Source organism: Dendrobates tinctorius, unplaced genomic scaffold (genome assembly GCF_039654945.1).
Source record: "Dendrobates tinctorius isolate UK_male_01 unplaced genomic scaffold, ASM3965494v1 ptg000250l, whole genome shotgun sequence".
Classification (NCBI taxonomy): domain Eukaryota; kingdom Metazoa; phylum Chordata; class Amphibia; order Anura; family Dendrobatidae; genus Dendrobates; species Dendrobates tinctorius.
The window spans coordinates 3,015,329-3,087,417 of record NW_027361917.1 but is presented as its reverse complement, the minus strand read 5'-3'; positions in this window follow the sequence as shown (position 1 = coordinate 3,087,417).

Here is a 72,089-nt window from a genome sequence, read left to right as displayed (position 1 = left end):
AATATATATTGACAAAAAGGTCAAGAAATTCACTAGAACCTAAGGCAGTTTCTGGTATCTCACCAGTGTGGTATAGAAAGAGGAAAAATATATATAAAAAAAATGTATATACCTGTGTAACCGTGAGGATAATGATAAGATTCTAGAAAAAGGAAAGTAAAAACAAAGTTTTTGCCAAATGAAACCAAGTCCATAAAAACCATATTATATACACCACCATTATTGTGAAGCAATCAATTCCAGATGACAAACCTCTAAGCAGGATAAGCGGTAGAACAGGACAGCGCTGCAGTCAAGGGAAAAGTGAATACAACACCAGTGAATAAAACTATTTAAAGCATTTTAATCAGGAAAATGTGGAGCAGCTGAAAAGATAAGCTAGCGGTAAAGGCGCGTGAGCAGACCATCAGTCAGGACGGAAGTGTGGCATGTCAGAAAAAGCAAAGAGAAATAAACGATGTATGAGACATCTGTGTATGTGCACATGCGTCGTCCTGCACTAAGGACGGAAGTGGGGCATGTTCAGACCAGAAGAAAGGCTTGATAGCCAGCGAAATATTGAAAGCAATTATCTGTAAAGAATGTCTGTAAAGAATATCTATGGAATGTTCGTATTAGACGCAGTAATATGCGTGTCCACTATGTGAATAAACATACTATATAGAAAAAATATTATAAACGCGCCTGGGAGGCAGATAATAAAATCTGATGATAGTAAGTATCATAATGAGCACCATCCACTATAAATACATAGCGGCGCAGCAATGTGGGCATATATAAAAGTGATGTGTATACATGCAAAAGGAAAAAGAGAAATAAGAAAGGAAAATAATCTTTGAAGAAAAGGAAAAAAATAAAAGATATAAAGGAAAAAAAATTTAAAAAAAATTTTTTGGGAAAAAATTGGAAATTTTTTATTATTTATTCACATGTAACAAGTCATATTTATTATCCAATCATTGATAATGAAAATTAGAAACAAAAGGTGAGTACCATACTCCCGCGATTAGGTCTGTGGAAACAAAAACAAAAAATATTAATAAAAACATACTCAGAATAATACATTCAAAATACATCACCGATCAACATTATAACCATAAGATAATAAATCTCAAAATAATAAAGAAGGGATACATCAATTCCACCAAGCTAAGAAAAATTAGTGAAAGACTTCATATTCACGATTGAGACCGAAAGGTTCCAATGTTTGAAGCATATATATCCAATATGACTCTCTTTCAATTTCTGTACCCTGTTGCCCCCCCGTCTAGCCAACGATACACTTTCTATAATTTGGTAGCGTAGTTGGGAGATACGGTGATTATAAGCAATAAAATGAGCTGGAATCGGTAATAAAGTTCTCTTGCACCTAATGGTTGACTTATGTTGTGAAATGCGGTCTCGGATATGCTGGGTAGTCTCCCCAACATATCCGAGACCGCACGGACATTTAATCATATATACTAGGTAAGTAGAATCACCACTATGGTAATTTTTGATAGGAAAAAAAAAAAAAATCTTCCCAGATCTAGGATGAGTGAATGTGTCCCCCTTCGTAATGTTAGAACATTGTAAACAATGTAAGCAAGGGAAAGTCCCATTGCGCTGTGGTCTAAGTAACCTTTGTCTATTGAAGTCACGTAAACTGCCAATATCTGCCCTAACCAACAAATCTCGTAAATTAGGAGATTTCTTGTAACAAATCAAAGGAGGAACTTGGAATTCCAAAATGTGAGGGTAGGAGTCAGAGAGAAGGGGCCAATGTTGGCAAATGATCTTATGGAACAAATACATAAACGGATGAAATGTATTGACAAAGGCCACCTTGTTAACTTTGGTAATCGATTTAACTGTAGACGAAGATGGAAGGTACAATACCGAATCTGGATAACCCCGAGATTCGAATTTAGATTTCATTTCGGCATAACGAATAGTGCGAATGTGATTATCTGTCACAATACATTCAATCCGTAGAAATTGTGATCGGGGGAGAGATTTTTTAATGTGTTTGGGATGGCAACTCGTAAAATGTAAAAGACTATTTTTGTCCGTTGGTTTGACAAATAGATCAGTGGAAAGAGAGCCATCAATATTTTTGATGACCCTGGTGTCAAGAAAAGAAATAGACTCCCCATTGTATTGCATAGTAAAAGATAAACCCCCAACCTTAGAGTTAATATCTTGAACAAATATCTCCAAAGAGTTCAAATCACCAGACCAAATGAGAAATATGTCATCTATATATCTCTTCCAAAGAACGGAATATTGTTGGAAGAGGATGTGGGTATAGACAAATTCAGATTCAAATTCTGCCATAAAGATGTTGGCATAGGGAGGCGCCACATTAGAGCCCATTGCTGTACCTGATAATTGAATGAAGAACTTATCCTCAAACAAAAAGAAATTCTTTGTCAGAACAAGAGTTAACATAGATATACAAAATTCTTTCTTCTCTGTGCTAAATTCAGTATTCTTATCAAGAAAATTCTTAACAGAAAAAAATCCCCTTTTCGTGGCTGATACTAGTATATAAACTCGTTACATCCAAGGTAGCTAGATAACAATTAGGCTACTTTCACACATCAGGTTTTCGGCGTCAGGCGCGATCCGGCGTCGTGCCGGAATGCCGGATCCGGCAAATGTTTTGTAAAACCTGATGTGCCGGATCCGGTTTTCTGCCGGATCCGTCTTGTTCTTGACAGACAAAACCGGATCCGTCTCATCCGGTTCATCCGTTTTTCTATCCGTTTTTCGACGGATTACGCCGGATCTGGTTTTTAAAATTGACCCTTGTGGCCTTCCGAACGGGATTGGCTACTGGAAAACTATATATAGCATGTTCCTACAGCCCTTCTTTGACAGGTTGTAGAGGAGAAAGTGCAGGTTGGAGAGAAGAGCAAGTTACTGGCGAAGATGGATGTTGTCATTGGAAATATTACCACTAGAAGTTCTGTGACGGTTTCAGTAATGAGGGACAATTTTGCACTATACTTTATGTCACCTCAAGGCAGAGCACACTGGCAGGATGACAGAGTGTGAAAGATTTGTGCCCTAACCAAACTTGTGTACCTTCTGGACCAACAGTATATACCTTTGCCAACCAAAGTTGGCTATCTTGTCATGGTCTTACTATTTTTAGCTTTAGGCCACAGGTGTGTACCTGGTTGTGTTTTATGCAAAGTATTTCACCTTTTAACAAAAGTTGTGTACATTGTTAGGAAATCACCAACAATAAAACACAACTTTTCAGGTGAAATACTTTGCTTCAAACACAACCAGGAACACAACTGTGGCAAAAAGCTAAAATTTACCCACAGTTACAGTGGGGCAAAAAAGTATTTAGTCAGTCAGCAATAGTGCAAGTTCCACCACTTAAAAAGATTAGAGGCGTCTGTAATTTACATCATAGGTAGACCTCAACTATGGGAGACAAACTGAGAAAAAAAAATCCAGAAAATCACATTGTCTGTTTTTTTTTTTTCATTTTATTTGAATATTATGGTGGAAAATAAGTATTTGGTCAGAAACAAGCAATCAAGATTTCTGGCTCTCACAGACCTGTAACTTCTTCTTTAAGAGTCTCCTCTTTCCTCCACTCATTACCTGTAGTAATGGCACCTGTTTAAACTTGTTATCAGTATAAAAAGACACCTGTGCACACCCTCAAACAGTCTGACTCCAAACTCCACTATGGTGAAGACCAAAGAGCTGTCAAAGGACACCAGAAACAAAATTGTAGCCCTGCACCAGGCTGGGAAGACTGAATCTGCAATAGCCAACCAGCTTGGAGTGAAGAAATCAACTGTGGGAGCAATAATTAGAAAATGGAAGACATACAAGACCACTGATAATCTCCCTCGATCTGGTGCTCCACGCAAAATCCCACCCCGTGGGGTCAGAATGATCACAAGAACGGTGAGCAAAAATCCCAGAACCACGCGGGGGGACCTAGTGAATGAACTGCAGAGAGCTGGGACCAATGTAACAAGGCCTACCATAAGTAACACACTACGCCACCATGGACTCAGATCCTGCAGTGCCAGACGTGTCCCACTGCTTAAGCCTGTACATGTCCGGGCCCGTCTGAAGTTTGCTAGAGAGCATTTGGATGATCCAGAGGAGTTTTGGGAGAATGTCCTATGGTCTGATGAAACCAAACTGGAACTGTTTGGTAGAAACACAACTTGTCGTGTTTGGAGGAAAAAGAATACTGAGTTGCATCCATCAAACACCATACCTACTGTAAAGCATGGTGGTGGAAACATCATGCTTTGGGGCTGTTTCTCTGCAAAGGGGCCAGGACGACTGATCCGGGTACATGAAAGAATGAATGGGGCCATGTATCGTGAGATTTTAAGTGCAAACCTCCTTCCATCAGCAAGGGCATTGATGATGAAACGTGGCTGGGTCTTTCAACATGACAATGATCCAAAGCACACCGCCAGGGCAACGAAGGAGTGGCTTCATAAGAAGCATTTCAAGGTCCTGGAGTGGCCTAGCCAGTCTCCAGATCTCAACCCTATAGAAATCCTTTGGAGGGAGTTGAAAGTCCGTGTTGCCAAGCGAAAAGCCAAAAACATCACTGCTCTAGAGGTGATCTGCATGGAGGAATGGGCCAACATACCAACAACAGTGTGTGGCAACCTTGTGAAGACTTACATAAAACGTTTGACCTCTGTCATTGCCAACAAAGGATATATCACAAAGTATTGAGATGAAATTTTGTTTCTGACCAAATACTTATTTTCCACCATAATATGCAAATAAAATGAAAAAAAAAACAGACAATGTGATTTTCTGGATTTTTTTTTCTCAGTTTGTCTCCCATAGTTGAGGTCTACCTATGATGTAAATTACAGACGCCTCTCATCTTTTTAAGTGGTGGAACTTGCACTATTGCTGACTGACTAAATACTTTTTTGCCCCACTGTATATGCGTCATGGCTAACAAAAAGTCAATCAAAGACATAGGGCTCGCAATAGGGTAGAGGGAAAAACATGGTTTTGCAGCAATCTACAATGACCAATGGTTACAAAAGCAACTGGCCGGAGTTATGGACCTTATCAAGCTGGGGACACGATCCAGCCCTGTTGGAAATTTTCTCAGTAGTTGCATCTGTCGAGATATGGGCCAAGCAGTTGAGAAACTCAAACATTTGGTTTCAAACAAAAAATATAACAACCGCTAAGAGCTTGAACCATATATCATCTGCGTCTTTACCCATACTTGCTCTTTTACGCCGGTTAGCACTGCTATGCTTGGAAAACAATATCTGGTGTCGAGCAACAGTAGTGGCGGAGGTAGATGATAATCTCATTAACCCACTTTTATCTTCCGATTGGCAGGCCTTCAGAATCCAGCTTCCCAGCGTGCAACCTTGGGGCATTCAGTGTCTGCAATCCCTATGGGACACAGTGGCCAATCACTGATGCCCTTAATCTGCGCCTCAGTTTCACCAGCTACCTGGCAGGTTTATGGTAAGGCTTGGGAGGAGTGGTTCTCATTAATTCAGGGTAGGCCAGTAGACAAATGTGACCGAGCAAGAGGTGTAGTGACGCCAGAATTTTTGGTTCGGCTAAGGGAAGGAGGGGCATCGGGTACGGCGGCGCAACGGAAATTATTGGGATTAGCTTTCTTCTTTCAACTAATGGGGTGGGCCGATGTAACAAAACTCTTTTTTATCAAGCAGGCCATCAAAGGGAGGAAAAGGCTTCAACCAAGCCAAGAATGTCGCCGTCCAGTTTCACTGAGTTTATTGCATGACATTATTTCAATAGTCCCATCGGTCTGGAAATCGCAATACGAGGCTACCCTCATATCAGCAGCCTTCGCTATTGCCTTTTTCAGTGCACTGCGCATTAGCGAATTGTTACCTTGATCAAAAAGAGCGTCGGAAGGCGGGTTAATTAATGAGGACATAGTCATATGCAGCGACGCTCTGCGCATACGAGTGCAAAAATCCAAGTGTGATCCAACTGGGAGAGGCGTGTGGGTGCTGGTTAAATCAGCAAGTGGCCCTGTATGCCCACTTAAAATAGTCAAAGGTTATGTGGTAATAAGACAAGACAGCAGATTTTTTCTTTCTCATACAGATGGGTCTCCTCTTACCAAGTATCAATTTCAGGCAATTTTCATGTTATGCTTAGAAAAATCCGGCGCTAATCCAAAGGAATATGGGACACATTCTTTCCGAATCGGGGCAACCACAAAAGCAGCTAGGGCAGGAGGCTGAGGTGCAGAGAATGGGTCGATGGAAATCCGCATGCTTTGCTAGATACATAAGACCTGATTTGCTGAAATAACACATTTTATCTCTTACAGGAGTGGAAGTTTGGGTTTTAGGACATTCATATGTCTATTGCGCGGCAAAGAGGGCCGAGCTACGGCCAGATGGAAAGAGTCTAGGCTTCCCGGGTCTAGAAGTCAACTGGAGAGGGATAAGAGGCCTCCTATGGCAACAGGTGTTCCAAGAGATGGTTGACATCTCCAGGAGGGCAAAACGCCCGGTGATAATTGTGTTACACATTGGGGGCAATGATCTTGGCAAGCGTAAAATCACTGATATTTACAAATGGATGTCAACAGACATCGACCGTTTTACCTGTTTATTCGCGAATATGGTATTAGTGTGGTCACAAATGATACCACGAGCCATCTGGCGGGGTGCAAGGAATGAAAAAGCCATAGAACGAGTAAGAAAAAAGTTCAACACTCAGATGGCTAAATTCGTGAGGGGAAAATGTGGTATCGTTGTTAGTCATCACCAGTTGGAAGGAAACAACTGGACAGCGTTCACCTTACAGACATTGGCCTTGATATATTTTTGTCCAGCTTGCAGGATGGAGTTGAACAGGCCCTGATGTTGATGAGTGGGGGTTGGAGTCCTGTGTAGGTCATACACAGGATCCTTCTTGGCGCAAGAAGTAGAGGAGGGCAAAGGTTCGTGACCACTCGTTGGCCAAATCGCCTGTCGATCGTGAACAGGATCTCAGCCATGAGCTTCCCATTACGAAATGTAATTGCCCTTCTCTGCTTAGGTAACTAATAAACTGTGATCTACCTGTTCAACCTATCTAGGTCTGACTGTGTTTTCTTTGCGGGATTGGTGGGAAGGGGGGGTGAAAGCACTGCTTAGGACAAACAGGCACAGGCACAGTACTGCTTAAGGAACGTGCCTCTGACTGCGGAGCCCTATAGACAAAAGCTAATAAAGTACGGACAGTGCGCTTGCAGTTCTTGTTGGGGAAAGGCTGGAATATCTCTCGCCGGCATCGCAGATCGTGGACAATGTCTCTGGCTCTGTTACGGAGGAACGAAAACACTGTCTCCCAACGGTGCCAATGTATCCGGTCCCACTTGGCCTGGGTGTGCTGGAATGTAGAAACAGTCCTTTATGTAGATTCTTCTGGAAAGGCGCCAAACACGAACCGTGAGCATACTCGCAGAACGTGGCAGCGTGCGATCCTCTGGAGTAGTCTCTATGAATGGAGCAAGTCAGCTTATCTGCAACTGCAGGCGGGAAGGAGCTGTCCAGAAAGGAAGGGTCGGAAGACAGCTCAGTAGGTACGCAGTCAATTTGAAAGTCAGAACGCTGGGGGATGGATGAAGTGGAGTTAGCAGTCAGAGCAGTGGGGAGGGAGTCAACCTTCTCCTTGTTCTCCTTTCACTTTCTTGCCAAGTCTCCTTCGTTCCCGCGCTCAGTCCCTTTTATCTCCCACACGCCCACTGCTGTCCAGTGCAAAGGTCCTCCCCTCCCAGAAGAACCTTCCCCCGGCAACAGTGGTGACAGTCTCGATAGTTCCGGCCCCAAAATGCACCAGAAACCGCTGACTGTCACAGCTCATCTTCTTACATACACTTCCACTGAATTTACTGCATATAGTTCACACATAAATGAATGATGCAGCAATGTACATGTGCAACCACTGCTCCATTTAAAAGGGGGACACAAGTCTCCCATTCTGGTGGTTGATGGAGGTCTCAGTAGTCAAATGTAGTAATCTCCAGTCCTGCATATAAATAAGACCTTGTTCTAACCAGAATAGCTCTTTAACTCTGGTCTAGTGTGTGGATGAAGAGAAATTAATGCACAAGTCACAAGATGAGATACAAGTATATTTAGAGATGTAAGAAATCAGACTAAAAGGCATCATAACAGTGATGAGTAATGACTGGAGTCTCCTCAGTATCAATGTATATGATCCCTGTACACAGGACAATAAGGTCTTTTTCAGCAACATGTGTACACTGTAGTTATACTGTATGACAAAAAAGATTTTCATTAATGGGTGCTCAGACACCATGCAGATCGGTATGATACATACATTTACAAAGAGTCAACTATTCCATGTTGTTCTTCATTAATATTCTTAGTCTGGAAGAAATCTCTTCCCATACATCAGAGCAACTTGTGATCTCTTATGTGATGTTTTAAAGAGCGAAGATATATAAAAAAAAAGCAGTTATTTTTCTTGGAGCTGTTTGTACTGTATGCCTTAAGACCCTGTAACAATGTTGTGAATTTCAAAATACCCTTGGTGAACAGATTTGGATGCTAAAACACAGAAGAGTGTGTATTCTCAGCAGGAGGCGAGCCTTGTATAGGAGACCTCCTGGGATCAGTCCGCCAAACCATCACAGCTCACTGCAAAAGACACAGCTCCTATTTAGAAATTAACTCCATTTTTTCCCCTCTATCCCTCCTCTAATTAAGGCAGCCAATCTAATTATATGGAGTTATATCAAATATTTCACAAAAATGCATCCCATTGCAGCCTGTTGGACTGATCAAAGATTTGGAAGCTTATGATTAGATATGATGTCCCTGTTAGGGTCGGACACAGATTTCTTATCACTTGGGTGCATCTGCCTCTGAGTGCCGAGCAAAATTCACCCTCACTCATTTCCTCTGTTGCCTGTATAAAGCAGAGAAACATAATTACCAAACTTAAGAAAACATCCCTGTAATTAGCAAGGCAACTCTAAGCACAAGAAATGGAAATTAGTCACAGTATAATAAATTAGCTTGTGCATATATTACATGCAATCAACACCCTCGGGGCCTTATAGTTGTTGTGTTTGGCTTGCAACCTCATGTATCTCAATAAACCAGTCATCTCTTTATGATTATCTGGCTGCTAAGAGTGGATTTCTTGTTGTTAAAACTAAAATGCAATCTTTTGGGGGGCTGTAATCCTTATTCAGTCATGTCATATGTTGTTTTTTTTGTTACTTTTTTTTATTATTTCCCAATTATATGTTGGCATTTTGATGACATAAATGTAGCCGTGTGTTAAGGCTGTGTTTTATTGGCTGTTAGTGCATGCGTTTTTATGTCTTTGCTTTTACGTCTTTGTGTGTTTTGTACAATTGTGCAGCTTGCGTTTGTATTACTGTAAGGGTTAGGATATGAAGGGGAGCGAAGAGGTGGGAAAGAACAAGACTGACATGCTATAAAAGACATCAAGAGTGCAATGATGTTCTGTGATTGACAGGCATTAATCCAGTACTCGTGATTCTTGAGGATTTGTGTTACTTTGGCAAAGCTCTTGTTGACTCTAATTAGGAGTGGCAACAAAGAACGGGCTTGATAGCCTATTTCGTAACTAGTTGTTTTTTTTCTTCAATGAAATAAAGGAAAAAGACATAAATGGCTAAATGTAGACACACACACATATATATACAAGTGTATATACACATAGGAAATTGGGCCCAGAATATGCACTATGTGGAATTAGCATCAAAATAATACAGAGGGGCTTCAGGAAAAATCACAATCACATCACTCGGGAGGAAGGCACAGAATACAAATTAAAGAGATAATGTAAATTTTTTTGCCATTAAGCTTCAATGACCATTTGAAATGGTGCAAGGCACAAAGGTTTGCGACGAGCATCATCCAGTTTGATTATTCATACTTGTGTTTCTGCTTGAATTAAAGCAGGAGTGCTACAGCCTGTTAAAGCAAAATATTTGAATTGGTAGTGAACTCTCACCTTACTTGCATCCATTTACTTTTCAATTGAATACCAGATAAGTTAGTGCATTTTATAATCGGCCTGTCTTCCAGTGAGAGCTGTCATTACATACCAATTTCTTTTAGAAGTGCTTCCTAAGGAACATTAAATACTTACAAATAAGGATCTGTCCGTCAGCAGCTGCAGTCTTCTGCTGCCTTTTCTACCAGTGATTTGAGACAGAAGAGCATTTCAGATTGTTTCTTTCTGATTTGGTCTCTCATCTTCTCTCCCATTTCCTTCAACAATTATTCTGTACAAGTCTGTGCACAGGCTGCTTACCATTAAAGGGAGGGGATGGTCTTCTGGGGGCTCAGGCCAGATATTGGGCTTCTACCTGTTGTTTTGCTTTAAATGAGTTCCTGACATGGAGCGAACGGGAGACGTTACATAGGATGATGACTTTTGGGTGCACTTCTTAGGTGCTCTTTTAAATGTTCATTTTCTGCCATATACCAGTGAGAATAAAGAAAGAAATTTGTTATATGACTGGTGCTAGATATTAGACCAAAATTACCATGGCTTTTTTTATTTAGAAAAATAAATAGAATTTTAAATTTTTAAAGCTAGTATTTTTTTTTATTACTTTGGGTTATATTGGGTAAAAATTATACTTAATAACAGTAGATTAAAATATCAAAATATAAAAACCTAATTTATGTATATAAATATATATACTGTATATAATGTGTATGTATGTTATTTATTTTTACTAAGCAATTTTTTTTCCCCATTTCTTAGATTCATGGTACAAAAATGTCTATCTATCTCTCTATCTATCTACCCATTATCCCTTCTTGTCAATCTTGCAAAAAAAGGGAAATTGCTCTTTTGAATATATAGATTTTAGTTGTAATATTTTTATTGAATAGAATATTGAAATGTAAATATCTGAGACACTAGTATCTCTGATTCCCTTCCCGACCCTCTTACTCCATATATCTTGCCCCAGGTTCTCGCCCCCCTACCATTTCTCCTAAAAGAAGCACTTACATACAGACAACTTCATCTCATATGCAAGAAGTATAAGACAATATTTAAGCCCTAAATGAGGAGGCTGAGCGGATTTCTCCCGGCGTTCAGAGATCCTTCCACTTGGGTAACCACAGTGAGAATTCCAGTGACAAGACCTGTGTAGTAATAGTTGAGAACTTTGCAACAGCACAGTGCCAGCTGAGCTGATTATTTATCATATGCTTCATGCAAAATTGGGAATCACCAAAGCAGAAAATGCTACTGGCCTTTTAAAGTGATTCGAATCAAGCGGCTCTGAAGCCTCCAACCAGTTATTTGGGGTAATCTTTGGTGGTCTGATGCAATCAATTTTCATAAATGACAGTTTTGCTCTGCAAGTCAAATGCTCCACTCAGAAGAGATGAAAACATCATTCTCAAGGAGCTTTTGATGCCACATGAGGAAACAAAATTACTATTTTTTTTTTCAATCAAGGTTACAAATGACATTTACCGTTAGTATTTTAGCAACGGTCTAACAGTGACATGCTCCTTTTCCCTGAATGGATTGGATAGAAGATATTTATTTTACCCTTTAATATAGAAAGGACTTAGCTAATTGTATTCATTAATAAATATAAATAATAAAACAAAAATCTACAGTTTATGCATTTGGACATTAATATATTCACACAGACTTGGATGGCATTTGGTTGTGTTTCATTGGGTATCCTAATTCAGTTGTTAAAATTCCCACTGACTTGCATGGAGCCAAAATATAGATGGCCTGACACTAACAGCAATTGCAACAATAGGCATATGGGGAGTATTCATCTGAGCATTTTGCCAAAATATGTGAACATGGAATGTATTAGAACTCTGTAGGATGATATTTGGACAATGGGTGTCACTAACACTTGGCACTATTTGCACTATGTATCTGGACACTGTTCACCCACCACTTATCTGGATATCTGGAAACTGTTTAGCTCTCTCTCTCTCTATATATATATATATATATATATATATAGAGAGAGAGAGAGAGAGAGAGAGAGAGCGAGAGATAAAAAGTATGTACTGTATATATATATATATATATATATATATATATATATATATATATATATATAACTAGCTGAAGAGCCCTGCGTTGCCTGGGCATAGTAACCAACTGTGGTTAGTTATAACAAATTATAAAGATTATATTGCACATAAAAACCGTGCATCTAATCCTATCCTGTGTGATACTGACTGCTGAGCCGTGCATCTAATCCTATCCTGTGTGATACTGACTGCTGAGCCGTGTATCTAATCCTATTCTGTGTGATACTGTCTGCTGAGCCGTGTATCTAATACTATTCTGTGTGATACTGTGTGCTAAGCTGCGTATCTATTCCTATCCTGTGTGATACTGACTGCTGAGCTGTGTATCTAATCCTATCCTGTGTGATACTGACTGCTGAGTCATGTCTCTAATCCTCTCCTGTGCGATACTGACTGCTGAGCTGTGCATCTAATCCTATCGTGTGTGATACTGACTGCTGAGCCGTGCATCTATTCCTACCCTGTGTGATACTGACTGCTGAGCTGTGTATCTAATCCTTTCCTGTGTGATACTGACTGCTGAGCCGTGTATCTATTCCTATCCTGTGTGATACTGACTGCTGAGCCGTGTATCTATTCCTATTCTGTGTGATACTGTCTGCTGAGCCATGTATCTAATACTATTCTGTGTGATACTGTGTGCTAAGCTGCGTATCTAATCCTATCCTGTGTGATACTGACTGCTGAGCCATGTATCTATTCCTATCCTGTGTGATACTGACTGCTGAGCTGTGTATCTAATCCTATCCTGTGTGATACTGACTGCTGAGCTGTGTATCTAATCCTATCGTGTGTGATACTGCCTGCTGAGCCCTGTGTCTAATCCTCTCCTGTGTGATACTGACTGCTGAGCTGTGTATCTAATCCTATCCTGTGTGGTACTGACTGCTGAGCCATGTATCTAATCCTATCCTGTGTGATACTGCCTGCTGAGCCCTGTGTCTAATCCTCTCCTGTGTGATACTGACTGCTGAGCTGTGTATCTAATCCTATCCTGTGTGGTACTGACTGCTGAGCCATGTATCTAATCCTATCCTGTGTGATACTGACTGCTGAGCCGTGTACCTAATCCTATCATGTGTGTTACTGACTGCTCAGCCGTGTATCTAATCCTCTCCTGTGTGATACTGACTGCTGAGCCATGTATCTAATCCTATTCTGTGTGATACTGACTGCTGAGCCATGTATCTAATCCTATCCTGTGTGATACTGACTGCTGAGCCATGTATCTATTCCTACCCTGTGTGATACTGACTGCTGAGCTGTGTATCTAATCCTTTCCTGTGTGATACATGGCTCAGCAGACAGTATCACACAGAATAGGAATAGATACACGGCTCAGCAGTCAGTATCACACAGGATAGGAATAGATACACGGCTCAGCAGTCAGTATCTATTCCTATCCTGTGTGATACTGACTGCTGAGCCGTGTATCTATTCCTATTCTGTGTGATACTGTCTGCTGAGCCATGTATCTAATACTATTCTGTGTGATACTGTGTGCTAAGCTGCGTATCTAATCCTATCCTGTGTGATACTGACTGCTGAGCCATGTATCTATTCCTATCCTGTGTGATACTGACTGCTGAGCTGTGTATCTAATCCTATCCTGTGTGATACTGACTGCTGAGCTGTGTATCTAATCCTATCGTGTGTGATACTGCCTGCTGAGCCCTGTGTCTAATCCTCTCCTGTGTGATACTGACTGCTGAGCTGTGTATCTAATCCTATCCTGTGTGGTACTGACTGCTGAGCCATGTATCTAATCCTATCCTGTGTGATACTGCCTGCTGAGCCCTGTGTCTAATCCTCTCCTGTGTGATACTGACTGCTGAGCTGTGTATCTAATCCTATCCTGTGTGGTACTGACTGCTGAGCCATGTATCTAATCCTATCCTGTGTGATACTGACTGCTGAGCCGTTTACCTAATCCTATCATGTGTGTTACTGACTGCTCAGCCGTGTATCTAATCCTCTCCTGTGTGATACTGACTGCTGAGCCATGTATCTAATCCTATTCTGTGTGATACTGACTGCTGAGCCATGTATCTAATCCTATCCTGTGTGATACTGACTGCTGAGCTGTGTATCTAATCCTATCCTGTGTGGTACTGACTGCTGAGCTGTGTATCTAATCCTATCCTGTGTGGTACTGACTGCTGAGGTGTGTACCTAATCCTATCACGTGTGTTACTGATTGCTGAGCCGTGTATCTAATCCTACCCTGTGTGATACTGGGCTCCCCCTGCAGTCTGTGTCAGAGGGTGGTCTGTGTTGGCACGGTAATAAATTGTGTTATTTCCAGCTTTACATAAGGACGATAACACCATAGAAATGATAAGAATAATAGGCCTCAGTTACCACAACTGTCTACAAAGAAAACTGTTGCTGATAGCAACCAATCACAGCTCATTTTTCATCCTTTAAACAGCTCTGGGACAGCGTGGCGAGTTTTGAATGGCGACTTTTGTGTTTCGACTTTTATGTGGCGAGGTTGGAGTATGTGCGGTGAAATGTGTGCTGAGGGTGGTATATGTGTTGAAGCATGTGGTAGTGTGTGGCGCATTTTGTGTGTGTGTTCATATCCCCGTGTGTGGTGAGTATCCCATGTCAGGGCCCCACCTTAGCAACTGTACGGTATATACTGTTTGGCGCCATCGCTCTCATTCTTTAAGTCCCCCTTGTTCACATCTGGCAGCAGTCAATTTGCCGCCAACACTTTTCCTTTCACTTTTTCCCCATTATGTAGAAATGGGCAAAATTGTTTGATGAATTGGAACGCGCGGGGTTAAAATTTCGCCTCACAACATAGCCTATGACGCTCTCGGGGTCCAGACGTGTGACTGTGCAAAATGTTGTGGCTGTAGCTGCGACGGTGCGGATGCCAATCACGGACATACATACATACCCACATTGAGCTTTATATATTAGAGATATATATATATATATATATATATATATATATATATATATATATATATATATATACACACACCGTTCAGCGATAAGCATATATACCTTTAGAGCTGAACAGGGTATATATATACTTTTTATGGATATATTAACTATTAGGGTACTATTAACTCTAGGGTACTGTACATGTGAATATGTATATATATCAAATGAATATTCTTATAAAAAATGGCAAAATATCTTGTTGTTCTTAAATAGGAGCTGGAGTGTGGATATATATATATATTTCTAGTTATTTTATTGTTATTTTTATTGTTCTTCAATTAGTGGTGGTAAAAATATATATATATGTATATAGATGCTCCTAATTTTTTATATACAGTAAATAAAGAAATACTTTGAGTATTTTGACATCTTTTATAAAAGTAATCAATTGCCATGTTGAAATGACAGACTATTAACCTAAGTACAATTCTTAGAATTATCTAAATGCTCAAATCAATTGACCAGTTGTCATATATTGATCACTTAAACAATCCCGAGCCTGGGTGATCATTGGATAATAGATATACAGAGCTCTATACCAGGGACATTATGTGAAATCAGCAGTCTGTATAGACTTCTGCTTGAATGCGATAGGTGATGCTAAGTATAAAGCGGTTTGACATTTGCTGTACGTAGTTGGCTGATGCCTGATATAGCAGCGCTGCAATACAAGTGACAGTGATGTACCAGAAAGATTACAGGCGTATTGATTCCCATAACCTGGGCACTAATAGGCCTGTTCCTTCCCGTTAGAGAGCACAGCAGATGATTTGGTCTATTACAGGGTGACTGGGAATATCGATCAATAAAGCACACAGTTGCTGAGAGATGATTGGAACTAAATAAACATAAGTATAACATGATTATAAGGTATATCAAGTATCACATCCTGAAATGATCAAACTCTGTTCTATTATGATAGGAGAAAAATGCTGACAATTAGCTGACCTTCAATACAGATATTATAGAGACCTGCTGCTATAAGTAGAGGTGGTGTAGTATGTTTTTCTGTTTCTGCCCCCACATATAACTGGAGACACCATAGATTCATCGCCTATTAAATATGCACTGGATACATTAATAGTTTAATAGCTTTCCATGCAATACAATATATAATGGTGGGAATGTTAAATTGAGTCCTATTGTATTTATATATACAGTGGGGAAAATAAGTATTTGATACGCTGCCTATTTTGTAAGTTTTCTGATCTACAAATAATGGAGAGGTCTGTCATTTTTATCTTAGGTACACTTAGGTGAGAGACAGAATCTAAAAATAAAAACAGAAAATCACATTGTATGATTTTTACATAATTAAATTGCATTTTATCGCATGAAATAAGTATTTGATCACAAGAATTCTGGCTCTCACAGTTCTGTTAGTTTTTCTTTCAGAAGCCCTCCTACTCTGCACTCATTACCTGTATTAATTGCATCTGTTTGAATTTGCTATCTGTATAAAAGACACCTGTCCACGCACTCAATCAATCACACTCCAACCTCTCTATCATGGCCAAGGCCAAGAAGTTGTCTAATGACACCAGGGAGAAAATTGTAGACCTGCACAAGACTGGGATGGGCTACAGGACAATAAGAAAGTAACTTCGTAAGAAGTCATCAACGGTTGGCACAATTATTAGAAGATTGAAGAAACACAGGATGACTGCCAGGTCTCACAGTTTATTGTAAGAATGATTCCCAGAAAGGTCAGGAATCAGTCCAGAACTACACTGTAGGATGTGGTCAATGACCTGAAGAAAGCTGGGACCACAGTCGCAAACATTACTGTTAGTAACAAACTATGCTGTGGATTACAATCCTGCAGGGCACGCAAGGCCCCCTGCTCACATCTGCACATGTCCAGCAATGTTTACAGTTCACCAATGACCATCTGGATGATCCAGATGAGGCATGTTAGAAGGTCATGTGGTCAGATGAGATCAAAATAGAACTTTTTGGTATCAACTCCACTCGCTGTGTTTGGAGGAAGAAGATTGATTCATAGAACCCCAAGAACACATTCCTACACGTAAAGCATGGTGGAGGAAACATAGAATCATAGAATCATAGAATGGTAGAGTTGGAAGGGATCTCCTGGGTCATCTGGTCCACCCCCCTGCTCAAAGCAGGATTCACTAAATCATCCCAGACAGATGTTTGTCCAGCCTCTGTTTGAAGACATCCATGGAAGGAGAACTCACCACCTCTCGTGGTCATACATCATACTTTGGGGGTGAGTTTCTGTAAAGGAGACAGGATTACTGCACTGTATTGAAGGGAGGATGGATGGGGTCATGTATGTTGAGATTTTTGCCAACAACCTCCTTCCCTGAGTAAGAGCATTGAAGATGGGTAGTGGCTGTGTCTTCTAGCATGACAATGACTTGAAACACACAACACACAGCCAAGGCAACTATGGAGTGGCTTCATAAGAAGCATTTCATGGTCCTGGAGTGGCCTAGCCAGTCTCCAGACTTGAACCCAATAGAAAATCTTTGGAGGCAGCTGAAACTCAATGCTGCCCAGCAACAGCCCCAAAACCTAAAAGATCCAGAGAGGATCTGTATGGAGGATTGGCCAAAATCCCTGCTGCAGTGTGTACAGACTTGGTCAAGAACTACAGGAAACGTCTGACCTTTGTAATTGCAAACAAAGATTTCTGTAACAAATATTACATTCTGGTTTTCTATTGTAGCAAATACTTATTTCATGCAATCAAATGCACATTAATTATGTAAAATCATACAATGTGATTTTCTGGACTTTTTTAGGTTCTGTCTCTCACAGTTGAAGTGTACCTATGATAAAAATTACAGACCTTACCATTCTTTGTAGGTGGGAGAACTTGCAAAATCGGCAGTATATCGAGTACTTAGTTTCCCCACTGTATATATATTCAGTGGGAAAAATAAGTTTTAGAAATCAGGAGGTGGTGGAAATGTTAGATTAAGCTGAACATGACAGATTTAAAAGTCTTAATACTAAAAGGTCATTTTTAGGGCAACAGAGAGAGAAGATTTTGGGAATTCAAACTGATAAGGCTTGACAATAGGACTCAATTTAACACCTGGATTTAGGACTCTGTGAGGATTAAGGATGTTATTTGGAGCCTGTTTTGCCCTTGTCCAAGATGGAGTCTGGTACTTCGCCCTGTCCTGGAACTTCCTGTCTGTCCTGCTATTTAAGTCTGGGTCGGGAGATCCTCCTTGCCTGTATGTTGCTGTTGGCTCCTGAGCTTCTGCCTGTTTCTTCTGGACTCCTTCTGCTGCTGCTGCTTCTCGTTTCTCTGTGCTCTACCGCTCCACATTCTGCTGCTCCTTGATCCTGACTGGGATTACCTATTGTCTGGACTTCTGGTGTGGAGCTACTCGCTTCTGGAACTGCTGTGGTCAGTAAGAAATTCTGACACCATTATTTCTTCCTGGACTGTGTCTGTTGGGCTGCGGTGCTGGACTTGAGCGGCCCAAAAGGTCATCTAGAGACCTTCTCCTGCTAACGCTCTACCTGTGTATTCCTGGACTCCCACGTTTAAGTGCTGTGTGCATTCTCACTCATATTATTGCTGGACTTCCATGTTAAAGTACCGGGTGCATTCACAATCATATTATTGCTGGACTTTCATGTTTAAGTGCCGTGTGCACTCCTGTGTCATATTACTAATGGACTGGTTCGTATTAGCGGTCGCACCCCACTATTCAGTTTGTTGAACATTGCTATAGTGTGCTGTGCATTTTGTTGCAATTGCAGGAATATCTCTGTTAGTTTTGTTTCCACTTCTTACTTTTTGTTAAATACACTTGTTTGCCTCAATTTTGGTCTTAGATTTGTTTTATCCCACGCAGTTAGATTCCATAGTACCCACATAATTGTTACAGACTCATTACTTGGACTCGTTTCACACCTTCAACAGATAGAGTCCGATAACTAAGGGAACATTTCCACAGCCTCTCCATTTCAAAAACCCTAATTTGATGTCCTTGGCTTATCTTTAGGGGGCATCCCCCTTCTACCTCATGAACAAATCTCCTGTTGTAATATCACTTAAAAAATCACTTGTGCTCTTGTCTTATTAGTTCATTTGTAAATCTGCGTGAAGAAGGATCCTCTGGACTCTGATAGCTTCCAAATATATTTTTTCTGGTTAGCCAATAAAGGTATCACTCCGAGAATCCTTTTGTCATTTTTGGGAATAAAAGTGTTTACATACATATATACACTGTGTCCGGAAAGTCATGATGCGCTTTTGACCAGTCACTAGAAAGCAACAAAAGATGATAGAAATGTGAAATCTGCTCCAAATAAAAGGAAAACCCTCCCAGTTTTCAGTTGACTGATGGCCTACCAGAACATGGTTTCTCCACCAAACTGCCGATTTCCTTCAACTGCTTATCCCACTGAGTAATGTTATTCCTATGTTGTGGCGCTTTGTTATAAATGCGATAATATTGATCTAGCACTTTGGTCACGGATTCTGAAAAACTGAAGACTGGGAGGGTTTTCCTTTTATTTGGTGAAGATTTCACATTTCTGTTGTCTTTTGTTGCTTTCTTGTGACTGGTCAAAAGTGCAAAATGACTTTACGGACACACTGTATTTACTTATTTAAAGTATTCATTGTTAATATTGTATAATTTTGAAATATAGATTTCTTTATATTTTCTTCTACAGTGGGTACAATAGGCATGGCCTTGAAAGGCGGAAGGAGAGGAATGTTTGTGATTTCAAATCATATATGTTAACGAGATCCACAAATAATTGATGGATGGTCTGATGGTGGATATTGTCATATATTGGTCTTCACTATCAACACTCATGTAATTTTACTACCAAAGCGCTGTACTGTGTACTGTCTTGTGGTTCCTCTTAGATGGTGATACATTTTTCACTGACTAGAGATGAGTCCATCAATCAATGGCAAATTGACTTACTGTAGAATTTCCTGAAATTCGCAGGTCCTGTCAAACTGGAATAATTTGTGATTCAACTTAAGAAGGAAAAAAAATACTAGCCGCCATTTCACACTCTGCTGAAAATTGCAGCAGCCAGAGACCAGGCTCATGGCACCATATTATATAATTGTAGAAAAAACATGACCCGCACATTCATACACACAGCACCAACACCAGTTGAATAGATGTGAAAAAACTCATCTTCCACAAGATCCCAGACTTTTTTGCTGTGTATTTTGCCTGTGGGGTAGTGTGGCCTGGAGACATGAGGACTCAGTCTCGCAGCACCGGTGCTGTGGGGCATCAGGTCGCCCGCCCCCTGTTGGTGCCCTGTGGCTGAGATGTTGGTTGGCATACAGCGCTGCACCTTTTAGGCTAGGGACCCACTGAGAGGTTCACTTTGACAAGTAGTGGACTTCATACAGTCTGGTCATAATGTTAAACTAAGATACTCAGTTTGTAAATGTTTGTCTAGTGGGATTAGATCAAAGTATAAATTTTAATATTTGCGGTCCATGTTTTTTCTACAGTTATAGCTTATGGCAACATATTGCTTTGAAGCTGTTAAATCACAAAGTCTAGAAAAACCAATCATGGGTGCTCTACAGGGAGTATAAAAGATGAAAGCAGGGAAACAGTGACCCTTTCAGAATTTTAAAGTGTAGGGATAGAAGGTCAGAGTGCACAGGTCATTACATATAGGGATAGATAAAGGCTTAAACTGATTGTGGTGTACTATTGCAGTGCTGAAACACAATGAAGATGGTCATGGTAGTCTCTTTCTGTGAATAATAATTCAAAGATTCTAATGATAGGGAGGTACTGAACCTGCAGAGTCAGAGGGAATGTGAATTGATTGATCCATGATATACACTGGGGAGAAAAGTATTTAGTCAGCCAACAATTGTGCAAGTTCTCCCACTTAAAAAGATGAGAGAGGCCATAATTGACATTATAGGAAAATCACAACTATGAGAGTCAAAATGAGAAAACAAATCCCGAAAATCACCTTGTCTGATTTGTCAAGATTTATTTTTCAAATTATGGTGGAAAATAAGTATTTGGTCGTTAACAAAAGTTCATCTCAATATTTTGTTATATATCCTTTGTTGGCAATAACAGAGATCAAATGTTTTCTGTAAGTTTTCACAAGGTTGGCACACACTGTTGGTTGGCCCATTCCTCCATGCAGATCTCCTGTAGAGTAGTGATGTTTTGGACCTGTTGCTGGGCAATGTGCACTTTCAAATCCCTCCAAAGGTTTTCTATGAGGTTGAGATCTAGAGACTGGCTAGGCCACTCCAGTACCTTCATGTGCTTCTTACAAAGCCACTCCTTTGTTGCCCTGGTGGTGTGCATGGGATCATTATCATACTGAAAGACCCATCCACATTTCATTTTCAAAGCCATTGCTGATGGAAGGAGGTTTTCACTCAAAATCTCATGATACATGCTCCCTTTGCAGAGAAACAGTTCCAAAGCATGATGTTGCCACCCCTATGCTTCACCGTAGGTATGGTGTTCTTTGGATACAACTCCGCATTCTGTCTCCTCCAAATACGGCGAATTTTGTTTCTACCAAACAGTTCTGCTTTGGTTTCATCAGACCATATGACATTTTCCCAATACTCTTCTAGATAATCCAAATGCTCTTTAGCAAATTTCAGACGGGCCTGGACATGTACTGGTTTAAGCAGGGGGACACGTCTGGCACTGCAGGAGCTGAGTCCCTGGTGGCGTAGTATGTTACTGATGGTAGCCTTTGTTACGGTACTTCCAGCTCTATGCAGGTCATTCACTAGGTCCCCCGTGTGGTTCTGGGATTTTTGCTCACCGTTCTTGTGATCATTTTGACTTCACAGGGTGTGATCTTGCGTGGAACCCCAGATCGAGGGAAGATTATCAGTGGTCTCGTATTTCTTCCATTTTCTTATTATTGCTCCCTCAGGTGATTTCATCACACCAAGCTGCTTGCCTATTGCAGATTCAATCTTCCAAAGCCTGGTGCAGGGCTACAATTTTGTTTCTGGTGTCCTTCGACAGCTCTTTGGTCTTCACCATAGTGGAATTTGGAATGTGACTGTTTGAGGTTGTGGACAGGTGTCTTTTATACTGATAACAAGTTCAAACAGGTGCCATTACCATAGGTAATGAGTGGAGGACAGAGGAGCCTCTTAAAGAATAAGTTGCAGGTCTGTGAGAGCCAGAAACCTTGCATGTTTTTAGGTGACCAAATACTTATTTTCCACCATAATTTGCTAAATAAATCTTGCCAAATCAGACAAGGTGATTTTCTGGATTTGTTTTCTCATTTTGACTCTCATAGTTGTGGTCTATCTATGATGTCAATTACTGTACAGGCCTCTCTCATCTTTTGAAGTGGGAGAACTTGCACAATTGGTGACTGACTAAATACTTTTTTCCCCCACTGTATTGCTGTAACAGCACCTTAGTAACACAATTGTATTTTTATTCTTGACACACTACAAGCAAGGAGAACAGTTTAAAACCTAATTCTCCTTATTTTGGTTCTAAAGAAAAATACTGAAACCAAAGGTTGTGTGTCATTCATTTTAAAAATAGCAAACCTTTTGCAGAATGCAAAAAAGTGAGATTTTTTCACTAGAAGTTGAGAAGATGTTGCTTCTTCAAATTCAAAAAAGCTAACCTGTTCCTGCTCCCTAAATAAAGGGATAATTTTTGGAAGGCTTGGGAAAGCACTGTCACTTCTTCACTTACCAATGTTTAAATAACCTTTTCAGAGATGAAAAGGACAGGAGCTCCAGCACTCCCTATTAGATGTAGCAATCCACATGATTTAGGATAATAAGCCAAACCAGACTCTCCATTTGCAGACATGTGTTTTGGGGTATTTGCCACTCATCAGTGCAAAGTGTGAGGTTTGATTTGGTTGGATCAGAGACTTTGAACTGGGTTCTAAAGAGGAAAGTTTCATCTTATGGAGAGTGCCAAGATGACATAAGGAGACTTATAGGCCATGCAATGCTCTGGTGGGAGGTTAAATATATAAATCAGCTCTCAGAGAAGAATTGAATTGGATCTCTATTGCCACCTATTGGATGTACCAATCCTAAAAGTCAGTATCAACCATGCAATGAGCCTAGCCATATGACTTGAGATAAGAAGCCAAACCAGACATTCTATATCCAGACTATTATTTACCAAGTCACTTGACACTTGTTGAACATGAAAAATTTTTGCACTCCCCATGTAAAAAAGCCACAGCTTCTTCCATTTGCACTGCCTGCACTGGATCTTTTTATACTATTTAAGTAGCCTAAAAAGTCTGATACTAAAGTGTCTTGTTAAATAGGCTAATGGTTACGATAACCTAAGGTTGTATTTTCCTAAAATAACTTAAAAGGGATTCAAGACAGTTCCAGGAGACCTCAGATGTTATAGTCAATTTGAAGTTTCGCAGTATCGAAAATCAAATTTAGGAAGAACATTTGTTGAAGTTGTTCAATTCAAATTTCAGAACACTTACCTCTACCAATGGCAGAATATCACAGAATTCAGGCTGAATTTTACAGGAGAAGGTGCCAGTAATACTAGCTATATTCTGTCATAATTCTTACTAACATATATAACAAATTTTGGCAGCCTGTACCTACATTGCAAATGGAAGGAATTGAAAATACATGTATACTACCTCTCTTGTATTTATACAGTTGTGGCCAAAAGTATTCACACCCCTGCAATTCTGTCAGATAATACTCAGTTTCTTCCTGAAAATGATTGCAAGCACAAATTCTTTGGTATTATTATCTTCATTTAATTTGTCTTAAATGAAAAACACAAAAGAGAATGAAACAAAAAGCAAAACATTGATCATTTCACACAAAACTCCAAAAATGGGCCAGACAAAATTATTGGCACCCTCAGCCTGATACTTGGTTGCACAACTTTAGCCAAAATAACTGCGACCAACCGCTTCCGGTAACCATCAATGAGTTTCTTACAATGCTCTGCTGGAATTTTAGACCATTCTTCCTTGGCAAACTGCTCCAGGTCCCTGATATTTGAAGGGTGCCTTCTCCAAACTGCCATTTTTAGATCTCTCCACAGGTGTTCTATGGGATTCAGGTCTGGACTCATTGCTGGCCACCTTAGAAGTCTACAGTGCTATCTCTCAAACCATTTTCTAGTGCTTTTTGAAGTGTGTTTTGGGTCATTGTCCTGCTGGAAGACCCATGACCTCTGAGGGAGACCCAGCTTTCTCACACTGGGCCCTACATTATGCTGCAAAATTTGTTGGTAGTCTTCAGACTTCATAATGCCATGCACACGGTCAAGCAGTCCAGTGCCAGAGGCAGCAAAGCAACCCCAAAACATCAGGGAACCTCCGCCATGTTTGACTGTAGGGACCGTGTTCTTTTCTTTGAATGCCTCTTTTTTTTCTCCTGTAAACTCTATGTTGGTGCCTTTGACCAAAAAGCTCTACTTTTGTCTCATCTGACCAGAGAACATTCTTCCAAAACGTTTTAGGCTTTTTCAGGTAAGTTTTGGCAAACTCCAGCCTGGCTTTTTTATGTCTCGGGGTAAGAAGTGGGGTCTTCCTGGGTCTCCTACCATACAGTCCCTTTTCATTCAGACGCCGACGGATAGTACGGGTTGACACTGTTGTACCCTCGCACTGCAGGGCAGCTTGAACTTGTTTGGATGTTAGTCGAGGTTCTTTATCCAACATCCGCACAATCTTGCATTGAAATCTCTTGTCAATTTTTCTTTTCCGTCCACATCTAGGGAGGTTAGCCACAGTGCCATGGGCTTTAAACTTCTTGATGACACTGCGCACGGTAGACACAGGAACATTCAGGTCTTTGGAGATGGACTTGTAGCCTTGAGATTGCTCATGCTTCCTCACAATTTGGTTTCTCAAGTCCTCAGACAGTTCTTTGGTCTTCTTTCTTTTCTCCATGCTCAATGTGGTACACACAATGACACAGGACAGAGGTTGAGTCAACTTTAATCCATGTCAACTGGCTGCAAGTGTGATTTAGTTATTGCCAACACCTGTTAGGTGCCACAGGTAAGTTACAGGTGCTGTTAATTATATAAATTAGAGAAGCATCACATGATTTTTCTAACAGTGCCAATACTTTTGTCCACCCTCTTTTTTATGTTTGGTGTGGAATTATATCCAATTTGGCTTTAGGACAATTCTTTTTGTGTTTTTTCACTTAAGACAAATTAAATGAAGATAATAATACCAAAGAATTTGTGTTTGCAATCATTTTCAGGCAGAAACTGAGTATTATCTGACAGAATTGCAGGGGTGTCAATACTTTTGGCCACAACTGTAGATGGCCTTGTTTGTAAAGCAATTATAAATAGGAAATTATGTTATAAAAAAATTTAACTTTTTTTAAATTTAATAAAGTGCCCCAAAATCAGAATTACCATATTTTTTACGACTATGCGACGTATCGGACTATAGGACCTACCCAGGTTTAGACAAAAGAAATTATACCACTTTTTTGTGCATACAATTTTTTTTATCGCTTTTTATTCACTTTTTGTGAGTCAGTGTGATGAAATAGCAACATCTTTGGGGTGTTTTTTTATTTATTTTTTTTTACAGAGTTTGCCGTACGGAATAAATAACATGCTAGTTTTATAGAGCGGGTCGTTCCGAACATAGTGATACCAAATATGTTTACCTTTTTTTGTTTTCTCACAATCGTTGGCTTTGTATAGCAAAACTGTGCTTTTTTGTGTTTTTTTTACGTTTTTTATGTAACTTTTTTTTCACTTTTTCACTTAGTCCTACTGTGGGACATGTATAATTTTTATCCTGATCTCTTGTCTCATACGCTGCAGTACTCGTGTACTGCAGTCCATGAGAATATTAGTGTTTTGCTGATACAGCCTGTGAAACCCAGCTTATAGCTGGATCTCACAGGCCACCATACTATGGGGTCATCACGTAACCTCAGGGTTACTATGTTAACCATTGGGCTCAGCAATTGTCATTGCGGGGGTTCAATAGTAAGCAAGTGGGTCTTGCAACCCCCTTGCAACCAATTCACAGCAGTATTTAAGGGGTTAACCGGCTCTGATCAGCTTCAAAGCAGTCCAGAGCCAATACAGTGGAAATTGCTGCTGCCATCATACGGCGCTATTCCCTTATTCCTACATTTGTAGAATGGAAAATATCTTTCACTAAAAAATCTACAAATAACGTGTGTACAATAAATGGAATAGAAGTAAAAGGTTTGATGGAAAAAAAAAACAATAAAATTATAACAGAACCTTTATAAGGCTGTGTGCCCACGTAGCGATTTTTAAGCGTTTTTGCCGCGATTTTTGGCGCGAAAATGCTGCAAAAACATTTAAAAATCGTGTACAGAACGCCCCCCATGCATTCCTATGGCATTCCGCACATGCTGTGCTAATGCTGCGCTTTTCTCCGCGCCGGAATCGCACCGCGGAAAAAAATCGCAGTATGATCATTCTTTTGTGCGGAATCGCAAAGAATTGCCGCGATTCCGCACCCATAGGAATGCATGAGAATCGCTTACTTCCCGCATGTGGCTATGCCCACCATGCGGGAAGTTAAGCGTCTCATGTGCGGTTGGTACCCACGGTGTGGAGGAGAGGAGACTGTCTTCCAGGCCCTGGGTACCATACCCCTGTAAAAAAAAGAATAAAAAATAAAAAAATCGGGGTATATTTACCTTCCGACGTCCCGCGCTGCATTCCCGGCCTAAGCGTTCCCAGTAATGCCTTGCGGCAAGGTCCTGTAATGACGTGGTCTCGCGAGATCACTATAGTAACGCGAGACCAACGTCATCACAGGTCTCGCAAGGCATTACTGGGAACGCTGAGGCCCGGGATGGCATCGCGGGACGTCAGAAGGTAAATATACCCCGATTTTTTATTTTTTTATCATTTTTAACATTTTATCTTTTACTATTGATGCCGCATAGGCAGCCTCAATAGTAAAAAGCTGCTCACACTTGTCAAACACTATGTTTGACGAGTGTGACCAACCTGTCAATCACTTTCCAAGCGATGCTTCAAATCTCTTGGAAAGTGCTTGAGAAAATCGTGGCAAAATCGCGAACAGAATCACGGTAAAATCGCTGTGAAATCGCGTGGAAAAAAACGCGCGATTTCTGGGAAGGAGTCCGGTTTTCAGTGTGCGTTTTAACACGCAACGTGGGCACATAGCCTAAAAGAAGTTTTTCTCTAATACGGTGTGATGATTTTGGAATTTTGGAATTGCATTAGCCAGAAATCAAGGATGGCATGACCTATATTGCAGAAAATCCCAACTCTTCAGACAGCTGCTTAGCGCTGGAGAATGGCACATTACTGACCTCCAGTGAAGGCTGAGCTGATCCTTGCTGATAAGTGGAACAAATCTGTCAGTCTTCAGTGTCCGCCTCTATTGACTTGCACTGGGACAACAGGATGGCCTGTTCTGTGCTTAGGACCCAAAGACAGTGTAATTCATGAACCATTTATGTGCTCAGTGCAACTTTCCGAGCCTATCACTCATTAACAATGAATCACAATTGCATCTACTGGTTATCAGCAGAGTAAATAGCGCACATTCCATATGTAGCACACTCGCTTTCCCCTGCCCTGGTTTTTAATAATTTATCATGTCGACTACAGATTCCTTAGTTAGCCACTTTTTTTTTCATCATTTTACTCCTTTGCTTTTTTTTTGTAGAAACATGCACATTACAATTATGTAATGGCTTGATTTTGGGGAAAAATGTTATTTATTTCAATGTGCCGCACACTTCCTAAATTTCTAACTTCTATTTAGCCGTAAAATGCTATTCTCAGCAGCTCTAGATTGCTCTTCTGAAGGCAAATGCTCTCTAGTCTATAGATCATCTCATTATACTGGTTAAAATGACACACATACATGTTAAAGAGGTGTTGTTTAGATTGTTATTAGAATTTATGTATTTATTTTTTTAATATATCAAAAAAATACAGCTAGATAGATACAATTGTGCTCAAAAGTCTACATACCCTGGCAAAATTTTTGTTTTCTTGGCCTTTTTTCAGAGAATATGAATGATAACACCAAAACTTTTTCTCCACTCATGGTTAGTGGTTGGGTGAAACCATTTATTGTCAAACTACTGTGTTTTCTCTTTATAAGTCATAATGATAACCCAAAACATCCAAATGATCCTGATCAAAAGTTTACATACCCTGGTGATTTTGGCCTGATAACATGCACACAAATGGGTTTGAATGGCTACTAAAGGTAGTATCCTCATCTGTTTGCTTGTAATAGTGTGTGTGCATAAAAGCTGAGGGAGTTTCTGGGATCCAGACAGACTCTTGCATCTTTCATCCAGTCACTGATGTTTCGGGATTGTGAGTTATGGGGAAAGAAAAAATTGTCAACGGATCTATGGGAAAAGGTTGAACTGTATAAAACAGGAAAGGCATACAAAAAGATATCCAAGAAATTAATAATGCCAGTCAGCAGCATTCAAAACTGTGATTAACAAATGGAAAATCAGGGGCTCTGTAAAAACAAAACCACGGTCAGGTAGACCAACAAAAATTTGGTCCACATCTGTCAGGAAAATTGTTTCAGATGCAAAGAAAAGCCACAAATAATATCAGCTGAGATACTGGACTCTCTGAAAACTAGTGGTGTGGCTGTTTCAAGATGCACAATAAGGAGGCACTTGAAGAAAAATTGGCTTCATGGTCGAGTCGCCTGAGGAAAGCTTTTACTGCACAAATGCCACAAATTATCTCACCTACAATATGCAAAACAGCACAGAGACAAACCTCAAAACTTATGGAACAAGGTAATTTGGAGTGCTGAAAGCAAAGTTGAACTTTTTGACCACCACCATAAACATTACATTTGGAGAGAGGTCAACAATTCTATGATTAAAGGAACACCATTCCTACTGTAAAGCACAGAGGTGGATCACTAATGTTTTGGGGATGTGTGAGCTACAAAAGGCATAGGAAACTTGGTAACAGTTGAATGAAAGATGAATGCAGCATGTTATCAGCAAATACTGGAGGCAAATTTGCAATCATCAGCCCGGAAGCTGCTCATGGGATGTACTTGGATTTTCCAACATGACAACGATCCAAAACAAAAGGCCAAGTTGACCTGTTATTGGCTACAGCAGAACAAAGTAAAGGTTCTGGAGTGGCCATCTCAGTCTCCTGACCTCAATATCATTGAGCCACTCAGGGGAGATCTCAAGCGCGCAGTTCATGCTAGACAACCCAGGAATTTACAGGAACTGGAGGCTTTTTGCCAAGAAGAGTGGGCAGCTTTACCATCGGAGAAAATAAAGAACCTCATCCACAACTATCACAAAAGACTTCAAGCTGTCATTGATGTTAGAGGGGGTAATACACAATATTAAGAAATGGGGTATGTAAACTTTTGATAAGGGTCAATTGGATGTTTTGGTTGTTATTATGATCTAAAAAGAGAAAACTGTTATGAATGAGTCACCGTAGGAGGCAAAAACAGAAATACTAGCTAAGTCCAGAAAACCAGAGAAGTTGGCAGCTATCGGATTGCAGACCCCTGAACCTAACAACAACAACTAGCAGTAGCCGTGGGGGGTTCCTACGGTGCCCTAGACCCCTCGATCACAGCCAGAGAACTACATAGCCTAAAGACAGAAAGGGAAATCTAAACTGCCCCAGAGCAGACCCCAAAGCAATAGGCAGCCCCCAACATATAATGACAGTGAAGCAAGATGAAAAAACACTCACACAGATAGAAATATAGGCTGAGCAAATGATGGGGCCCAAGCTAACTAAATAGGACAGAATAGAAAAGCTGCTGTCTGCAATCCGCCAAAAACCCTCTCAAAAACAAGAGCCAACAGACTGATAGGGAAAAAAGCCCTGAAGACGCTAGGCTTCAAAAAGACTATATCAGTACTCAGGTATTATCTGAAGACAGAGCAAAAAGGAATTCAGCTCACCCAGCAGGGAAAGGCAGAAAAACAAGGCAAAACAAAACCAAAACACAAATGCAAAAAGTAGAGCAGAAAACTTAGCTTTTGAGGAGCAGGAATCAGACTGGTCTCCAAGAATCCCTCAGAGTAATCACCCGCAAGGCAGAAGGGCGTCGGCTGCCTTATATCCAGTCAGCAATCCCAGTCACCCAGTCATCATCATTCTGCTCAGGTGCTTTGTAATCTTCACCAGAAGAGGGAGTTCATCAGACCTCAATGGTGAAGGGGAAAACACAACACAACAGAAAACACAATAAAACACAGTAGTTTGAAAATAAATGGCTTCACCCATGCACTAACCATGAGCAGAGAAAAAGTTTTGGTATTATCATCCATATTCTGTGAAAAAAGGCCAAGAAAGCAAAAATTCTGCCAGGGTATGTAAACTTTTGAGCACTACTGTACATAGATAGATACATAGACAGCATACTAAGCAATATGGCTCAAACAGTGTGGTTTATTAGCCCATAGTGTCAGTGGCAACGTTTCGGTTCTGAGGTATGAACCTTTCTCAAGCAGTGATAGGATACAAATGCTATATATTTAATTGCAAAGTGATCAGGAAGGTGATTATACAATATTGTGAAAAATACATAAAAATACAGTATATATACAGTACAAGGTGAATATACAATAAACAGATATATGACCATATGCATATATATTTAAAAATGCCAGTAAGTGAAGGTATCAGAGTGTGCAAAAAAAGTGCAACCGTGCTTAAATATGCTGTTAAATGCCAGGTGACGAAAAAAATCACAATAATTAAATATAGCTCATATGACTCACCTTGTAGGTCAATAAGGATTTAGGAAACTTTCTTGCCACTGAAAATTATGAATGGAAGAAACATTGGAAAATGTATATTATTTTAATCAGTCACAGTAGATAAAATTATTTTTCATATTTTACTGCAATAATTTTTTTCTAGCCAAAAGTTACTCTGATCACAGCACAAATAAAAGAGAGCATACACACTGTCCACAGTAGACAATTCATTGTCAATTGTAGCCAGTAAACACCTTGTCAGAGGTATCACCAAAAATGATATACAAGTGTCGATGGCCAGTGTCAAGGTGATAGTCATACCCAATAAAGTGATGGCATGTTGTTAGTGTGTGTTAGTACTTTATGATCAGTGGAAATCTTACACATCTGTCCTGGGTTTCCCAGGCTATGCTTCCTTCTTCTGAGTCCACTGCCCTCTGTTGTGCTCCTCGTTGGGTTTTGCAGGTTGTCTGGCGTGGTTCAGTGACGTCCTCTCCATGATCAGAGGAGATAAGGATATACACCCGTGTCTTAAGATTGAGATTCAACACTTTAGCTTGGTGCACTCCACCTTGTGTGGTCACCGTGCTTTAACTTGCTTCATTCCCATTGTCAAGAGGAAGATGAGAGACACCAGACCCAACAATGCAGACGAGCTGAAGGCTGCTATCAAAGCAACCTGGGCTTCCATAACACCTCAGCAGTGCCACAGGCTGATTGCCTCCATGCCACGCCGCATTCCTGCAGTAATTGATGCCAAAGGTGCCCTGACCAAGTATTGAGTGCATTTACTGAACATACATTTCAGTAGGTAAACATTTTGAATTTTAAAATAATTTTTTCAAGCTGGTGTTATAAAGTATTCTAATTTACTGAGATAATGCCTTTGGGGTTTTCATTGGCTGTAAGCCATAATCATCAACATTATCAGAAATAATCACTTGAAATAGATCACTCTGTTGGTAATGACTCTACAATATAGGAGTTTCACTTTTTGTATTGGAGAACTGAAATAAATTAACTTTGTGATGATATTATAAGTTTGTGAGAAGCACCTGTGTATAGGCTCAGTGCAGCTTCAACTGCACAATAAAAATATACAAAATAAGCACTTAAAATTAGCTAATTTTGTGGGGGGGGGGGATATGGTCCTAGAGGAGGATGTTATCAATACCAAGCACGTCGAGAAAAACAAACAGATCAATTTTGGAACAAATCAAGCCAGACATGTCACTTGAAGCAAGGGTCACTGAGCGGCTGTGGGGAGGAGGACCCCCATACAGTGATTGGGCTGGAACCAGGGGGACCGCCATCAGGGTTGTTGAAGAAACCACATCAGGGGGATTACAAAGGGAGACATGCGACTGAAGTTGTCAGGGCAACAGGGGGCGGGGCGAGGGTAAAAGGAGCAGGGGACGCGCTGAGGTGGCAGTTGGCAGAGAGCCTGACAGGAGAGAGGAAGCCGTGCAGCAGAGAGAGGACTGTGGCAACTGACGGTGTGGAAAAGAGAGACAGGCAGGAGTCTGAAAAAGGGAAATTTGAGACTGAGCAAAGGTTGACGCGTAAGAGACTCTCCCCGGGAGTCCCTCCCCGCAAACATTCAGATAAAGTGACGGCCGCTGATTCCCTCCGTGGTGTGACAGGACCAGGATCTCAGGTGACCGCTGCGACGAGACAGAAATCCGGTACAGTGGTCAGGACACTGCCCCCCTGTCTTCTCCCACAGCTACGGCCCCGTCATCACCGACCTCAGGGGACGCCACCTCGCTATAGGCGGCCGCAGAGCCCCGTCCCGGTTACTGAGGGGACACTGAGCAGAGTTTGTTAACGTTTATGTTTTTGGAACTGCGTCATGACCTGGCTGGGGAACGAGCGCCTCTAAATGGACGCCTGGGAGATTTACCCCCCCGAACAGTCTCTTCAGGGCCCGTTGTGCCCCACCGACCCGATTTCTTCAGGGCCTGTTGCGCCACACCGTTCCAGTTTCTCCAGGGCCTGTTGTGCCCCACCGTTCCAGCTTCTTCAGGGCCCGTTGTGCCCCACCGACTCCATTTCTTCAGGGCCTGTTGCGCCCCATCATTCCAGTCTCTTCAGGGCCTGCTGCGCCCCATCGTTCTGGTTCCTTCAGGGCCTGCTGCGCCCCACCGTTCCGGTATCTTCAGGGCCGGACGAGCACGAGTCCTTCCGGGAAATCGTGGATTGCAAGACAGCTACATCTGCAACCCCTGAGTGGTCGTGAACTCGAGCGACGCCCAGAAGGCTAAGTGCACTATAGAAAAATAAGGACCCTTTCTGTTTGAATGTTGTTTTACGAGTCCCTGCGTGGACAAATAGGTGTTTCTTCTTTATTTGATTGAAGCAGTTTAGCCCTTGCGGCTTTAAACTTATAAAAGTTTATTTCACCCCACGTTCAGTCTCGTGTCTCGTCACTGCATCCTGTGAGCCTGCTCGAACCCTACACTTGGCGTAGTCGGCAGGATGCAGTCTCCGAGCGCGGACAGTGGTAGCCCCGAACATGGGGGAGCTGTAAGCTCTGTAAATAATGAGGGTCCCCGTACCAGCATCTCATTGGGGGCCATGTTGAACAACCTGCCTAGATTCTCTGGCTCAAATACTATGCTATGGAGCTGGACAGAGCGGATGAGGGGGCTTTTTCGGATACACCCAATGACCCCTGACCTGGAAGCTGAAGTGGCACTCATGGCCCTAGACGGGGAGGTGCGGAGGTCAGTGATGTTGAAACCTCCGGGGCACCGCAACACTTTTAAAAAGGTGTTGCAGATAGTGGAACAGACCCACGGGGATCCCACTAATGTGGGAGAGTTAAGGACCCGACTGTTTAGCCGGATGCAGACAGAGGGGGAGACGATTACTCAGTATATGAATGTACTCCAAGAGTTGCATACGGCTATTGAAAGAAAAGACGGGGTAGGGGTAGGACCTGTTGACATTACCCTACGTGACCTACTGGTGACTGGACTGCGAGATCCACTGATAAAGCAGGCATTACGGGAACGGATCAGAATGAATCCCCAAATAGACTTTTCAGAAGTGGGAAGTCAGGCACGAGTTCGGGAGCAAGAGCAGGGGATGGCGGTCCCCGTGGGGAAGGTCCGAGGTGTGGAGGCCTCCTCGAACACAGTTGAGGAACCTCAATGGGTGGAGGAGATGAAGCGAGAATTGAAAAATATTAAGAGTGAGTTGGCTGAAGTAAAGAGAAGAACCGAACCGGAGACTGGGCGACCCAGTGTTAATCCCGGTCCCTGGGGGTCACGCTCTCCGCGGGGTGGTCAATCTCTACCGGCCCGGTGTTATGAGTGTGGAGAACCAGGCCACTTTGCCCGAAAGTGTCCGCGGCGTGGGAGATACCCACCCCGGCGGCCATTAAACTAAAGGGCTCCGGGCTGGGGGGACGCCGCTCGGAGCCGAAAACCACAACTAGGGGTGGTGGAAGTCCCGAAGATTTGGTAGCAAAGTGTCCAGTAGTTTGGGCAGAAGTAGAGGGCCGGGCCGTCCGGTGTCTGGTGGACACAGGGTCACAAGTAACCACTATGCCCGCAGCGTACTTTCAACAAAACTTTCCGGAGGCAGCAAGGCCTCAGTGGGGGCCCATGATTAGACTAGTAGCCGCCAACCAACTGCCGGTTCCGGTTGCCGGGGTAGTGTGGGTGCAGGTGACGTTGTGCGGTAAACCCCTCGGCCGCAGAGGGATGGTGCTGACTCAAGGAGAAGCTGATCAACGACACCCCGTCACCCTAGGCATGAATATTTTAAAAGAGTTTGGTAACCTGTTGCTTAATGATCCCACACAAAGGACACTGAAGCAGTGGGGTTCTCGCACAGCTCAGGGACAGGTATTCCAGCAGCTGGTGCGAGGTGCGCGGGTGCATCGGGACTGCCAGGAGGGTGAGGCTCTGGGCAAGGTCATCGCGACAGCGGCACCCCTGCTTGTGCTGCCTCCTGGACAGACAGTGGTGGCCCTGCCAATTCGGGCCCCGATACCTTTGGAAGGCGTAGAGGTGCAGGTGGAGCCGTGTCACTCAGAGCACTTACCTCCTGGCATACTGGTGGCCCGTTCCCTCACTACGGTGCGAAAAGGAACCGTCCTGGTCCGCTGCGTTAACCTTGAAGACCGAGATACCATTCTGAAAGCACGGACTGTACTGGCCAAACTAGTAAAGCCTTTAGAAGAAGTGCTGCCCGCCCCTGCAGTTCAATTACGAGTACACCCCGAGGATCCTTGGGAGGTAACAATACGAACCCTACAGGCCCACGAAGTCTCGACACAAGAGAAGGGCCGAAATATTTTGGAGCAGATGCGGGCCGAGCTTTCTGGACTAACTGCGGCCCAACTTTCACAAGTAAAAGCATTGCTGGGACAGTACCATGAAGTATTTGCTAGTCATGAGGACGACTTTGGGTGTACCACCGCCATCACTCATGAGATCCCCACAGCAGGAGCGGCCCCTATCCGAGAACGATATCGACAGATCCCGCCACAACTCTATCAGGAGGTGAAAACTTTGCTGGCTCAGATGCTACAAAAAGGGGTGATACGGGAAAGTCAAAGCCCTTGGGCGGCCCCCATCGTGTTGGTCCGGAAGAAAGATGGTACACTACGATTCTGTGTTGATTATCGTAAATTGAATGCTTGCACTATTAAAGACTCATACCCACTGCCCCGCATAGAAGAATCTCTGTCTGCATTGGGTAAAGCAACATATTTTTCGACCCTGGACTTGGCCAGTGGGTACTGGCAGGTGCCTATGTCAGAAGAGGACAGAGCTAAGACGGCGTTCATAGTGCCCATGGGACTGTTTGAGTTTAATCGAATGCCATTCGGGCTGGCCAACGCCCCCGGGACATTTCAGCGATTGATGGAGCGATGTCTAGGGGATCTCAATTTTGAGGCCACGTTGATCTACCTGGACGACATCATCGTCTATGCCGCCTCCTTCGAGGACCACCTGAAGCGGTTGGGACAGGTACTCAGCCGGCTGCAAAAGTACGGGTTGAAGGTGAAGCCTCAGAAATGTCACCTATTTCGCTCTCAGATTGAGTATCTGGGTCATGTCGTTTCGGCAGAAGGTGTGAGGCCATCCCGGGAGAAGATTGCTGCTATCCAGGAATGGCCTACCCCCGAGACGGTGAAAGACGTGCGGGCTTTTCTGGGGTTAGCTGGATATTACCGTCGTTTCGTAAAGAATTTTGCATGTCGAGCTCGAGCCCTACATGACCTGCTGAAGGGGGCTCCCGCTGGGGCCAATGGGCGAAAAATCCAGTGGCAACACCCTCAGGAAGAGGCCTTCCGAGATCTCAAGGCTGCACTCTCGGATGCCCCAGTGTTGGCTTATGCGGATTTTTCTCAGCCGTTCATCCTGCACACTGACGGGAGTCTTCACGGGCTAGGAGCTGTGTTGTCACAAGTTCAGGATGGCCGGGAAAGGGTGATCGCATATGGAAGCCGTTCACTCCATGACTCCGAGCGTAACCCTGACAATTACAGCTCTTTTAAGCTCGAGCTCCTCGCAGTGGTGTGGGCTATGACGGAGAGATTCGCAGAGTACCTAGCGGGCTCCGAGGTGGTAGTGCGAACTGACAATAACCCACTGGCTCATTTGGAAAACGCCAAGTTGGGGGCTTTGGAGCAGCGATGGGTGGCCCGAATGGCGAAGTACAATTACAAGATTATTTACAAAAGAGGGGCCGAGAATGTTCATGCAGATGCTCTCTCTAGGATTCGACATACAACTCCTGGACAGAATCGAGACGAAGAATTAGAAGGAGAGGAAATACCGTTCGCTCTTACCGCTGCCGTGCTCACCAATGTTGATGCAAAAGTATCTTCCCCAGAGGCCCACAGGGGCATCCTGGAACAATCTCGTAATAAGTGGATACAACAGCAACAAGAAGATGAAGAAGTTGGACTTCTCCGGACATGGGTCGCCGCTGGTCAATTACCCACTGATACTCAACGACAAGCTTTGACCCAAGACCTGTCGCTGATGCTGCGACAATGGGAGAGACTGATTATCCGAAGGGGATTACTGTACCGTAAGATCACTTCGCAAACAACCTCAACGACTGTTTGGCAGGTGGTTACGCCCGGAGCTCAACTACACGAACTGGCTCGAGAGGCTCACGAAAAAGGGGCCCACTTTGGAGTCAAAAAGACTTTGCAATGGTTACAACAGAAAGTTTATCACCCACGCTTGTCGGCTGTTGTGGACGAAGTTTGTCGTACTTGCCGCTTATGTGAATTGGCCAAACCGCCTGCTCAGAGGGCCGCAACACAGACGATTGTGACTTCAGAACCCTTGGAGCTCTTGACGGTGGATTATCTGCACATTGGTCCCGCATTCCAGGGATACGAACACTGCCTCGTCATGGTGGATCATTTCACTAAATTCGCTGTGGTCACCCCTACTCGAGACCAGACCGCGGAGTCAGCCGCCTCCGCAATTTGCAGAAATTTTATACAAGTGTACGGCTGTCCTCAACGCATACATTCCGACCAGGGAGCATGTTTTTTGGGGAAAGTTATGGAGGAACTACATCATCTTTATGGGATTGATAAATCCCGGACCACACCATATCACCCGCAAGGGAATGGGGCTTGTGAGCGATTTAATCGGACATTGATTCAAATGCTACGCACTCTGGAGAGTGACAAGAAAGCTCGTTGGCCTGAATATGTTTCTGAATTAGTGTGGGTTTATAATAATCGGGTACATCGAGTAACGGGCTATACTCCTTATTTCCTGCTGTTCGGACGAGAGGGTAAAGGGATCACGGAGGTAGAGTTGGACCCCGAAGAGCCTCGGCCCTGGACCGGAGTGTCGTCTTGGGTCCGAAATCATCGCCACAGGTTGCAAACTCTTCACCGAATTGTACATACCAAACTTCAAGACTGGGAACACCCCGGAAGAATACAACCTCCCCTCCCCATCTCCAAAGCGGGGACCGTGTGCTTGTACTAGATCAACGCCCCCAGAATAAACTGGAGTCACGTTGGGAAGAGAGTCCTTATCGGGTACTACGCCGTATCCATTCAGAAGGACCGGTGTACGAAATACAGCCCGAGCAGGATGAAACACTGCCTACTCGCATTGTGCATCGTAATATGTTACGCCTGTGTATTTCTTCCGACCCGAAGCAACTGGAACCCGTCCCGAAGACATCCGAACCGGAGTCCATATGCTGGGACTCAGACGACGAGGATTTCCCTCCAGTTCCCAAGGGCCCTCCACCCAATAATGAGCCAGTTGACACAATTAACCCACCGGCATCTTGCAGCTCACCGACGTCCACCACCCCAGAAGATTCCACCCCAGTCGAACTTAGACGCTCCGAGCGGTCAACAGCCAGCAAACCCCCCGAACGGTATGAACAAGACCAGTTCGTATGGCAACAAATATTGACACCTTTACAGACCAATCTCAATAGACTAACACCCTCGCCCGAGGACTGGCGAGCTTACAGGGTGGGGGAATGTGGGGAGGAGGACCCCCATACAGTGATTGGGCTGGAACCAGGGGGACCGCCATCAGGGTTGTTGAAGAAACCACATCAGGGGGATTACAAAGGGAGACATGCGACTGAAGTTGTCAGGGCAACAGGGGGCGGGGCGAGGGTAAAAGGAGCAGGGGACGCGCTGAGGTGGCAGTTGGCAGAGAGCCTGACAGGAGAGAGGAAGCCGTGCAGCAGAGAGAGGACTGTGGCAACTGACGGTGTGGAAAAGAGAGACAGGCAGGAGTCTGAAAAAGGGAAATTTGAGACTGAGCAAAGGTTGACGCGTAAGAGACTCTCCCCGGGAGTCCCTCCCCGCAAACATTCAGATAAAGTGACGGCCGCTGATTCCCTCCGTGGTGTGACAGGACCAGGATCTCAGGTGACCGCTGCGACGAGACAGAAATCCGGTACAGTGGTCAGGACACTGCCCCCCTGTCTTCTCCCACAGCTACGGCCCCGTCATCACCGACCTCAGGGGACGCCACCTCGCTATAGGCGGCCGCAGAGCCCCGTCCCGGTTACTGAGGGGACACTGAGCAGAGTTTGTTAACGTTTATGTTTTTGGAACTGCGTCATGACCTGGCTGGGGAACGAGCGCCTCTAAATGGACGCCTGGGAGATTTACCCCCCCGAACAGTCTCTTCAGGGCCCGTTGTGCCCCACCGACCCGATTTCTTCAGGGCCTGTTGCGCCACACCGTTCCAGTTTCTCCAGGGCCTGTTGTGCCCCACCGTTCCAGCTTCTTCAGGGCCCGTTGTGCCCCACCGACTCCATTTCTTCAGGGCCTGTTGCGCCCCATCATTCCAGTCTCTTCAGGGCCTGCTGCGCCCCATCGTTCTGGTTCCTTCAGGGCCTGCTGCGCCCCACCGTTCCGGTATCTTCAGGGCCGGACGAGCACGAGTCCTTCCGGGAAATCGTGGATTGCAAGACAGCTACATCTGCAACCCCTGAGTGGTCGTGAACTCGAGCGACGCCCAGAAGGCTAAGTGCACTATAGAAAAATAAGGACCCTTTCTGTTTGAATGTTGTTTTACGAGTCCCTGCGTGGACAAATAGGTGTTTCTTCTTTATTTGATTGAAGCAGTTTAGCCCTTGCGGCTTTAAACTTATAAAAGTTTATTTCACCCCACGTTCAGTCTCGTGTCTCGTCACTGCATCCTGTGAGCCTGCTCGAACCCTACACGGCGACTTGCCTACTTTGGACACATCATATGATGAGTGCAATCATTGGATAAGGACATCATGGTTGGAAAAATAGAACGAACAAGGCCAAGAGGAAGTCCAGCAACCTGATGGCTTGATACTATTAGGCTAATGGCGGAGAAGACCCGGGTGGACCTGTCTTGGCTTGCACAAGATCGATCTTTCTACACAGCGTTCATCCATCAAGTCTCCATGCCTTGAGATCAAACCGTTAGAAAAATAAACATTTTTATTGAGCTGGGGGAGAAGGGATGAGAAGAAGGCCGCATAATCCAATCACACTGCACTCCGCAATGTAGCTGAGAGCAATAAACACGCAAAGGACCTCCATATTGGTTTGTCCTGGGTATTTTGTGCATTCAACATACCTGATGCCTTTGCATTACAATTGTTATTCATAATTCCACTAAATAATCTTCGTGAGCAAAAATACATATATATACTGTATATATATATATATATATATATATATATATATATATACACACATAGATTGTAGTTACTGTCCTGGACAAAAATGCTACCCTTCATTTTTAATTCCAGTCACTGTGTGGGGCGGGCTATCCACAGGTATATACATATCCATCCAGGGGCGCTCTAGTGCATCGTGGGTTCCCCCTAGTGGATGGTGTTCAATGTCATTGCTTGCACTGTGCCGTTTCATTCTGGAGCAGAACGTGTCAGTCCAAGTACTTGGTGGATAAAAACATTTCAACATTTTCAATGACAATACGGAGTTCTATGCAGCTTGTGCATTCATATAATACAAAACATAGAGTATAAATGTCGCATTTTCATCATTTTTTTAATATTAGTTATATTAAGAAGGCTAAGTGAGTAATAATCCAAGAAAGCTTTGTAGATCTTAATCTTCTAGTAAAAAAAAATAATATTTTAGATTTTAATCTAGCAGTTTTATTCTATGTTACACCTATGACGCATTGATTACACTATCACTAACGATAATGCTAATACATGAAAATATACACATTTTTGCAAAATAGCATTTATGGAAAAAGTGCTGAAATCTAGTAAAGGCTGAAAAGATATTCTGATTTGACTTTTCAGTGCACCGTACAATGTTTACAGAGAAACTAGTTGCTTAATACTGGAGGCTGATTTGGACTCTGCAACCTTATCCAAAAGGGAGGCAATGAAGAAAATTCAATTAAGTGAGATGTTAGGAAATCATTTACTCAGGCAATGCATCAACCAATTGGGCCTTTCATACCTTTCAAAATCGGAAATAACTTCCTTCTACTCAAGCTATCTAATGTCACCGGAGCCTTCTTTATTCTCAGGGTAACTTTCTAAACCCGTCTAATGATGTCTAAATGTTTCCAGCAAGTAATTATGGGTTTTATTGTTAGACTAACACCTTCATTTCCTTGGCTGGCAGTGTCCTTTGCAGAGCTGATGTCCCAACATGGGTTTAGGTAAGAAAAAAAAAGGAATCTCCATCATGAAAACTTCTTGAGATAAAATCACAAGTTTTATTTGAAAAACATTAACGCTGGTAATTGTTAAGGTACATGGTAGATATGGGGGCCTCTGGTGGTCCAACCGACTCGTTTCGACCATTCAGGTCTTATTCGTTTCGACCATTCAAGTCTTATAAGATCTGAATGGTCGAAACGCGTCGGTTGGACCACCAGGGACCCCCATATCTACCATGTACCTTAACAATTACCAGTGTTAATGTTTTTCAAATAAAACTTGTGAGTTTATCTCAAGACGTTTTCACGCTGGAGATCACTTTTTTTTCTTACCTTTTTGCCTTGGACAACGCCTCTGATCGGGGGGGCGCCTTGCGTGGAAAGACTCTGGATTTCTGCTGAGACAGGTGAGCTGACCTTCCAATTTCCCCAATCCTATACATTTCATTCAACATGGTTTTAGGTAGAAGCCACAAGGAGGAATGGGGTTCTCACATGAGCAAGATCTAAGTTGGCTTTTCAAGGTATGGACAATGTGGTCACTATAAACACGATTTGTGTAGAAGTGGGGGGGGCAAACATTTTTCAAGCACCTTTCCTAAATTAAGTTAAAAGGTGTAAAGCAGATCCTTCACCAGATTTAACAATACAAACCATATTAATAAAGGTGTTTTCTCATCTTTATTAATGGGTAAAATTCCAACATGCTCATAAAAACAAGCAGCGTGGCAAGTTACCTAATATTAAAAATCTTCTTTGTTCTCAAGAAAGGAGGGATTTCTAATTCAATTGTGCGCTTGTTGCCAGGGTTACCAGCCACTTCTGCAGTTTCAGAGTGGCTAGATACCTAGGCAAGGGTCATTCAGCACTTGGAGGCTCTATGCTTTAGAGACTTCAAGGAAGCCCCCTGACTCACTGGATCCAGCCAGCTTCCATGCGGAGGCAAAGCTACCTCTGCTAGTAGTATGGGAGAGCACTCATCTCAGACTAGCAGTGCAACCATACAGTTGGTATGAACTGTCATTCTTCAGGCGCGCATTGCCCTCATCAAGAATGATGCTGAGAGGCAGGGGAGCAGTGTGCTCCAGAGGAAAGAAGAGGAGACAGACACTTTAAGAAATATGCTTACTTTAAAGGGAATCTATAGTCAAGTTTTTGCTACCCCATCTGAGAGCAGAATGAGGTAGGGGCAGAGGCCCTGAATCCAGTGATGAGACACTTAATGGGCTGATTGCTGCAGTTTTGATAAAATTACTGTTTTTTCTGCTGCAGATCTACCAGTTCTCTGAATGCTGAGTTCTGCATAACCCTGCCCACATCACTGATTGACAGATTTCTGTGTACACTGTGCATAGGCAGAAAGCTGCCAATCAGTGGTGGGGTATGTGGCAGGACTACGTGACAGCAGGTTTAGTAGTCCTCTAGTGGTAATTATCAAAATCAGAGCAAGCAGCTCAGTAAGTGACGCACCACTGGCATCAAGGTCTCTGCCACCATATTAAACTCCAGTCAGATTAGGTGGCAAAAATCAGATGTCAGATTATTTTTAAAAATCTGCATCAGAATAATTTAATAATCTAATATTGAATTGAGATCTAGCTGAAAGCATAAAATGTTAATTTCAATATCAGATGATGGTGATGATGCATTTTGACCTCTGGTCATGCGCAGTTTACCTTAATGGCTGCAGGTCAGGTGGTTGGCACAAGCGCTGACATGATTGGCTCTCATTGGCTGTTTTCTAATCATATGATTGGTCTGCAGCACATTAAAGCCCAGCAGGACAGTCCAGTATGCAACATCCCTTGAAGAAGCGAAATCAGAAACATGCGAAACGTACAATGGAGGATTTGTTTCAGTGTTAACTTTGCATGGTGCACTTCATTATGGGTGAGAGCACTACGGCCATTTACATATGAATGGGTGCGTGTATTTTTGTGTATATATATATATATATATACACACATACATATACACAAAACTGTATACTGTATATATATATATATATATATATATATATATATATTTATATACACACACAATATTACTTGTGACCTACCTTGTGTCTATCTATTATTTAAAATTCTACATAACTTATACTCATGATGCCCAAATTATAACTTATCACATGCGCTATATTGTTATCAATGTTCTGGTTTGTGTCGTCTTTTAGACTTTTTTGGTTATTTAAATACTTTCTATACTTGTATATCTAGTAAAGAGTCTATTTTAGCTAACAACTCCTTTCTCTGGTATTATAATAAAACAGTACTTGGAATTTTTTTGACCATGCAATAAGACAAAAAAAGTATTTCAGAGTAAAGTTCAGTTAATTGATTTGATGTGAAGGAATCGAATTTGTGGCAATTTTTTAAGAATTTGCTGAACCCTGCAAATTCAGACAAATTATGGCTTGCTTTCAACGAATTGCCTAAAATTGTTTCCACTGTTTTTCACAATACAGAAGATTGCGAAGGCTCACGTAATGCCTTGTAGCTATTACATTACATGTGACATCACAAGCAATCAGGAGAGACTCTCATAGCAAAGGCAGGGAATGCAGTAGCCATTTTATGGTGAACCTGGATAAGGAGAGGACGTCACACCTTAAGCATAAAGATAGGGAGAGAAGTCCATAAAACAGGGAATAAACTATACAAATAATGCATGTAACAGTAAGTAGTGAAGAAGGTAACCATGTGAGGAAAAGAGACTAGTGTTGTACATATTTTCCAATACAATTGGAGACTTTTAAGTTCTTTCAAATTGCTGTGAATCAAATTTCCTACAAACATTCAGTAAATATGATGATTTCAAATTTGGAGAGATTCATTCACCTCTAATACAAAGTCATCTGAGGTCAACATATTATTTACTCCCAGTAGAATAAAAAAAATTTCAGCTTCGACCTGTGACTTTAGGAGGTGTATCTGCAGATAATCATTCATACAGCAGCAATGTATTCACATCTTTAAAATGTTCTACTTATATAGCAAGGTCTTTAAAGAAAATATATATATATCACATCAAAAAGGATGCATATCTCTATCCTATGAGACTATGTAACAGCAATGTGCTTACATCATCGCCCAACACCCAATGCCTTTTCAACCAGTTCATGAAAGTGGGATTCACTAGATAAACAGTACTGTGCAAAAGTTTTAGGTAAGTGTAGAAAAAAATGCTGCAAAATGAGAAGGCTTTCAAAAAAAGAAGTGTTAACCCCTTTACCCCAAGGGTGGTTTGCGCGTTAACGACCGGGCCAATTTTCACAATTATGACTACTGTCCCTTTATGAGGTAATAACTCTGGATCGCTTCTATGGATCCCAGCGATTCTGACAATGTTTTCTCGTGACATTTTGTACTTCATGATAGTGGTAAAATTTCTTTGATATGACTTGCATTTATTTGTGAAAAAAATGGAAATTTGGTGAAAATTTTGAAAATTTCTCAAATTTTCCAACTTTGAATTTTCATCCCCTTAAAACAGAGAAATATGTCACACAAAATAGTTAATAAATAACATTTCCCACATGTCTACTTTACATAAACACAATTTAGGAACCAAATTTTTTTGGGGTTAGGAAGTTATAAGGGTTAAAAGTTGACCAGCGATTTCTCATTTTTACAACACCATTTTTTTAGGGACCACATTACATTTGAAGTCATTTTGAGGGGTCTATATGATAGAAAATGCCCAAAAGTGATACCATTCTAAAAACTGCACCCCTCAAGTGTCATGATCCATGCTGGATCAGGACTGATATAAAGCACAGGAAACCTTTTTTTTTTTCCTAAGCTGTGCTTAAGGTGTTTTTGCCCCCGGTGGCCATTAGGATTATTGCACTGTGTGTCGTTTGTTCTAAGTTTTCCCCCCGGTGGTGGTGAGCGTCATTGCACTCTAGTTTCTTTTGTTTAGTGCACATGATTGTAAGGCTAAGTGCACACGTACCGGAACTCTCGCGGAAATCACCGCGAGAATTCCGGAATTCCAGTCCGCGGGAAAATCGCATTTTAAATTCCCGCGATTTTCCCGCGGAAAAACTAGCATTTTGCAAGCGTATTTAGCTTGCAAAATGCTAGCATTCTCCAAGCAATCTGTAGCATCGCTTGGAGAACTGATTGACAGGTTGGTCACACTCGTCAAACATAGTGTTTGACAAGTGTGCCCAACTTTTTACTACTGAGGCCACCTATGCGGCATCAATAGTAAAAGATAGAATGTAAAAAAAAAAAAAAAAAATATATAGTGTTATTCTCACCCTCCGACGTCCCGCGCATCCGTTCCCAGTAATCCTTTGCGAAAATGCCCGCGATGACGTCAGTTCTCGCGGGATCGCGACGTCTCGCGGTAATTCGCGATGACGTCTTGCGAATGACCGCGAGACTTCGCGATCCCGCGAGAAGGGACGTCATTGCGAGCATTTTCGCAAAGGATTACTGGGAACGAGAGCGTGAAGAGAAGCGGGAAGGCTGCGCGGGACGTCGGAGGGTGAGAATAACAATATTTTTTATTTTAAATTCTATTTTTTACAGGGATATGGTACCCAAAGCCCGGAGGACAGTCTCCTCTCCTCCGGACCATGGGTACCATCCGCAATTGTTCTGCTTACTTTCCGCATGGTGTGCACAGCCACATGCGGGAAGTAAGCGGAACAATGCATTCCTATGGGTGCGGGATCGCCGCGATTCCGCAAATTAATTAGCATGCTGCGTTTTTTACCGTGAAGCGATTCCGCCGCGGTAAAAACTGCAGCATTAGCACAGCATTGCGGAATCCCATAGGAATGCATGGGATGCTTATTTTTCGTGTTTTCGCGGCAAAATCGTGCCGTTAAAACCGCCGCGGAAACGCGAAAAAAACGCCACGTGTGAACTCAGCCTAATGCAGGTGTGATTGCTGGCTGCTATAAAAGAGTCACAGGTGTTGCAATCAGAGTTGGTGATAGTGTTCATTTCAACCATCCTTGGTGGAGGAAGGAGCTGGAGAGCAGCTCTGACAGAGCCTAGTGTGAAAGGAGTCATAGGGGATTTCCTTAGCTCTGACAGAGCTTGGTGGCAGCAATTCAGGAGGAGAGCTGCATGCTGGTGGTGGACTCTGTTGCCAGGAGCAAGTGCAACAGAGTAAAGCTAAGTTGCGTTTCCCCATTTGTGTTTTCTCCTTAGTGTGTATTAGTACAGCGGTGGGGCCAGTGCCTGCGCCACCCAGCTCCCTAGCAAGGGATAGGTGTAGGGTGTGCTAGGGCGACAGGTTCGTGATCGGCGCCCGGTGCGGAACTGGCATAGGGAACTGTTGTGAGTTCATTCTCTGGTTCGGGAGGTGGTGCGGCTGGTTTGATTGGTGGAGATCTGCCACTTGAAAATGAGGATGACGATTGGATCTCAGGATTCTCAGATTGGATTTAAGACAGCCGACGCCCTATTCAGTTGCTGGTGATTCCTTCTGGCTTGTCAGCTCTTGGCTTTCAGCTCTGTTCCAGTCATCTAAAGCTAAGTTTTTCTGCTAATGTTCACACTTGATTTTGTTGGTCTATTCAGTTTTTTGTGTGGTCTGCCAGCCAAGGCTGGGGGATGAGCTGAATTTCCACTCTTATTTATCAGTATTTTGCCAATTGGCTTTTTGTCCCTTACTAGTTCGGTCTCCTTTTGCTCTGTCTCAGAATATTCCAGAGTGCTGATATAGTGGGAGAAGTCTAGTGACTTCAGGGTTAATTTTGCTATCAGAAGTGTTGGACATTATTTTTGTAGGGTTTTTTGCAGGTTGCAGACAGTGACTTGCCTTTCCTTTCCTGTCTAGTTAGTTTGGGCCCCATCATTTGCCCAGCCTATTTTCCTGCCTGTGTTTATGCCTTCATCTTGTTTCACCGTCAATACATGTGTGGGGGCTGTCTATTCCTTTGGGGTCTGCTCTGGGGCAGTTAGTTTTCACTTTTCTTGCTTTAGGCTTATGTAGTCCTCTGGCTGTGACGAGGCATCTAGGAACATCGTAGGCACGCTCCACGGCTACTGCTAGTTGTGTGGTAAGATCAGGGATCTGCAATCTGCATAGTTACCAACTTCTCTGGTTTTCTGTGGCTTAGCTTGTTTTGTTTTTTTCTCCTCGGTGACCCATTCATAACAGGGAACGTTAGGAGCAGTAGGGACACTGACTCAGGGGAGTGCAGGAGGTCTCCTTGTCCCCTTTCCCTATCGCAGGGCCCACCATTGTAACTGTTTTCCCTACCCCTTGTCTTGTTTTAGTTACCGGCCTGCGAGCCGTGTCACACAGGACAGTATCACGTGCCGCGTCCTGTTGTTTTAGTTACCGGCCTGCTGGTCGCGTCACACAGGACGAGTCCATGTGACATCAAGGTGCTCAAAACCACAATCAAAAAGTTTATTAACCCTTCAGGTGCTTCACAGGAATTTTTGGAATGTTTTTAAAAAAATTGAACATTTAACTTTTTTCACAAAAACTTTACTTCAGATCCAATTTGTTTTATTTTACCAAGGGTAACAGGATAAATTGGACCGCAAAAATTATTGTGCAATTTGTCCTGAGTACGCTGATACCCCATATACAGTTGTGGCCAAAAGTATTGACACCCCTGCAAATCTGTCAGAAAATACTCAGTTTCTTCCTGTAAATGATTGCAAACACAAATTATTTGTTATTATTATCTTCATTTAATTTGTCTTAAATGAAAAAACACAAAAAGAATTGTCCTAAAGCCAAATTGCATATAATTCCACACCAAACATAAAAAAGAGGGTGGACAAAAGTATTGGCACTGTTCGACAAATCATGTGATGCTTCTCTAATTTGTGTAATTAACAGCACCTGTAACTTACCTGTGGTACCTAACAGGTGTTGGCAATAACTAAATCACACTTGCAGCCAGTTGACATGGATTAAAGTTGACTCAACCTCTGTCCTGTGTCCTTGTGTGTACCACATTGAGCATGGAGAAAAGAAAGAAGACCAAAGAACTGTCTGAGGACTTGAGAAACCAAATTGTGAGGAAGCATGAGCAATCTCAAGGCTACAAGTCCATCTCCAAAGACCTGAATGTTCCTGTGTCTACCGTGCGCAGTGTCATCAAGAAGTTTAAAGCCCATGGCACTGTGGCTAACCTCCCTAGATGTGGACGGAAAAGAAAAATTGGCAAGAGATTTCAACGCAAGATTGTGCGGATGTTGGATAAAGAACCTTGACTAACATCCAAACAAGTTCAAGCTGCCCTGCAGTCCGAGGGTACAACAGTGTCAACCTGTACTATCCGTCGGCGTCTGAATGAAAAGGGACTGTATGGTAGGAGACAACAGGAAGACCCCACTTCTTACCCAGAGACATAAAAAAGCCAGGCTGGAGTTTGCCAAAACTTACCTGAAAAAGCCTAAAATGTTTTGGAAGAATGTTCTCTGGTCAGATGAGACAAAAGTAGAGCTTTTAGGGCAAAGGCATCAACATAGAGTTTACAGGAGGAAAAAAAAAGAGGCATTCAAAGAAAAAAACACGGCCCCTACAGTCAAACATGGCGGAGGTTCCCTGATGTTTTGGGGCTGCTTTGCTGCCTCTGGCACTTGACTGCTTGACCGTGTGCATGGCATTATGAAGTCTGAAGACTACCAACAAATTTTGCAGCATAATTTAGGGCCCAGTGTGAGAAAGCTGGGTCTCCCTCAGAGGTTATGGGTCTTCTAGCAGGACAATGACCCAAAGCACACTTCAAAAAGCAGTAGAAAATGGTTTGAGAGAAAGCACTGGAGACCTCTAAGGTGGCCAGCAATGAGTCCAGACCTGAATCCCACAGAACACCTGTGAAGAGATCTAAAAATGGCAGTTTGGAGAAGGCACCCTTCAAATATCAGGGACCTGGAGCAGTTTGCCAAAGAAGAAAGGCCTAAAATTCCAGCAGAGCATTGTAAGAAACTCATTGATGGTTACCGGAAGCGGTTGGTCGCAGTTATTTTGGCTAAAGGTTGTGCAACCAAGTATTAGGCTGAGGGTGCCAATACTTTTGTCTGGCCCATTTTTGGAGTTTTGTATGAAATGATCAATGTTTTGCTTTTTGCTTCATTCTCTTTTGTGTTTTTTCATTTAAGACAAATTAAATGAAGATAATAATACCAAAGAATTTGTGTTTGCAATCATTTTCAGGAAGAAACTGAGTATTATCTGACAGAATTGCAGGGGTGTCAATACTTTTGGCCACAACTGTACATTCCGGCTTCCTTTCAAGTTTCATGTTTGGGCACATGGCAGAGCTCGGAAGGGAAGGAGCGCCGTTTGACTTTTCAATGCAAAATTGGCTGGAATTGAGATCGGACGTCATGTCGCGTTTGGAGATCCCCTGATGTGCCTAAACAGTGGAAACCCCTCACAAGTGACACCATTTTGGAAAGTAGACCCCCTAAGGAGCTTATCTAGATGTTTGGTGAGCACTTTGAACCAACAAGTGCTTCACAGAAGTTTATAATGTAGAGCCGTAAAAATAAAAAAATCTTATTAATTTCACAAAAATGATCTTTTTGCCCCCAATTTTTTATTTTCCTAAGAGTAACAGGAGAAATTGGACCCGAAAAGTTGTTGTGCAATTTGTCAATGCATGAATTGGCTGGTTGTTTTTTGCAGGACAAGATGACATTTCCAGCGGTACCACGTTTATTTATATCTCTTTTTGATCACGAGTTATTCCACTTTTTTGTTCGGGGGTATGATGATAAAGCAATGATTTTTTGCCCTTTTTTAATGGTCTTCACTAAAGTGGTTAACTAGTGGGACAGTTTTATAGGTTGGGTCGTTATGGAAGCAGCGATACTAAATATGTGTACTTTTATTGTTTAGATTTTTTTTATTCAAATATTGATTCAATGATAGAATAAATATTGATTTTTTTTATTATTTTTTTTAACATTTTTACAATTATTTAAATTTTTTTTATTCCATTCTATGTTGCACACTGTGTCCCACTATGAGACACTCATTTTGTGCAGGCTGATCGCTTATATGGCATGCAGATCTGCATGCCATATAAGCTGTCAGCGCTGCATGTAGTTTCTCACTAACCTCAGAGACTTTCTGACATTTAGTGCGCATAACAGGAAGTCCCTGAGCTCTGGTAACCCGGATGATAACATCAGGTTACCATGGGAGCGATTGGGACCCCACGTCATAACGTGAGATCTCCGATCCAAAGGCAGAGGGGCTGTCACAGCTGCATGTTTGATCGCAGCATACGGGCGGTTAAAGTGCTGAAAGCGGTCCATTCCCCCGTGAGCGCGGCTGATCACCTATGACGTACTATTACGTCCATGGAAATTAAGTCCCAGGACACATGTACGGAATAGTTCGTCCAATGTCAGAAAGGGGTTAATAGTTTATATGTATCAATTAATAAAATGTAAAGTGAGCAAAAGAGAAATCTAAATCAAATCAATATTTGGTGTGACCACCGCTTGCCTTCAAAACTGCATCCATTTTTCTTGGTACACTTGCACAAAGTCAGAGGTTTTATAAAATGATAGGTGCATGAGTAACCAATTATACCAAACAGGTGTTTGATATGTAGGTCAAAACAGTCATTAACTGAAACAAAAACAGTTGTGTAGGAGGCTTAAAGCTTGGTGAGAAACAGACAAACTCTGCTTCAAAAGTGAGTTTTTGGAAGTCAGTTTGATATCACAGGTCACCACCTCAGCATGACTGAGCACAGAGCACAGGCAACAAGACACAAGGTAGTTACACTGCATCTGCAAGGTGCCTTCCATGGAAGCATTTCAAAGCAGGCTGGGATTTCAAGGTGTGTTGTTCAAGTGTAGCTACAGTGCCTTGCGAAAGTATTCGGCCCCCTGGAACTTTTCAACCTTTTCCCACATATCATGCTTCAAACATAAAGATACCAAATGTAAATTTTTGGTGAAGAATCAACAAGTGGAACACAATTGTGAAGTTAAATGAAATGTATTGGTTACTTTAAATTTTTGTGGAAAGTCAAAAACTGAAAAGTGGGGCGTGCAATATTATTCGGCCCCTTTACTTTCAGTGCAGCAAACTCACTCCAGAAGTTCATTGTGAATCTCTGAATGATCCAATGTTGTCCTAAATGACTAATAATGATCAATATAATCCAACTGTGTGTAATCAAGTCTCCGTATAAATGCACCTGCTCTGTAATAGTCTCAGGGTTCTGTTTGAAGCACAGAGAGCATCATGAAGACCAAGGAACACAACAGGCAGGTCCATGATAATGTTGTGGAGAAGTTTAAAGCCGGATTTGGATATAAAATGATTTCCAAAACTTTAAACATCCCAAGGAGCACTGTGCAAGCGATCATATTGAAATGGAAGGAGTATCATACCACTGCAAATATACCAAGACCCGGCCATCCCTATAAACTTTCATCTCAAACAAGGATAAGACTGATCAGAGATGCAGCCAAGAGGCTCATGATCACTCTGGATGTACTGCAGAGATCTACAGCTGAGGTGGGACAGTCTGTCCATAGGACAACAATCAGTCATACACTGCACAAATCTGGCCTTTATGGAAGAGTGGCAAGAAGAAAGCCATTTCTCAAACATATCCATAAAAAGTGTTGTTTAAAGTTTGCAACAAGCCACCTGGGAGACACACCAAACACGTGGAAGAAGGTGGTCTGGTCAGATGAAACCAAAATCGAACTTTTTGTCAACAATGCCAAAAGATATGTTTGGTGTAAAGGCAACACAGCTCATCACCCTGAACACACCATTCCCACTGTCAAACATGGTGGTGGCAGCATCATGGTTTGGGTCTCCTTTTCTTCAGCAGGGACAGGGAAGATGGATAAAATTGATGGGAAGATGGATGGAGCCAAATACAGGACCATTCTTGAAGAAAACCTGTTGGAGTCTGCAAAAGACCTGAGACTGGGACGGAGATTTGTCTTCCAACAAGACAATGATCCCAAACATAAAGCAAACTCTACAATGGGATGGTTCACAAATAAACGTATCCAGGTGTTAAGGCCCCATCACACACACAGCGATCTCCCTAGTGAGATCGCCGACTTTGTGACGCCACAGCGATCTCGCCAGTGAGATCGCTGTGTGTGACGGGGATCAGCGACCAACCCCCCTGCTGGTTATCGCTGATCGTCCTCGATCGGCCTGGGCTATTTTTCAATCGCTGGTCTCCCGCTGGCCAGCATGCATCGGCATGTGGCAGCGAGAGACCAGCGATTAGCGACTCTGGACGCTGGTTTCTAATGTAAACATCGGGTATCCAGGAGCCGCGGCTCCTGGATACCAGCTTCTTACCTTGGAAACCGGTGTACACGCTGGTTTCCAAGGTAAACAACGGGTATCCAAGAGCCGCGGCTCCTGGATACCTGATGTTTACATTAGAAACCAGTGTTTAGCGTCGCTGGTCCTGATCACTGGAGGGGCTGTCTTGTGACAGCTCACCAGCGATCAGCCTAATGATGTCCCAGCAATCCCATCATGTCGGATCATTGGTGGGATCACTGGGACATCGTTATGTGTAACGGGGCCTTTAGAATGGCCAAGTCAAAGTCCAGACCTGAATCCAATCGAAAATCTGTGGAAAGAGCTGAAAACTGCTGTTCACAAACAATCTCCATCAAACCTCACTGAGCTCGAGCTGTTTGCCACAGAAGAATGGGCAAGAAATTCAGTCTCTCGATGTACAAAACTGATAGAGACATACCCCAAGCGACTTGCAGCTGTAATTGCAGCAAAAGGTGGCGCAACAAAGTATTAGGTTAACCCCTTAGCGACAGAGCCAGTTTGCAGCTTAATGACCAGGCCAATTTTTACAATTCTGACCACTGTCCCTTTATGAGGTTATAACTCTGGAACGCTTTAATGGATCCCGCTGATTCTGAGACTGTTTTTTCATGACATATTGTACTTCACGTTAGGGGTAAAATTTCTTCGATAAGGCTTGTGTTTATTTATGAAAAAAGTGGAAATATGGCGAAAATATTGAAAATTTTGCAATTTTAAAACTTTAAATTTTTATGCCCTTAAATCAGAGAGATGTGTCACACAAATTTCTTAATAAATAACATTTCCCACATGTCTACTTTACATCAGCACAATTTTGGAAGCAAAATTTTTTTGTTAGTAAGTTATAAGGGTTAAAATTTGACCAGCGATTTCTCATTTTTACAGCAAAATTTACAAAACCATTTTTTTTAGGGACCACATCATATTTAAAGTCATTTTGAGGGGTGTACATGACAGAAAATACCCAAAAGTGGCACCATTCTAAAAACTAGACCCCTCAAGGTGCTCAAAACCACATTCAAGAAGTTTATTAACCCTTTAAGTGCTTCACAGGAACTGAAGCAATGTGGAAGAAAAAAATTAACATTTAACTTTTTTTTGCAAAAAATTTACTTCAGAACCAATTTTTTTTTATTTTCACAAGTGTTAAAAAAGAAAATCAACCACAAAATTTGTTGTACAATTTCTCCTGAATACGCCAATACCCCATATGTGGGGGTAAACCACTTTTTCAGCACACGGCAGAGCTCGCAAGGGATGGAGCGCCGTTTGACTTTTTCAATGCAGAATTGGCTGGAATGGAGATCGGATGCCATGTTGCATTCGGAGAACCCTTAATGTGCCTAAACAGTGGAAACCCCCAACAAGTCACCCCATTTTGGAAACTAGACCCATTAAGGAACTTATCTAGATGTGTGGTGAGCACTTTGAACCTTCAAGTGCTTCACAGAAGTTTATAACGTAGAGCCGTGAAAATAAGAAATCCATTTTTTTTTCCACAAAAATGATCTTTTCGCCCCCAAATTTTTATTTTTACAAGGGTAACAGGAGAAATCATACCCCCAGAGATATTGTGCGATTTGTCCTGAGTACGCTGATACCCCATATGTGGGGGGGAACCACTGTTTGGATGCATGGGAGGGCTTGGAAGGGAAGGAGTGCCATTTTGGAATGCAGACTTTGATGGAATGGTCTGCGGGCATCATGTTGCGTTTGCAGAGCCCCTGATGGGCCTAAACAGTGGAAATCCCCCACAAGTGACCCCATTTTGGAAATTAGACCCCCTAAGGAACTTATCTTATCTAGGGGAAGAGTCTTGAGGAGATCATTTGCATATTCCCAGTGCCTTCTGGGATAAGTGCACGTGAATTTTGGCTCATCTTTCATCGTTTTTTAAGAAATCTCAAGATGGAAGAGGCCAGGAGCCATTTGGTGAGCTGCATTTCTTGCTACATGTTCACAGACTTACCAGTGGAAAAGCCAAACTTCACATGCCACAAATGCAAGCTTGTGTCCCTGTTGGAGGAAAAGTTGCAAAATCTCGAAGAGAGGTTAGCTACGTTGAAGATCATTAAGGAAGGTGAAGAGTTCTTGGACAGAGCAGAATTATCTCTTCATGTTACAGAAAGAGAAGAAATTCGAAGTGCACCTGAAGAAACAGAGGAATGGAGACATGTGACCCAGAGAAACAGGAGGATCAGGAGGCAGTCAGCACCCATACTGCTCAGGAACCAGTACCAGGCTCTCACGCAGGAAAACGATGAAGAAATACATCAGGATAAGACTTTGCCAACAAACAACTTTATACGCCTTTAGAGTCCTCCTGGATGAAGAAAGAAAAATGTTGTGAAGAAGAAACGGAGAGTGGTGGTCATGGGGGATTGTTGTGAGTTCATTTTCCCCTTCATTACTGAGGCCCGAGGAACTCCCTCTTCTGGTAAAGAAAGGTAGTGAGCCTGATTGTCAAACACCTGAGGCTGATGATTGTGACTGGCTGAGTGGAGTTACAGACTGGATATAATGCTGCCGACGCCCTTCTGCCCTGCGGGTGATTTCTCTGTGGGATCCTTGGAGACCAGTCTGAATTCCTGCTCCTCCAAAGCTAAGTTTGCTGTTCGGCCTTTTGCTTTTGTGCTTTGACTTTGTTTTTGCTTTGTTTTTCTGGATTTCTGCCATTCCCTGCTGGGGTGTGCTGAATTCATTTAGCTCTGTCTAGCTCGCTGCGGAAGTGCGGGGAATTTCCGCCTACCTTGCTCATTCACATGCTGCTGAACCAAAGATTCCTACACCTGATGTATTTTTTGGGGATCGGTCTAAATTTTTGAATTTCAAAAATAATTGTAAATTATTTTTTGCCTTGAAGCCTAACTTGTCAGGGAGCTCCGCGCAGCAGGTTAAAATTGTCATCTCTTTGCTGCGTGGCGATCCCCAGGATTGGGCGTTTTCTTTGAAACCAGATGATCCTATTCTGACTAATGTGAACGCATTTTTTCAGGCCTTGGGGTTGTTGTATGACGAACCTAATGCCATTGATCAGGCTGAAAAGACCCTGCTGGCATTGAGCCAGGGTCGTGATTCTGCAGAATTGTACTGTCAAAAATTCCGAAAGTGGGCAGTACTTACTACCTGGAATGATAATGCCTTGGCTGCTCTCTTTCGGAAGGGGTTGTCAGAAGCCGTAAAAGATACTATGGTGGGATTTCCTGTTCCCTCTGGTCTTGACGATTCTATGTCATTAGCCATTCAGGTTGATCGGCGTTTGCGCGAACGCAAGGCTGCACGAGAGGTGTTGCCACCTGTTGAACAAATGTCTGAACCTATGCAATGTTATAAAGTTTTTTCCAGAGAGCAGCGTCAGGAGTTCAGAAGGCGTAATAAGTTGTGTTTTTTCTGTGGAGATGCCTCGCATATTATTTCTGTCTGTCCCAAACGAGAGAAACGCTTTGCACACACGTTTTCTGTTGGGGGTGTTCAACCTAAGTTTCTTCTGGCTATTACTCTGATCTGCTCCCTGTCCACAATTTCCGCCAAGGCGTTTGTGGATTCGGGAGCAGCCCTAAACCTAATGGACTTGGATTTTGCTAAACGTTGTGGATTTCCGATGACACCTCTGCAAACGCCTATCCCTTTGAGGGGAATTGATGCTACTCCTTTGGCTAAAAATAAACCCCAGTTTTGGACCCAGGTGGTAATGCGGGTCGCCCCAGACCATCAAGAAAATTGCAGATTCCTGGTGTTGCATAATCTGCATGATACTGTTGTTCTGGGGTTTCCCTGGTTACAGATTCATAATCCAGTTTTGGATTGGAAATCTGTGTCTGTGGTGAGTTGGGGTTGTCGGTGTGCCTTTAGTGAGGCTCCGGTGTTTTCCACCTCTCCTCAGTCGCATGATGTTCCTGATTATTTAGCGGACTTTTATGATGTATTTAGTGAGAATGAGTCTGCATCTCTGCCTCCTCATAGGAGTTATGACTGTGCAATTGAACTGAGCCCGGGGTGTAAATTTCCCAAGGGTCGGCTCTTCAATTTATCTGTACCCGAGCACGAGGCTATGCGATCCTATATTAAGGAGGCGTTGGAGAAGGGTCATATTAGACCATCCTCGTCACCCTTGGGTGCCAGTTTTTTTTTTGTAGCCAAAAAGGATGGATCATTAAGACCTTGTATTGATTATCGTGCCCTCAACAAAATTACTGTTAAATATCAGTATCCGTTACCCCTGATTTCTGATTTATTCTCCAGAGTTAGAGGTGCTTGCTGGTTTACCAAGCTTGACCTCAGGGGGGCGTATAATCTTATTCACATTAAGCATGGGGATGAATGGAAGATGGCGTTTAATACTCCGGAGGGACATTTTGAGTACCTGGTGATGCCTTTTGGGCTCACTAATGCCCCTTCTGTCTTCCAGTGCTTCATGAACGATATTTTCCGAGATTTTGTCAATACATTTTTGATTATCTATCTGGATGATATTTTGATCTTCTCCAAGGTTTGGGATTCTCATGTGGAACATATTCGGACTGTGTTCCGGATCTTGAGGGAGAATTCCCTGTATGTCAAGGGATCTAAATGCCTTTTTGGAGTACAGAGGATTTCTTTTTTGGGATTTATTTTGTCCCCGTCAACTATTGAAATGGACCCGGCCAAGGTACAGGCCATTCACAATTGGGTTCAGCCCACTTCTTTGAAGGCCCTCCAAAAGTTTTTGGGTTTTGCTAATTTTTATCGGAAATTTATAGCAAAATTTTCTAGTATTGCCAAGCCATTGACTGATTTGACTAAAAAGGGTGCTGATGTGTTAAATTGGTCTCCGGAGGCTGTTTCTTCCTTTCAGGAGTTGAAGCGAAGATTCACCTCCGCCCCGGTTTTGCGACAACCTGATGTCTCACTTCCATTCCAGGTAGAGGTGGATGCTTCTGAGATTGGTGCAGGAGCTGTTTTGTCCCAAAAGGATCCTGTAACATCTAAAATGAATCCCTGTGCTTTCTTTTCCCGAAAGTTCTCTCCATCTGAACGTAACTATGATGTGGGGAATAGGGAACTGTTGGCCATGAAATGGGCATTTGAGGAGTGGAGACATTGGTTGGAGGGAGCTAAGCATCAAGTCGTGGTCCTCACTGACCACAAGAATTTGATTTACCTAGAGTCGGCTAAGCGCTTGAACCCTAGACAGGCTAAGTGGGCCTTGTTTTTTACACGTTTTGATTTTGTGGTTTCCTTTCTTCCTGGAACTAAGAATGTCAAGGCTGACGCCCTCTCTAGGAGCCTCTTTGCTGATTCTCCTGTGGTGACCAAGCCTGCTACCATCTTAGGCGAAGGGGTAGTTCTTTCTGCCATCTCGCCCGATTTGAGACGTGCTCTGGAAGAGTTCCAGGAGGACAAACCTGAGCGTTGTCCCAGTGGAAAGTTGTATGTTCCTGACCAGTGGAAGAAGAGAGTGATGTCTGAAGTTCATTGCTCTGCTTTGGCTGGTCATCCAGGTATTTTTGGTACTAGAGATCTGGTGAGTCGGTTTTTTTGGTGGCCCTCCTTGTCTCGTGATGTCAGGAATTTTGTGCAGTCCTGTGGGACATGCTCCCGGTCTAAATCGTGTTCTCGCTCTAGTGGGTTGTTGATGCCTTTGCCTGTCCCCAAGAGGCCATGGAGCCATATTTCAATGGATTTCATCTCTGATATGCCTGTCTCTCAGAGGATGACTGTTATTTGGGTGATTTGTGATAGGTTCTCTAAGATGGTTCATCTTGTACCACTCCCTAAGTTGCCGTCTTCCTCTGAGTTGGTGCCCCTGTTTTTACAACAGGTGGTTCGTTTGCACGGGATTCCTGAGAACATTGTATCTGACAGAGGAGTCCAGTTTGTGTCTAGATTTTGGAGAACTTTCTGTTCCAGGCTGGGAATTCAGTTGTCCTTCTCCTCTGCTTTTCACCCTCAGACCAATGGGCAGACAGAGAGAACAAACCAGACCTTGGAGTCATATTTGAGATGTTTTATTTCTGCTGATCAGGATGATTGGGTTTCATTTTTGCCCTTGGCCGAATTTGCTTTGAATAATAGAGCTAGTTCTGCCACTTTGATGTCACCTTTTTTTTGTAACTTTGGGTTTCATCCTCGATTTTCTTCAGGGCAGGTGGAGCCCTCTGCCGGCCCAGGTGTTGACACTGTGGTGGAAAGAATGCACCAGATCTGGGACCAAGTGGTGGATAAGTTCTCTCTCTCCCAGGAGAAAGCCCAGCGGTTTTCCAACCGACAAAGGACCATTGGTCCCCAGTTTAAGGTTGGTGATATGGTGTGGGTATCATCAAAAAATATTGCTATCAAGGTGGCTTCTCCTAAGTTTAAGCCTAGATTTATTGGACCTTACAAGATTTTGGAGATTATTAATCCGGTCTCTTTTCGTTTGGCTCTTCCTGTCACATTTAAAATCCATAATGTGTTCCATAAATCTTTGTTGAAGAGGTTTGTTGAACCTGTTGTTCCGGGGTTGGCACCTCCAGACCCTGTATTGGTTGAAGGTAACATGGAGTATGAGGTAGAGAAAGTACTGGATTCCCGTCTGGCTAGACGGAGACTCCAGTATTTGGTTAAGTGGAAGGGTTATGGTCAGGAGGATAATTCCTGGGTCTCCGCCTCTGATATTCATGCCAAACGATTGGTGCGTGCCTTTCATCGGGCTCACCCTGATCGCCCTGGTGGCATAGTTGAGGGTTCGGTGACCCCTCCTCAAGGGGGAGGTACTGTTGTGAGTTCATTTTCCCCTTCATTACTGAGGCCCGAGGAACTCCCTCTTCTGGTAAAGAAAGGTATTGAGCCTGATTGTCAAACACCTGAGGCTGATGATTGTGACTGGCTGAGTGGAGTTACAGACTGGATATAATGCTGCCGACGCCCTTCTGCCCTGCGGGTGATTTCTCTGTGGGATCCTTGGAGACCAGTCTGAATTCCTGCTCCTTCAAAGCTAAGTTTGCTGCTTGGCCTTTTGCTTTTGTGCTTTGACTTTGTTTTTGCTTTGTTTTTCTGGATTTCTGCCATTCCCTGCTGGGGTGTGCTGAATTCATTTAGCTCTGTCTTCTGAAAATACCTGAGTGCTGATTCAGTTTTTGAAGCCTAGCTGCTTCAGGGCCTTTTTCATATCAGCTGGTTGGCTTATGTTTTTGATAGGGTTTTGGCAGATTGCAGACAGCAGCCTTCCTGTCATTTCCTATCTAGGTAGTTTTGGGGCCCCGTCTTTGCTCAGTCTATCTTTCTGTCTGTGTTAGTATTTTCATCTTGCTTCACCGTCATTATATGTTGGGGGCTGCCTATTGCTTTGGGGTCTGCTCTGGGGCAGTTTAGATTTCCCCTTTCTTTCTTTAGGCCTATGTATTTCTCCGGCTGTGATCGAGGGGTCTAGGGCATCGTAGGAACCCCCCACAGCTACTGCTAGTTGTGTTGATAGGTTCAGGGGTCTGCAATCTGATAGTTGCCAACTTCTCTGGTTTTCTGGACTTAGCTTGTATTTTTGCTTTTGCCTCCTACGGTGACTCAATCATAACAGGGGATTCCCTGTTGAGAGGAACAGAGGCCGCTATCTGCAGACCGGATATAACTTCAAGAGAAATGTGCTGTCTTCCAGGTGCAAAAATTAAAGATGTGTCTGACAGGATATCAGGACTCTTCAGACCTACAGATGACTACCCATTCCTGCTACTACATGTGGGGACAAATGACACCGCAAGAAATGACCTGGAAGCCATCTGCAGAGACTTTGAAGACTTAGGCAAGAAAGTGAAAGAACTGGGAGCGCAGGTGGTCTTCTCTTCCATCCTCCCAGTGGATGACCATGGAACAAGGAGGTGGAATAAGATTCTGCAGGTGAACAACTGGCTACGTCGATGGTGCCGTCAGCAACTATTTGGATTTCTGGATCACAGAGTGAATTTCTTATATGATGGACTACTTGCTAGAGATGGGGTGCACCTTACGAAGACTGGAAAGCATGTATTTGGAAGTCGCCTTGCTACACTTGTAAGGAGAGCTTTAAACTAGAACAGCATGGGAAGGGAAGCAAAAGACCAGAAAAAGCCATACACCTGACAAATGCTATTGAGAACTCTGCTATTAGAAGTGGAAAGGAAGAACAAAGACAAAAGAATCTAATTAATAAAAATATTGGAGAAAGAGAAACCTATGACAAACTAAAATGTTTCTATACTAATGCACAAAGCATGGGCAACAAACAAGGAGAATTGGAACTACTAACGCAGGAAAAGAAATATGATATCATTGGAATCACTGAAACTTGGTGGGACAATAGACATGATTGGAATACAAGACTAGAAGGATACAACCTATTTGCAAGAAACAGACTTGATAAACGAGGAGGAGTTGTCGCATTGTATGTTAGAAATGCGTATATCTGCACAGAGATTGAAGCTTCAGAGACTGGGAGTTCTGTGGAAACTGTTTGGGTAAGAATACAAGGACAGAACAATGGAAAGGACACCATTGTAGGCATTTACTACAGGCCGCCTGTGCAAGCTGAAGATATGGATGAACTCTTTATGCATCAAATGGCCAAGTTCTCCAAAAAATATGACATAGTTGTCATGGGAGATTTCAACTATCCAGACATTTGTTGGGAATCTCTCTCAGGCAAAACTAACAGGTCAAGGAAATTCTTATCCTCTCTTGCTGACAACTTTATCTTCCAAAAGGTAGGAGAGAAAACAAGGGGAACTGCTACCTTGGATCTAATCCTTATAAACAGGGAGGAAATGGTTGAGGAGGTAAAAGTGGCTGGGACCCTAGGAGGTAGCGACCATGCTAATTTAGAATTTTGGATAACTAGAGGAGGAAGACCTGTGAAGACTCAGACGTCAAGGTTAGATTTCAGAAAGGCAGATTTTAAGGGATTCAGAAAGAGAATTGGAGGGATCCAATGGCTGGATATCCTTAAAGACAAAAATGTCCAGGAAGGATGGGAAATCTTGAAAAATGAAATTCTCAAAGCACAATTGTTAACAATTCCGAAAAGATGGAAGAATAGGAAGCATTAAAGGAAACCAGGATGGATGAACACAGAACTTAAGCACATGCTAAAAAGGAAGAAAAAAAATGTTTATAAGATGGAAAGAGGGAGGCATATCTAAAGAAGAATATAATGCTGTCTGCAGAACCTGCAGGGCACAAATCAGATTACTAAAGCTGAAAATGAATTGAGGCTTGCAAGAGATGTCAAAAGCAATAATAAAGGATTTTGGGGATATGTCAAAAGTAAAAGAAAAGTTAAAGATGCTATAGGATTTTTACAGGATGAAAATGATGAAATGGTAAGACAGGATGTTGAGAAGGCTGAACTTTTAAATTCCTATTTTGCATCTGTTTTCTCTCAGAAAGGAAATGTAACATCAACTGTTCTTCACTGTCCTATTAAGGGAATAGAAGAATCCAGGATATCTATAAACAGAAAGATAGTGAGGAAACACTTAGCTAACCTAAATGAATTCAAGTCTACAGGTCCAGATGAATTACACCCCAGAGTACTGAAGGAGATAGCAGAAGAAATTTTTGAACCCCTCTCCATAATCTTTGAAAATTCTTGGAGAACAGGAGTAGTGCCAGAAGACTGGAGAAGAGCAAATGCTGTTCCTATCTTCAAAAAGGGGAAAAAGGTGGACCCAGGAAACTATAGGCCGGTGAGTCTGACTTCTATACCAGGAAAGATCTTTGAACAAATTATTAAACAACATGTATGTCAGTACCTGGATAAGAATGAAGTGATTAAACAGAGTCAGCATGGGTTTGTAACTAATAAGTCATGTCAGACTAACTTAATTTCCTTCTATGACGGAATCACTGATTGGGTGGATCAAGGAAATGCTGTAGATATAGTATATCTTGACTTCAGCAAAGCATTTGACAAAGTCTCTCATACAATCCTTATTGAAAAAATGACTAAGTATGGAATGGACAAGGCAACTGTTAGGTGGATTCATAACTGGCTTAGTGATCGGACCCAAAGAATGGTCGTAAATGGCTGCACATCCAGTTGGAAGAATGTCTCAAGTGGGGTACCACAGGGCTCTGTCCTGGGCCCTGTATTGTTCAACATCTTTATCAACGATTTAGATGAAGGAATTGAGGGTAAACTGATTAAATTTGCTGATGACACAAAGCTAGGAAGGATAGCTAATACTAGAGAAGAGAGAGGATTCAAAAGATAAAAATAAACTGGAGAAGTGGGCAGCAACTAACAGAATGGTTTTTAATAGGGAGAAATGCAAAGTATTACATCTGGGCAATAAAAATGAAAAAAGCATATACAGAATGGGAGGAATAGGGCTAAGTGACGACTTGGGTATACTAATAGATCACAGACTGAATATGAGTCAACACTGTGATGCACAGCAAAAAAGGCAAATGCAATTCTAGGATGCATTAACAGAAGCATACAGTCTAGATCACGTGAAGTCATTATTTCCCTCTACTCCTCTTTGGTCAGACCTCATCTGGAATATTGTGTCCAGTTTTGGGCACCACATTTTAAAAAAAGACATCAACAAACTGGAGCAAGTTCAGAAAAGAGCAACCAGAATGGTGACCGGTCTGCAAACCCTGTCTTATGAGGAAAGGTTGCAGAATTTGGGAATGTTTAGTTTGCAAAAGAGAAGACTGAGAGGAGACTTAATAGCTGTCTACAAATATCTAAAGGGCTGTCACATTGTAGAAGGATCAACTTTATTCTCATTTGCACAAGGAAAGACTAGAAGCAATGGGATGAAACTGAAAGGGAGGAGACACAGATTAGATATTAGAAAAAACTTTTTGACAGTTAGAGTGATCAATGAGTGGAACAGGCTGCCACGAGAAGTGGTGAGTTCTCCTTCAATGGAAGTCTTCAAACAGAGGCTGGACAGACATCTGACTGGGATGATTTAGCGAATCCTGCTTTGAGCAGGGGGTTGGACCAGATGGCCCAGGAGGTCCCTTCCAACTCTGCGATTATATATATATATATATATATATATATATAGTGAGCACTTTGAACCCCCAAGCTCTTCACAGAAGTTTATGAACGCAGAGCCGTGAAAATAAAAAGTCTTTTTTATTTCCACAAAAGTGATTTTTTTAGACCCCAATTTTTAGACCCCCAAAGTTGGTAAATAGTGGAAATCCCTCAGTTCTTGTTCCAACCCTAACCCCAACACACCTCTAACCCTAATCCAAACCCTAATCCTAATTCTAACCCTAATCCTAGTTCGCTCTAACCATAATTCTAACCCTAGCCCTAACCCTAGCCCTAGCCCTAACCTTAGCCCAACCCTAACCCTAGCCCAAACCTAACCCTAGCCCAACCCTAACCCTAACCATAGCCCAACCCTAACCCTAGCCCTAGCCCTAGCCCAACCCTAACCCTAACAGTAATGGAAAACTGAAAAAAAAAATATTTTCTTTATTTCATTATGTTTGCCTATATAAGGGGGTGATAAATGGGGAGGTTATGTACTTTTTTTTTATTTTGGTCACTATGATCGTTTATCATAGTGATCAAAATAATGAATGGAATCTGCCAGCCGGAGCTGACAGATTCCCGGCGGGCGCACTGCGCATGCGCCCGCCATTTTCAAGATGACGGCGCCCATCGGAGGACGCCGGTGGGATGTGGGACCACGGAGAGGTACGGGGGGATCGCGGACCCTATTTCTCTCTCCTCTGATGTGCGATCACATCAGAGGAAAGAGAAATTGAATGCATAATCGCGGCTTCTTTTTTTTTGCGGTCGCCGTTATAGGGTTAATAATGGCGATCGCAAAAGTGGGGTCGGTAAAAACCGACCGAATCATGTTCTCTGGGGTCTCGGCTACCCCTGGCAGCCGAGACCCCGGAGAAAATCCGACACTGGGGGGCGCTATTCACTTAAATCACAGCGCCGTGAATTAACGGCACTGTGGTTTTAGTACCCTTAACTACCGCCATTAAAAGGCATATCGGCGGTCGTTAAGGGGTTAAAGGGGCCGAATAATATTGCACGCCCCACTTTTCTGTTTTTGTATTTCCACAAAAATTTAAAATAACCAATAAATTTCGTTCAACTTCACAATTGTGTCCCACTTGTTGTTGATTCTTCACCAAAAATTTACATTTGGTATCTTTATGTTTTAAGCATGATATGTGGGAAAAGGTTGAAAAGTTCCAGGGGGTCGAATACTTTCGCAAGGCACTGTAGAAAAATTTGTGTTGTTTTGAGCGCAAAGGGCTGTTGCATCAAATATTGATCTGATTTAGATTTCTCTTTTGTCTATTCACTTTCAATCAACATTCCTATTCTTCTATTTTTTAAAGCATTCTTTTCTGAATACTTCCCACACCTGACTAAAACTTTTCCACAGTACTGAATGTAGTTATATTTAATTAGAGCAATATATACATAAAAAAAATATATCTAACATGTTTGCACTATAGCTCTATGGAAAGTTTCAGACTGAGCGAGAAAAGTTTGATATTCATTCCATAGGAATGTTAAATGGTCACTATTATGTAAACAAAACTTATGCTTAGTAGATTGCTAGTGAGGGCACATTTCGACATTTAGAGTAAACTCACACTAGCACACTAACATGTTTTCCTTTTGTTTTTCTGTGCAATTTTGGCATGCTAGATTTGTCTCTTGTGAATGGTAGTAAAGTTTAGTGATGAAAAAAGTCCTATTTTATAAAATCAGGTTTTGGCATAAAAAACACAGCCAAACCTGATACCTGCGTTTTGGATGCGTTTTTTTCTGCGTTTTCACCACCCATTCAATTCAATGGGTGAAAAATGCTGAAAAAAACTCTAAAAGAAGTGACATGCTCCATTGTGACAAAAATATGCAAAACACAAAATCCTGATGACAAAAAAAAAAGCAAGCTGTGTGCATGAGATTTCTCAAATCTCATAAAGTACTGTCACACTAAGCGATCGCACCAGCGATCACGACGACACGACCTGGCAGAGATCGTTTGTACATCGCTATATGGTCGCTAGTTAGCTTCCCAACACGAAGATCTCATAAACGACACATCAGCGATCAGCGATCTGTATAATGACCTCGGCGGTCGTTGGGACCTGTCACACAGCATGTATTGTAAAAGAACCCAACCTCGATAGGCGTGATTGAGCGCAACCTTTTCCACACCCCTCTGCACAGATTGGTGGTCAGTGTATGGCATGACTGTTTATGTCACAGCTCTCGTTTGTTGATTGGACAACCGCGTAATAAAAGGACGACGTATTAGCACTCCCTTCCATTGTTCTAGAGTGCAGTGGTTCATACGCAGTGGTTCATACACGATATTATCCTTGCAACAGCACACAAAGGAATATCCACAAAGTGCTCAGGAACAATGGATGGGGGGCGCTATTATACATTCTCATCTATTGCTGAGGTGATGTTGTGGCCGCCAATCGGAGCTGAGGGGCGTTACTAATGAAATCCTAGTCCCGCCTGTGCTGCTGACATATGAGTCGCCAACGAGGTCGCTCGTCGTTCATAAAGGGTGTCACACTCAGCGATTCCGGCTCACCAGCGGGACGCCAACGATCAAAATACGGTCCAGGACATTCGTGCACAATCAGCGACATCGCACCAGGGGCCACATCGCCGCTACATGTCACACACAGCGACATCGTTGACGATGTCGCTGCTGCGTCATAAGATCGGTGTCGCTTAAGCGATATCGCTAGCGATCTCGCTTAGTGTGACAGTACCTATAGACTTTGCTGGTACTGTAAAACAGCTGAAAATTTTCATAAAAACCTGCAAAAAAATGCCTAGTGTGAACTTAATCTTAGTTTGTTTTTATTACGAAAAATTGATTTTTATGAAATATTGCTCAGAAGTTATGGCCACTCATTGTGTCCCTTCTGAGCCACTTCAGGCCTTTTGTTACGCCTGTGATCTGTCTATGAATGGTTTTATCAGTATATATATATATATATATATATATATATATATATATATATATATATTTTTTTTTTTTACCTCCAAGACCAATGGCTCTCCTGCAGTGTCGGCACTGTGATTTTCAGTGGTCACATGGCATTTCAAAGTCAATTGAGCACTGCAGTTAGGGGCCACAGATCAGCTGCAGCCTTTTAGAATATTGTCAGGGCAGAAAACTGTAACCCAGCTTTCTCACTGCTCTATAGATATATATTTCATTTATATAGGGTAGAAGATTTTTGTAAATACACTAGTGCAGTCCTGGGCAAAGTACAACCCGTTGGCCACATCCGGCCCTCTGACTGGTCCAGTCCGGCCTGTGGCATGAAACAGCCGAAGGGCTGTAAACAATACTGGCCCACAGGCCATACCATGCTGCCGCCCTCGCCCATCCACCATGTGGGGGCTCATGTATATAGGGAGGCTATGTGAAGGCTCATGGTGTATATAGGGAGGCTATGTGGGGACTCATGCTGTATATAGGGAGGCTATGTGGGGGCTCATGCTGTATATAGGGAGGCTATGTGGGGGCTCATGCTGAAAATAGGGAGTCTATGTGGGGGCTCATGCTGTATATAGGGAGGCTATGTGAGGGCTCATGCTGTATATAGGGAGGTTATGTGGGGGCTCATACTGTATATAGGGAGTCTATGTGGGGGCTCATGGTGTATATAGGGAGGCTATGTGAGGGCTCATGCTGTATATAGGGAGGCTATGTGAGGGCTCATGCTGTATATAGGAAGGCTATGTGGGGGCTCATGCTGTATATAGGGAGGCAATGTGGGGGCTCATGCTGTATATAGGGAGGCAATGTGGGGGCTCATGCTGTAAATAGGGAGTCTATGTGGGGGCTCATGCTTTATATAGGGAGGCTATGTGAGGGCTTATGCTGTATATAGGGAGGTTATGTGGGGGCTCATGCTGTAAATAGGGAGTCTATGTGGGGGCTCATGCTGTATATAGGGAGGCTATGTGAGGGCTCATGCTGTATATAGGGAGGTTATGTGGGGGCTCATGCTGTATATAGGGAGTCTATGTGGGGGCTCATGCTGTATATAGGGAGGTTATGTGAAGGCTCATGGTGTATATAGGGAGGCTGTGTGAGGGCTCATGCTGTATATAGGGAGGCTGTGTGAGTGCTCATGCTGTATATAGGGAGGTTATGAGAAGGCTCATGGTGTATATAGGGAGGCTATGTGAAGGCTCATGGTGTATATAGGGAGGCTGTGTGAGGGCTCATCCTGTATATAGGGAGGCTGTGTGAGTGCTCATGCTGTATATAGGGAGGTTATGAGAAGGCTCATGGTGTATATAGGGAGGCTATGTGAAGGCTCATGGTGTATATAGGGAGGTTATGAGAAGGCTCATGGTGTATATAGGGAGGCTGTGTGAAGGCTCATGGTGTATATAGGGAGGTTATGTGAAGGCTCATGGTGTATATAGGGAGGTTATGTGAAGGCTCATGGTGTATATAGGGAGGCAATGTGGGGGCTCATGCTGTATATAGGGAGGTTATGTGAAGGCTCATGGTGTATATAGGGAGGCTGTGTGAAGGCTCATGGTGTATATAGGGAGGTTATGAGAAGGCTCATGGTGTATATAGGGAGGCTATGTGAAGGCTCATGGTGTATATAGGGAGGTTATGAGAAGGCTCATGGTGTATATAGGGAGGCTATGTGAGGGCTCATGCTGTATATAGGGAGGTTATGTGGGGGCTCATGCTGTATATAGGGAGTCTATGTGGGGGCTCATGCTGTATATAGGGAGGTTATGTGAAGGCTCATGGTGTATATAGGGAGGCTGTGTGAGGGCTCATGCTGTATATAGGGAGGCTGTGTGAGTGCTCATGCTGTATATAGGGAGGCTGTGTGAGTGCTCATGCTGTATATAGGGAGGTTATGAGAAGGCTCATGGTGTATATAGGGAGGCTATGTGAAGGCTCATGGTGTATATAGGGAGGTTATGAGAAGGCTCATGGTGTATATAGGGAGGCTATGTGAGGGCTCATGCTGTATATAGGGAGGTTATGTGGGGGCTCATGCTGTATATAGGGAGTCTATGTGAGGGCTCATGCTGTATATAGGGAGGCTGTGTGAGTGCTCATGCTGTATATAGGGAGGTTATGAGAAGGCTCATGGTGTATATAGGGAGGCTATGTGAAGGCTCATGGTGTATATAGGGAGGTTATGAGAAGGCTCATGGTGTATATATGGAGGCTATGTGAGGGCTCATGCTATATATAGGGAGGTTATGTGGGGGCTCATGCTGTATATAGGGAGTCTATGTGAGGGCTCATGCTGTATATAGGGAGGTTATGTGAAGGCTCATGGTGTATATAGGGAGGCTGTGTGAGGGCTCATCCTGTATATAGGGAGGCTGTGTGAGTGCTCATGCTGTATATAGGGAGGTTATGAGAAGGCTCATGGTGTATATAGGGAGGCTATGTGAAGGCTCATGGTGTATATAGGGAGGTTATGAGAAGGCTCATGGTGTATATAGGGAGGCTGTGTGAAGGCTCATGGTGTATATAGGGAGGTTATGTGAAGGCTCATGGTGTATATAGGGAGGCAATGTGGGGGCTCATGCTGTATATAGGGAGGTTATGTGAAGGCTCATGGTGTATATAGGGAGGCTGTGTGAAGGCTCATGGTGTATATAGGGAGGTTATGAGAAGGCTCATGGTGTATATAGGGAGGCTATATGAAGGCTCATGGTGTATACAGGGAGGCTATGTGGGGGCTCATGGTGTATATAGGGAGGTTATGTGAAGGCTCATGGTGTATATAGGGAGGCTATGTGGGGGCTCATGCTGTACATAGGGAGGCTTTGTGAGGGCTCAAGCTGTATATAGGGAGGCTATGTGGGGGCTCATGCTGTACATAGGGAGGTTATGTGAGGGCTCATGCTGTATATAGGGAGGTTATGTGAAGGCTCATGGTGTATATAGGTAGACTGTGTGAGGGCTCAAGCTGTATATAGGGAGGCTATGTGGGGGCTCATGCTGTATATAAGGGGCTGTTTGGGGGCTCTTATGGTATATAGGAGGATGGCAGCACTACTTAATTCCGCTCAATATAAAATGAACACAATTAATGTTAATACTGTATGTTAATATTAATATTGAGCAGAGTTAATTTCAGTCTATTGGATCAGGTCTCCATAGCAGTCACAGGCTCTCATGTGGCCCCTCAGGAAAATGAATTGCCCACCCCTACATTAGTGCATACGTATGAAACTTTCCACAGTTTAGAAAGCTTTCTAATGTCTTGCGTTAGTACAGCACTGTTGTTTACTCGGATAGTTATGGATAATCTGGATCTGAAGATGCTTGTTGCTTAGAAGCTTCCTCCAGCCTTACTGCCGGACCCTGGCATCCTCTGTTAAAAAAATAAGCCTTTAACACAGAGGCAGATGGGAGTGTAAATGGGTCCTGAGTGATTTAGCAATGTAATCTTTAGCGGCAGCCCCTAAATTCAGTCATTGGCTACACAAAATATGTATTCTGTGTTCACGTAGACATTTAATAAAAAACACGTTTGCAATTACGTACACTGTATAAAAAGTTACGTTTGTCTTTGCGCTACGTGTAAACAATCAAATGTGAAAATGAGTTTAGAAAAAAAAAAAATACACAAGAGACAACAATCAAATTGTTATTTTTTTTTTATAAAACGCAAAAAGATAATTTTTGTTCCATTTTACTGTTCCTTTGATACTGGAAATAATAGCAAAATAGTTAAAAAAAACCTTCAAAATTTCAGATCAAAGTAATGTAGTGAAAAAATATATATATTGTCATGAACAAATAAATAAAAGTTGAGATGGCAAATATTTGTTACGGAGTCATATTTTCTAAATAGAAGGTAATGTTCCCAAAAGTGTTCCGCTGAACCCGTCACAGAGCGGATGGAGCATCTCTCAGCCTCCAGCACAAACTATCACTGCCAGAACATGTAAAGTCTGATATAACATGTAAAGCCTGCCGCGGCTGTCCTAGACTGTAGCTGTTTACATGCAATCAGTTCCGTAAATACATTTTGCAATTATCGACTGGAAATTCTACGTTACGTTTTTGCATTTTTACCACCGAATCATGATGATGCTAATGATATATTTTCCCTTGAATTTACTTCGATCCATCAGCCAGCTGGGGGCATGATCGCACAAAGCAAGTTGTATTAAGCTCCAGGATTCTGCGTCCACCGCTTCAGTAGCGACTGGGCTTCTCCTATGTGTTTTCTCACATTGCCACTTACATAAAGGCAACGCTATACAGGTAATGCAATATTTTTATATTCAGGATAATCTTTCTTCAGCTAGATAGATCTAGGTATAGATAGCTTCCAGAAGTGAGAAATAAATAGAGGTGTGAGTTATAAAAATCCATAAATTGTGCACATTTAAGAAAAGGAGATACTGATATTTCAGTACCCCATAATATATTTCTCAGTATGAGATAAGTCATGAAATAGATATGATAAAGGCTATTATGGCTTCTCTATAATTTATTTTACTCATTCTTGTACTATTAAACTATTATTATTATTATTATTATTATTATTATGTTGCATTACCCCTGGTAATGTCTATCATATATTCCCCAATCTGGCTGATAGCTAGGGATTAATGTAAGGGCTTATGTTATAAAAAGAGAACCTTAAATTAATAGATGTCTTTTAATAGACTCTTGGTCATTACCTAAAACCGAACGGTCCAATGTAATTAAAACTGCAGGTTAGACTAAGCATATGTTACTAATCTAATACTTGCAACCTATTAGGTAATGCACTATTGTGGCGCCCCTGAGGCTCAGCCGCCACAGAGGTACTGCACCTTCCTCTCTCTCCTAAGGTGTGGTACCCCCCCATCCGGGTAAGGTGGGAACTCCTTTCCGTACTCCAACACTCACACCCCACACAACAGGGTAGTTCTGCACAACCACATTGCGGCTCCTTGCTCAGAGGGTAGCAGAGCACCTTTGGTGGTTCCCTGCTTGGAACACTGGACGTGCTGGGAGGTGGGTGGAGTTAAGATACATAAAAGAGTTGGAAAGTGTAGGATGACAGGTTCAGTCTGACGGAAGGTAAGTCGGGTAGGAAGTCACTCAGACAGGAGTGAGGATCCCTGGAAGAAGGGATGGAGGAAGGAGTGCTGCAGCTGCCTCAGTGATCTGAGCCAGCTAGCACAGGAAAGGAAAAGAAGGAGAAAGACGTAGAACTGAAACCTAAGCTTCCATAAGAAAGAAAGACAAGTACGGAACGAAGGAGTAGAGAGAACAGAGAGGACGTGGGTTAGAAGAGGAACCCTGCCTATAGGTTCTCAGCGCAAGGCCGGGGCCCGGTCCCCGAGGTTGTATGGACACTTACTGTTCTGCAGCAGACACCGGTGGAGTAGTTGGCTGTAAATGCACTACTCCCATCTAAGACTTGGGACACAACAGCAATTGAATAGAGAGCCGGGACTCAGGAGAAGAGAGTCCCCGAAGCAGGCTACAGCTGTCTGCCGTACAAGTAGAGTTCTTAGGAACATCTGTCAGGAGGAACGCCAGCGGACCACGGCACTGGAGATCTTCACAGTTAAAGGCGCTATAGAGGAGACGTTCAGGAAAGGCACATAAGTTGGCGGAGTGTGGAAGGGAGCTTTCCATCTTGCCTGGAGGTTGACTGGGTCCCTGACCCGGGGGACACGGCACAGAAGCGGACACTACAGACTGTGAGTAAAGCTTTGGAACTACATGCCCTGGTGTCCTCCATTCCTTCCTGCGTCCATCTGCCTGACACTGCTACATCCCCTGTGCCGGACACTACACCACCTAAGTGTCCCCACATCTACACTGCCCTGGGACAACAGCCCTGCCTGTGGAGGGCTATACCATCATTGCTGCACCACACCATCTGTCCCGGAGGATCTGTTTGCAGCGTCGGCTTAACATCTCCCTTGCCGAACACCACAGG